This window comes from Anolis sagrei, chromosome X, assembly GCF_037176765.1.
Source record: "Anolis sagrei isolate rAnoSag1 chromosome X, rAnoSag1.mat, whole genome shotgun sequence".
Taxonomy (NCBI): domain Eukaryota; kingdom Metazoa; phylum Chordata; class Lepidosauria; order Squamata; family Dactyloidae; genus Anolis; species Anolis sagrei.
In genome coordinates, this window is record NC_090034.1 from 104,571,389 (window position 1) to 104,632,336 (window position 60,948).

General features: G+C 43.9%; 1 protein-coding gene across 1 annotated transcript; it reads right to left on the minus strand.

Annotated features, from left to right (window-relative positions):
- Window positions 1-28,374: 28,374 nt before the first annotated feature.
- Window positions 28,375-44,599, minus strand: LOC137094977 (mRNA decay activator protein ZFP36-like). Its single transcript, XM_067461072.1, has 2 exons — window positions 44,435-44,599; window positions 28,375-30,478 (listed from the first exon to the last, which is right to left on the minus strand). The coding sequence occupies exons 1-2, from the start codon at window positions 44,468-44,470 to the stop codon at window positions 29,423-29,425; spliced, it is 1,092 nt and encodes a 363-aa protein (XP_067317173.1). The 5' UTR covers window positions 44,471-44,599; the 3' UTR covers window positions 28,375-29,422.
- Window positions 44,600-60,948: the final 16,349 nt, after the last annotated feature.

The window sequence follows — 60,948 nt, forward strand, 5'->3', positions numbered from 1 at the left end:
CCATAGGTCCTGTTTCTGTATTTTGTTCCAATCTGACCTTCCTTCTTAGTTTAATCCCCCCTTTTAAATGTGATTTATGAGCCCATCGTCTGTGCCAAAACTGGGCATGGAACCAGGTCTTCCCAAGAGTCCTTTTGTTGCTGAACACGGATGCATGTCGCAGCTGGAAGATAGGCCAAAAGAGGCACAGATGGCACACAGCGAAGGATCCCACTTCTTTTTGTGGGGCCCACCATTCCTTTGCCGCCACTCCAAGCAAAAATCCAATCAAATTCAACCCAAAAAGTGTCAATATTTTAGTCTTTTCCAACTTCAGTTGAGCATTTAGAAACATAGGCAGGTAACCTCACAACCTTTGAGAGTGCTTTCCACAGATGCAGGCAAAACGTCAGGAGAGAATGCTTCTACAAAATGGCTGTTGTTGTTCATTCGTTCAGTCGTCTCTGGCTCTTCGTGACCTCATGGACCAGCCCACGCCAGAGCTCCCTGTCGGCCGTCACCACCCCCAGCTCCTTCAAGGTCAGTCCAGTCACTTCAAGGATGCCATCCATCCTTCTTGCCCTTGGTCGGCCCCTCCTCCTTTTGCCTTCCACTTTCCCCAGCATAATTGTCTTCTCTAGGCTTTGCTGTCTCCTCATGATGTGGCCAAAGGACTTCAGTTTTGTCTCTCATCTCCTTCCCTCCAGTGAGCAGCCGGGCTTTATTTCCTGGAGGATGGACTGGCTGGATCTTCTCGCAGTCCAAGGCACTCTCAGCACTTTCCTCCAACACCACAGCTCAAAAGCATCTCTCTTCCTTCGCTCAGCCTTCCCGAAGGTCCAGCTCTCACATCCGTAGGTGACTACAGGGAAGACCATGGCTTGGACTAGGCAATGGATCTTTGTTGCCAGTCTGATGTCTCTACTCTTCACTATTTTATCGAGACTGGACATTGCTCTCCTCCCAAAAAGTAAGCGTCTCCTGATTTTCTGGCCACAGTCTGTATCTGCAGTAATCTTTGCACCTAGAAATACAAACCCTGTCACGGCCTCCACGGTTTCTCCCTCTATTTTCCAATTGTCAATCATGGCTATATAGCCTGAAAAGCCTACAACAACCCAGTGATTCCAGCCATGAAAGCCTTCAACACTATGTAACATGATTTTTACATAGCAGACTGAAAGTCAAAACCAAGGTTACAACAACATCTGTTATAGAACTCCAGTATGCCGATGACAATGTCATCTGTGCGCATTCAGAAGAAGATCTACAAGCCACTCTAAACACCTTTGCAGAAGCATACACGAAGCTTGGCCTGTCACTGAACACCGAGAAAACCAAAGTGCTGTTCCAGCAGACACCAGCCATCCCCTCTCCAATGCCAGAGATACAGCTTAATGGTGTAACATTAGAAAATGTTGACCATTTGCGCTACCTTGGCAGCCACCTCTCCACCAAAGTCAACATCGACACTGAAATTCAACACCGCCTGAGCTCTGCGAGTGCAGCATTTTCCCAGATGAAGCAGAGAGTGTTTGAGGACCGGAACATCCGTAGGGAAACCAAGGTGCTTGTCTATAAAGCTATTGTCCTCCCAACCCTGCTATACGCCTGCGAAACATGGACTGTCTACAGACATCACATGCAACTCCTGGAACGATTCCATCAGCGCTGCCTCCGGAAAATCCTGCAAATCTCTTGGGAAGACAAGCAGACAAACGTCAGCGTGCTGGAAGAAGCAAAGACCACCAGCATTGAAGCGATGCTCCTCTGCCATCAACTCCGCTGGACCGGCCACATTGTCCGGATGCCCGACCACCGTCTCCCAAAGCAGTTGCTCTACTCCGAACTCAAGAACGGAAAACGGAATGTTGGAGGAGAGGAAAAGAGATTTAAAGATGGGCTCAAAGCCAACCTTAAAATCTCTGGCATAGACACTGAGAACTGGGAAGCCCTGGCCCTTGAGTGCTCCAGCTGGAGGTCAGCTGTGACCAGCAGTGCTGCAGAATTCGAGGAGGCACGAGTGGAGGGCGAAAGAGAGAAACGTGCCAGGAGGAAGGCGCGTCAAGCCAACCCTGACAAGGACCACCTTTAACCTGGAAACTCCACAGCCACCTACGTACCTGATCTTGGAAGACAATCCTACTCGGACAACTAGGATCCCCTTAGTAAGTATGTAAGTAAGCCCTTAGTAGTAGATGTGCCAATCAATCCTATTATGTCAATTACAAAGATATATAACACTATGTAATATGGGTTGTTGTAGGCTTTTCAGGGTATATGGCCATGTTCTAGAAGCATTCTCTCCTGACGTTTCGCCTAAGTTAGTAAGTAAGTAAGTAAGGCCTTAGTAGTAGATGTGCCAATAAATCCTATTAGTCAATTGCAAAGATATATAACACTATGTAATATGGGTTGTTAGGCTTTTTGGGCTATATCGCTATGTTCTAGAAGCATTCTCTCCTGACCTTTCGCCTAAGTAAGTAAGTACGGTAAGTAAGTAAGCCCTTAGTAGTAGATGTGCCAATCAATCCTATTATGTCAATTACAAAGATATATAACACCATATAATATGGGTTGTTGTAGGCTTTTCGGGGTATATGGCCATGTTCTAGAAGCATTCTCTCCTGACGTTTCGCCTAAGTCAGTAAGTAAGTAAGGCCTTAGTAGTAGATGTGCCAATAAATCCTATTAGCCAATTGTAAAGATATATAACACTATGTAATGTGGGTTGTTTTAGGCTTTTCGGGCTATATGGCCATGTTCTAGAAGCATTCTCTCCTGACGTTTCGCCTAAGATAGTAATTAAGGCCTTAGTGCCAATAAATCCTATTAGCCAATTGCAAAGATATATAACACGATGTAATGTGGGTTGTTTTAGGCTTTTCGGGCTATATGGCCATGTTCTAGAAGCATTCTCTCCTGACGTTTCGCCTAAGTTAGTAAGTAAGTAAGTAAGGCCTTAGTAGTAGATGTGCCAATAAATCCTATTAGTCAATTGCAAAGATATATAACACTATGTAATATGGGTTGTTAGGCTTTTTGGGCTATATCGCTATGTTCTAGAAGCATTCTCTCCTGACCTTTCGCCTAAGTAAGTAAGTACGGTAAGTAAGTAAGCCCTTAGTAGTAGATGTGCTAATCAATCCTATTATGTCAATTACAAAGATATATAACACCATATAATATGGGTTGTTGTAGGCTTTTCGGGGTATATGGCCATGTTCTAGAAGCATTCTCTCTTGACGTTTCGCATAAGTCAGTAAGTAAGGCCTTAGTAGTAGATGTGCCAATAAATCCTATTAGTCAATTGCAAAGATATATAACACTATGTAATGTGGGTTGTTGTAGGCTTTTCGGGCTATATGGCCATGTTCTAGAAGCATTCTCTCCTGACGTTTCGCCTATATGGCCATGTTCTAGAAGCATTCTCTCCTGACGTTTCGCCTAAGTCAGTAAGTAAGTAAGGCCTTAGTAGTAGATGTGCCAATAAATCCTATTAGTCAATTGCAAAGATATATGACTCTTTCAAACCAGGAAAAGGAAAAGTTTTCAAATGTTGGCTCCACTGCGGAACATTCCCGGTTTTCCAGGAAAGTGCAGAAGGAGAAGTGGAAGAATGAGAGGCCAGGCTGTGTATACGAGTTGAGTACAATTTGTGATGGAAAACCCCAGGGAGGAATTTTCTGCCGAGATCAGGCCGACCCAGGCCGTCCCCGGATGCGGCTGCAGCGGCGGCTGTTGCGCCATGCGTGCTCCAGCTGTTCTGCCCGCCCCAATCGTGACCCACATCTTGATCTCACAATCTGCTGGCAGGCCGCAGTGTTGACGCAAGACACACTTGGCTGCCTCTTGTTCCCTCTGCATTCCCCTTCTTCAGGGGCCTGTAACCACATTTGGCACTCCATCTCCTGGCTATTGCCACTCATAGAAGGGAGCCCCAAAGGCCATCTAGTCCAGCCCCCTTCTGCCATGAAGGAAGGCACAATTCAAGCCCTCCCAACAGATGGCCAAAGTCTTTAAATGCACCTCAGAGTTAGAAGGGGGCATCCAGTCCAACCCCCTTCTCCTATGAAGACACAATTCAAGCCCTCCCGACAAATGGGCAAAGACTTCAAATGCACCCTAGAGTTAGAAGGAAGCCCCAAAGGCCATCCAGTCCAGCCCCTTTCTGCCATGAAGGAAGGCACAATTCAAGCCCTCTCGACAAATGGCCAAAGTCTTCAAATGCACCCTAGAGTTAGAAGGGAGCCCCAAAGGCCATCCAGTCCAACCCCCTTCTGTCATGAAGACACAATTCAAGCCCTCCCGACAGATGGCCTAAGCCTTCAAATGCACCTTAGAGTTAGAAGAGAGCCCCAAAGGCCATCCAGTCCAGCCCCTTTCTGCCATGAAGGAAGGCACAATTCAAGCCCTCCCGACAGATGGCCAAAGACTTCAAATGCACCTTAGAGTTAGAAGGGAACACCAAAGGCCATCCAGTCCAGCCCCCTTCTGCCATGAAGGAAGACACAATTTAAGCCCTCCTGACAGATGGCCAAAGTCTTCAAATGCACCTTAGAGTTAGAAGGGTGCCCCAAAGGCCATCTAGTCCAGCCCCCTTCTCCTGTGAAGCAAGGCACAATTTAAGCCCTCCCGACAGATGGCCAGTTGCAACATTCTCAAAATATTTGGCACTCCATCTCCTGCCTATCGCCACTCATAGAAGGGAGCCCTAAAGGCCATCTAGTCCAGCCCCCTTCTCCTACAAAGGAAGGCACAATTTAAGCCCTCCCGATAGATGACCAGTTGCAACATTCTCAAAATATTTGGCACTCCATCTCCTGCCTATCGCCACTCATAGAAGGGAGCCCCAAAGTCCATCTAGTCCAACCCCCTTCTCCTATGAAGGAAGGCACAATTTAAGCCCTCCTGACATGGCCAGTTGCAACATTCTCAAAACATTTGGCACTCCATCTCCTGCCTATCGCCACTCATAGAAGGGAGCCCCAAAGGCTATCTAGTCCAACCCCCTTCTCCTTATGAAGGAAGGCACAATTTAAGCCCTCTTGACAGATGGCCAATTGCAATATTCTCAAAATATGTGACACTCCATCTCCTGCCTATTGCCACTCATAGAAGGGAACCCCAAAGTCAGCCATAACAGAGCACCTGATGAACCAACCTGGACACAGCATATTATTTGCGAACACAGAAATGCTGGATCACTCTCACAACTACCATGTCAATGTCAAACTACACAGAGAAGCCAGTGAAATACACAAGCATGTGGACAATTTCAACAGAAAGGAGGAAACCATGAAAATGAACAAAATCTGGCTACCAGTATTAAAAAATACTCTAAAATTAAAACAGCAAAGCAGCAGAGGGAAAACAATCGGGGACATCTAATCACCTCTCAACAAAAGATTGCTCCAGGCACTGCCAGGCCATCAAATGCTAATCAAGGTGGTCAGTTGAAACATTCACACCTAGCTCCAGCAGACAAGAGTTCTTTGTCATTCCACAGATATATAAACCCACTTTCCTAGTTCCAACAGACTTCACTACCTCTGAGGATACTTATTTATTTATTTATTTATTTATTTAGTACACTTGTATACCGCTAATATCTCAGCCTGTGCGGCGACTCATTGCGGTTTACAACATATTTAAAAATACAATATTCACTTTAAAAATATAAAATAAAATATAAAAATACATACATATACATACATAGTATTGGGCCACCAATACAGACCGGAACATCTCATAGTTAAAGTCGTAATCCAATTCGTTATCCTTGATTGCTAGTCCATGATCAAAACATCATCACATCGGAATTAGTTGAAAACTTGCTCGAACATCCAAGTTTTCAGTTTTTTCCGAAATGCCATTAGCGAGGTGGCTGATCTTATTTCAGTAGGGAGGGCATTCCAAAGCCGGGGGGCCACCACAGAAATAGATGCAGGCGAAACGTCAGGAGAGAATGCCTCTAGAACATGGCCCTATAGCCCGAAAAAACCTACAACAACCCAGTGATTCTGGCCATGAAAGCCTTCGACAATACATCTAACTCTAGCTGTTTTGAGTTGCTTTCCCAGCATGTGTTTTTATCTCAAGAGTCTGTGTCGGCCATTTGTGAGACATAAAAGGGCAAATATTTGAACTAAAGACTCTGTTACAATCCCTAATGAGCCAGACTAAGTTTCGTCAGGACCTTCCTTTAGCAAACCATACAAACTAAGGACAAACGAGTGAAACCTGCAAAGGAAGGCAACACAGTTGACGCTAGAAGAGAAGCCTCCCATCAGCAGAAGTGCTCACGGCAACTTAACAAAAAACAGCTGGTGTTTCATATAGAAAGATACACGCTTAAACTGGCGTAAATGGAGCAGTAAAAATAGGATTCTGACATCTCTTAGCAGCATCCTCCAGAGAGAATTAAAGCCAAAGGATATTCTGCCACCGTTCTGGCTGCCCAGTGACAGCTTTTATCAAAGGGCAGTTATTACCTTCCAAGATTTATTTTATCGTGTCAGGGGCAACCAGACAATTGTATTACATTTCTAACAGAACAAAACAAACAAACAGACAAAACACAAAGTTTGCAAGCTTGGTAGTTGATTAAATGTCCTTTGACCAGTATCTGGCCCCTTGGAGTGCCTCTGGTGTTGCTGCAAGAGGGTCCTCCATTGTGCATGTGGCTATATATACAATATATAGTACAATATATTATATAATACTAATAATATACTGGTGGTGCATTATATATATTGTGGTATACTAATATAGTACAATAATATATAATAATAAACTAATTGTATATTATAGATAACATGTAATATTAGTCATAATATTGCAGTATAGTGATATATAGTACATTATTTATCAAAAACAAGTCATGCCAGACTCATCTGATCTCTTTTTTCGATAGAGTTACAAGCTGGGTAGATGCGGGGAATGCCGTGGATGGAGCGTACCTGGATTTCAGGAAGGCCTTCTTTGACAAGGTCCCCCATGACCTTCTGGCAAGGAAACTAGTCCAATGCAGGCTAGGCAAAACTACGGTGAGGTGGATCTGTAATTGGTTAAATGGACGAAACCAGAGAGTGCTCACCAATGCTTCCTCCTCATCCTGGAAAGAAGTGACCAGTGGAGTGCCATCAGCAGGGTTCCGTCCTGGGCCCGGTCCTGTTCAACATCTTTATTAATGACTTAGATGAAGGGCTAGAAGACAGGATCATCAAGTTTGCAGATGACACCAAATTGGGAGGGATAGCCAAGACTCCAGAGGACAGGAGCAGGATTCAAAACGATCTTGACAGATTAGAGAGATGATGGGCCAAAATTAACAAAATGAAGTTCAACAGTGACAAATGCAAGATACTCCACTTTGGCAGGAAAAACGAAATGCAAAGATACAGAATGGGGGATGCCTGGCTCGAGAGCAGTACGTGTGAAAAAGATCTTGGTGTCCTCGTGGACCTCCTTTCATAAAGGGCCTGAAGACTTGCTGTTCCAGTGTGCCTTTCCAGAATAGGAAATTCCTGGCATCAAGTCCCCAATGCACTTTGTTAGAGATTCAGAATTATCTGCACATTGCACCTACCTCCAAATACCTCTACATATTACCTGTCAAGTTCAGCACTTTTAAATTTTGTCTATTACATTTGGCCCGGCCTTTAGGTTTTAATTGCGTTCACGGTGTCATCGTTTTACTATTTTATTGTTTTGCTTGATGTTTATTATTTGCTTATGAGTTTTATTGTGTATTGTATGTTGTTGTTGTCAGCGGCCTTGGTCTTTCTAAGCTGCATCGAGTCCTTCGGGAGACTTTGCAGGGTATAAATAAAGTTAATAATAATAATAATAATAATAATAATACTCAGTTGAGACATTTAAGCTCTAATGGCATCACTACAAACAACCTATTACCATCTACACAACAATTACGAGCGGTGGGTGCAAACACAAGGAATAAGATATCCCAAACATGGTCCCATAGCTCAGCAAAGGGGACCACATCCCACCCAAAAAATGGTTGTGTAATTGTTATCGTGCCAGAATTTAGGGGGCTCTGCCAGGAGGCAGAGACCAATCAGACTCATCAAAGAGTTCGTTACCCTGGCAAGACAGAGAGAAGCACCCAATATTTTTCCTTGATTTTCCCAATAAGTCTCACCAAGTTGAAGGAAGCGCCACTGAGGTTTATTAGCGATTCAGCTGAAAAGGATGCAGAGCTGCAATCATTCGCCAAGCTAAGCATGTGTGTACAGAAATAAATGCCATTTTTATAGAAAATACAGAGTTGTGTGGTTCAAAACTCCCACTCCCCACCCCTCACCCGGCTTGATGGTGATTGGCTGGCACACAAACAGCTGGGAGGAGGCTTGGCCATCCCCTGCGCACCTGGGCCAATCACAGGGCTTCCGCAGTGTGCCTGAGCCAATCAGGAGGCTCCTGCCGCCTCGGCGCTCTAGCGAATCAGAAGGGAGGGAGGCGAGACGAAGGAATATAATGCATTCTTGAGTGGATTATGGAGTTTAATGTCCAGGGGGCTTAACGAGTCCGGAATCGACCTGCAAGAAAAGCCAATCTTATTGTCTTGGGATTGATCTGAGATAAGCATTGATTACTTAATCCGGGTTTTCCTCTTGCGGTCAGATAGGACACAAAGGGGGAGACTTTGGTGAATGTCTTCAATGGAAAGGCTTGAAAGAAAAATGGGTTGAGAGGAAGAGGGGTTTCCGAAGGTCATCTCTTCCCCCCCCCCCAATTGTTATATGATTAAAAAGTTTGCCAAATGATTATCCTCTTGATGGCCCGACTCCGAAGTCAAGAAAGATATTCCTTTGTTATTTTCCATGCAATAAATGTTCCAAGATAAGAGTTTTCACAATCACTAAATACATTTCCAGAGGCAGGGCAACTTCCTTATACATTTTTCCAACAAAAGGGAATGGAGCAGAAAGGGTCAGGAGAAGGTTACATACACAGGAGAAAATATGAAAATATAGAAATCATAATACAGAGAGTAAACCCAACTACCCTCCCCCAGTGTCCATAGTTCATATTATCCATAGGAAGGTCCATAAAGGGAAATATATCCATGAGGGGGAAAGAGAGTCCCTTGTTTGTGAGATGCAGGACTGTAGCGAAATTGCTACTCTATGTTAAATTTTGGGTGTATAGCTCTATGTTTACACATGGCAGATAGGGAAAAATAGGCACAGACAGGGTAGCAACAGCAGATATAGGATTCATTTGCTTATGGAAGCCGATTGGTCATATGCAGATTAGCATAGGTCCAGGATTTGAAAAGGTTGCTAGGCCAAAATGACAGTTGGGAAGAGCAGAGCTAAACATTCCAAAGGGGCGGAGCCAGAGTTTAAAAATAGGCAGTTAGAGAGTCAAAAGGGTGATTTAGGAATTGCTGTTTGTGAGATGAGTTAGGGATTCCTGTTTGTGAGAGACAGTTAGAAACTTCTGTGAGAGATAAGAGGAACTCCTGTTGGAAATAAGCAGTTATGAAGATGTGTTAAAGACTTCTGATATATAGAAGCAGTTAGTTAAATAGAGCTCAAGTTTTAGGAACATAAACAAAGCCAGTGGTGCTTTAATCAAAATATAATTTCAGTCAAGAGTGTGTAAAGCGAGTAATATGTTTGTGAATGTGAAACATTGAAAGTCTATTTCAGAAAAGTAAACCAAGTATATTATACTGACTGTAAGCCTCAAGATTGCAACAAAACACAAATGTAACCACAAGTGTTGGAGCCAGAAGTTATAAATAAACTGTGTTACTTTGTTATACAGAAGTGTGCCTCAGTGCTTGTACAAGGGTTAAACAGCACACAGAAAGTCCCAGCTAATATAAAAGAAGAAACTGAATCATTATAAGAGTAAAGAGGTTTTTCTTAAATAAAGAAATAGTCTCTCTCCCTCGCTACAGGTACCATCAGGAGCCCAGGTGTGTCTCAGATGGAAAAAGTCAAATACTTTTGTGGCATTATAAATTGGTTACCTTCTGCTATAAACATATGAAAATAGGGCATAAAGCCTTGATCAAATGATACACACCAAATTGACCAAGGCTTAACCCTTATTATCCAGCCTGGTGTCCTTGCCCTTAGCAAAACTATACGTTACTATCTCTAATGGTCATGTTCGACTTCCACCTAATTATTCTATTCAGTGTTGTTTGTCTCGTCAATGTTCTTCTCTCCTCCACTCCTAATCATTTATCATACCAATTGTTAGCAGTCAGTCTTCCCAAACTTTCTTTTTTTACACATTACCACAACCAGAGTCAAAGGAAGGCCTGCTTTCTGTTTGCTCTTGGCCTCAGGCGGCAACATACCTCAGGCCGCCCCAATCTGGCCCTGCTTCTCCTGAGACCTTCTTTATCAGGGCTGTTTGATGGGCAAACACCCAAAAGCAGGTCCCCAAATTTCCCAACAGGGAAGATGTCGAAAGGGGAATTCCCAGAAACAGAAGGCTCTGCTCGGCTGCGTGGGAGGCGCTTTGTATATCTTTTGCAAAGATGCTGTGATTTTACTCGAAGCCGAGAGTCCCTTTGAAGAGGGGGCGAATGCAGGGTTGGGGTGTTTTCAGGCAACACAGGTGAAAAATAATTCAGAGTCCTCGTCGACAACAAGTCGAGCATGAGCCCAGATGTGATACAGCAGCTCAAAAAGCCAATGGGATTTTGGGTTGCATCCACATTTATTTATTTATACTATTTATATTCCACCCTTCTCACCCTGCAGGGGATCACAATGCACATATACATGGCAAACATTCAATGCCATAGACACACGATATACGAGGGTTGAATGAAAAGTAATGCCTCCACCTTCGTAACTCCTCAACGGATGGCAGTACTGGTATGCGGCAGGTACTGGCTTGTTCAGTAGACTCTCCTCTACAGTTCCATTTTGGCGGGAAGCTTTAGCATTGGGCGGTTGTGGTGTTAACATGCAAAGTATGAAACGCTGCGCAGACGGTCAGTCAATGCAACTAAAACAACGTATGCGGAAGGTACTGGCTTGTTCAGTAGACTCTCCTCTACAGTTCCATTTTGGCGGGAAGCCTTAGCATTGGGCGGTTGTGGTGTTAACATGCAAAGTATGAAACCCTGTGCAGACGGTCAGTCAATGCAACTTAAACAACGTATGCGGAAGGTACTGGCTTGTTCAGTAGACTCTCCTCTACAGTTCCATTTTGGCAGGTGTTAAAGTGCAAAGTATGAAACCCTGCGCAGACGGTCGCTCAATGCGACTTAAGCAACGTATGCGGCAGGTACTGGCTTGTTCAGTAGACTCTCCTCTACAGTTCAGTTTTGGTGGGAAGCCTTAGCATGGAACGGTTGTGTTGTTAAAGCACAAAGTATGGAACCCTGTGCAGACGATTGGTCAATTTGACTTAAGCAACATGCAGTCATTGAATTCTTGACAGCTGATGGTATCACCTAAACATCTTCAAACTTAACTCGCCCAACGATGCATTGTACTCACATCAACACAATCACCTTCAACAGCTTGCATTCTCTGATGAATCTCCTTTGGGGTGACACCTTCTGCTGTCAAGAATTCAGTGACTGCATGTTGCAGCCATTCAATGCTAAAGCTTCCCGCCAAAATGGAACTGTAGAGGAGAGTCTACTGAACAAGCCAGTACCTGCCGCATACGTTGCTTAAGTCGCATTGATTGACCGTCTGCGCAGCGTTCCATACTTAGCACTTTAACAACACAACCGTTCAATGCTAAGGCTTCCTGCCAAAATGGAACTGTAGAGGAGAGTCTACTGAACAAGCCAGTACCTGCCGCATACCAGTACTGCCATCTGTTGAGGAGTTACAAAGGTGGAGGTATTACCCTCGTATATAGACAGACACAGAGGCTATTTAACTTTCCAGCTTCATGAGGGTATAGTTTGAATTCCAGCCACTGGGGGAGCTGTCGCTTCACCATCCACTTGTGACTCCGATGGAGTACTTCCTCATTCTTTTGCACGCTGCTGGAGATTTTTTAAATGACGTCGTAAATTAGTTAAATTAGCCTCACCACATAAGCGGTATCTAAATTTCCTACTTGACGGATGCAACTGTCTTTCGGGCTGCAAAGGTCGCCAGCAAGCTAGACAAATGGCTGGGAGCTTACTCCGACCCTGGCTGGCTTCGAACTCATGACCTCTTGGTCAGTAGTGATTTAATGCAGCTGGCTGTGGTGCAGCTAGTTAGTAGCCAGATGCATTAAATCACTACTGACCGAGAGGTCATGAGTTCGAAGCCAGCCCAGGTCGGAGTGAGCTCCTGACCATTAATAGTCTAGCTTGCTGTTGACCTATGCAGCCCGAAAGACAGTTGCATCTGTCAAGTAGGAAATTTAGGTACCGCTTTATGCAGGGAGGCTAATTTAACTAATTTACGACACCATAAAACCTTCCAGCAGCGTGCGGAAGAATGAGGAAGTACTCCTCATAGTAAAATGTCTCAGGGGCACTTAACTCACTCAGTAGTGATTTTGATGCAGCTGACTCCCAACCAGCTGCACCACAAACCGGTCTGCATCCAAAGAAGTCTAGTATCCAGATCTAGAACTTCCTGACTCTAAGGAGAGCTGTCCAACAGTGGAACTCTCTGCCTCAGGAGTCCTGGAAGCTCCTTCTTCGGAGACTTTTAAACAGAGACTGGATGGCCATCTTTTGGGGGTGCTTTGATGGTGCTTTTCCTGCTTAAAAGGGATGGGGGGTGGACTGGATGGCCTTTGGGGGTCTCTTCCAACTTTATGATTCTATGATTGAGGTCTCCATCAGGAACTGCGTGTGAATCCTGCCAAGATGCTTCAGCCAAGCAGGGCTCCTTCCAGTCCTCTTCCCCACACGTATCCCACCCACGTCGCTTTACGTTGTTATGCTTCGCACATCTCCTTTTAAGGGTAGCACTTTGCCAAGAACAGGCTTGGCATTCCTCCGGCAGACCAGAAGAACATGTTAGCAGCACAGATTTATGGCAGAAACTGTGTTCTCCTGCAGGCCCGTAGCCAGGATTTCGTTTTGGGGGGGGCTGAATTTTTTTTCAGGGGGGGTTTCGGGGGGGCTGAGTTTCGGGGGGGGGCTGAGTCTGAGTGAAAGATGGTGTAGCCTAGCAAACCTTTTGTATCATTACCCCAATACCCCCATGCATATGGGATATATTGAGTATGGTGATCAGATCATGATAGGAATAAACATAACAGTTTAAATAATGCACCATTAAGGCCTTTTCGCGAACCACCATGAAAATTTCGGGGGGGGCTGAAGCCCCCCGAGCCCCCCCCCCCCCTGGCTACATGCCTGTATCTCCTGTTTGCGGAGTGAGGAAGGCTCCTTCTCTGGAGGTTTTTAAAGCAGAGCCTGGATGGCCATCTGTTGGGAGGGCTTGAATTGTGTCTTACTTCCTGGCAGAAGGGTGTTGGACTGGATGGCCCTTGGGAATCTCTTCCAACTTTAGGATTCCATGATTCAACAGAGAACTAGATGGGCATCTGTCGGGAGGGCTTTGATTGTGTCTTCCTACATAGCAAAATGGGGCAGGACTGGCAACCCTTCCATTGGGAAGATTGGATGTCAATCAGTTTTTATAATTAGGAGGAGAGGAAAGAAGAACATTGATGAGACAAATGACATTGAATAGAATTATTAGGCGGGTGCGTGTTTTTGCATATATGTGTGTGTGTTTACATATGCATACACACACATATACATATATACACACATATATACATACATACACAAACACAAAAATGTATACACATATATACACATATATACATATATGCACACATATATACATATATAAATACATATATACACATACACATGTATATATACACACAAATATATATACACACACACATATATACATACAAATACATACATGTATACATATATCCACACATATACACACACATATATACACATAAATATATATACACACATATACATATATACATACAAACATAAACATATACAGAAAGACACATATACATATATACAGAAACAAATAAATATATACATATATATACACACACACATATATATTCACACATATACATATATACACAAACACATATATACATACTGTATATACACACATATACCGACACATATACACACACATATATACACATATATACATATATGCACACATATATACACATACACATGTATATATACACACAAATATATATACACACACACACATATATATACATACAAATACATACATGTATACATATATCCACACATATACACACACATATATACACATAAATATATATACACACATATACATATATACATACAAACATAAACATATACAGAAAGACACATATACATATATACAGAAACAAATAAATATATACATATATATACACACACATATATATTCACACATATACATATATACACAAACACATATATACATACTGTATATACACACATATACCGACACATATACACACACACATGCACACAAATATATATACATATATAAATACGTATATACACATACACACACATATATATACACACACAAATATATATACACATAGACATATATATACAAACACACACATATATACATATATACACACATACAAACACATATACACACAAATATATATACACATATATACATACACACATATACATATACAGAAACATATATACACATATACAGAAACACACAAATATATACATATATACACACATATACACATACATACACATATACATATATATACAAACACACAAACATATACATACATATATACACACAAATATAGTACATATATAAATACATATATACACATTCACACACAGATGTACACACACACACACGTATACACATATACATATATACTGTATATATACATATGCACACATATACACATATTTACACACCATATATTCTATGATGATTCATATCTTGCAATGTTTCTACTGACGAAACGAAGGCTGAGGGAGCATCAAGGTTGGACTGCCATGTCCCAATGCAAAGGATGCCTGGGAATTGTACTTTGGTGAGACTCCATCTCTCTTTGGCAGGGAAGGCTCAAGACCTTGTCAAACTACAACTCCCAGTATCTCAGAGCATTGAGCTATGGCAGTTCGAGGGGGTTCAAAAACTGCCAAGGCATCTGCCGTGAACTCTTCTCTCCATTGCCCTTTGTACCAACAGAAATCTGGAAATGCTCTCCGTGTTCCTCTCCGTGTCCCTGCAATCCAACGGGATGTCACTAGGCACACAGGTCACTGTGGCCACACTTCCAGGAATGGGGGCATTTGGTTCATGCGCTTCAAGCGTGTCAAAGCCATCTGGGTTCAAGGCTGGCAACAAAGGCTGGCACAAGCTGAAGGCCTCTTCCCCAGTTTACCCTTTTGGATTGACCAGCAGGACCTTGGCCTTGTCTGGATTTGGTTCCAAACTACAGGCTTGGGCCAACTTGGGCCCTCCATATGTTTTGGACTCCAATTCCCATATGTGTTCTCTCTAGGTCAGGCCTGGGCAAACTTGGACTTCAACTCCCACAAAGTTTTCCTAAATCTGAACTATCCTGTGGAATGAATGCATTTTGACCTGCCATGGCTCAAATTCTACAGAGTCCTGGGAGTTGTAGTTTGCAGAGGAAGCTTAAGAGAATCTGGAACCACTCGCCCAAAAAAAAGAGCGTTTCTCATCCCAAAAGAAGTTGTCTTTTTTCACACGCCTCAATGCTATGGGGTCATTCATGGGGACTGTAGTTTGGGATCATGGGCAGTGCCAAAGAATGCTGATGCCTCACCAAACCACAAATCCCAGCATTGTAGAGCATTGAACCACGGCCATTAAATTAGCAATTAAATTAAATTGCAAAAGCTGGATCACCTCAAGAGGAAACTCTGTCCAACTCTCAGACATTCTGTATTCCACTTGAGTAGGAAGGGAACCCCAAAGGTCATCCAAACCAACCCCCTTCTGAGATGCAGGAACACACCATCCAATCCTTCCTGAGAGATGGCCATCTAGCCTCTGCTTTACAACCTCCAGACGTCCTACAACATCTCTCAGGAGGGCTTGGATTGTATCTTCCTGCATAGCAGAAGAGAATTGGTTTGGATGACTTTTTAGGGTTGTCTTCTGACTCCAGTGGAATACAGAATGCCTAAGAGTTGAGCAGAGTCTCCTCTTGAGATTCTTCAGCAGAAGCTGGATGGCCATCTGTCAGGAAGGATTGGATGGTGCGTTCCTGCATCTCAGAAGGGGGTTGGCTTGGATGACCTTTGGGGTTCCCTTCCAACTCAAGTGAAATACAGAATGCCTGAGAGTTGGGCAGAGTTGCCCTCTCTCAAGATTTTTCAGCAGAAGCTGGATGGCCATCTGTCGGGTGGCCATCTGTCGGGTGGTCTTGGATTGTGTCTTCCTGCATAGCAGATGAGAATTGATTTGGAGGATTTTCAGGGTTGCCTTCTGACTCCAGTGGAATACGGAATGCCTGAGAGTTGAGCAGAATGGCCTTCTCTCGAGATTTTTCAGCAGAAGGTGGATGACCACCTGTCAGGAAGATGGCCATCTGCCAGAAAGGATTGTATGGTGCATTCCTGCATCTCAGAAGGGGGTTGGCTTGGATAACTGTTGGGGTTCCCTTCCAAGTCAAGCAGAATACAGAATGCCTGAGAATTGGGAAGAGTCTCCTTCTCTCGAGATTTTTCTGCAGAAGGTGGATGGCCATCTGTCAGGAAGATGGCCATCTGCCAGGAAGGATTGGATGGTGCATTCCTGCATCTCCAAAGGGTGTTGGCTTGATGATCTTTGGGGTTCCCTTCTTACTCAAGTAGAATACAGAATGCCTGAGAGTTGGGCAAGTCTCCTCTCGAGGTTTTTCAGCAGAAACTCGATGGCCATCTGTCGGGAGGACTTGGATGGTGCTTTCTGCATAGGAGAAGAGGATTGGATTGGATGACCTTTGGGGCTCCTTTCCAAGTCCAGTGGAATATAGGTTGTCTTTGTATCTGGTGGAGTTGCCTTCTCTGGATGGGCTTGGGTGGTTATATTTTCTTTCTTGGCAGAAAGGGGTTGGACTAGATGGCCTTTGGGGTCCCTTCCAACTGTGTGATCCTATGCTTCGAATGCGATGGCATCCTTCTCCTGGAAGGCCTTGCAAGTTCCAAGAGCCCCATGTTCTGGAGATGCCAAGGCATAGATTTTGGTGTTTATAGATCTCCAGGATGAAAGCCAAGAGAGGGGAGGCTTGGACCCACAAGTGGAAGGCTTATCTCGCTGGTGGCGGCGGAACTCATGCAACCACAAGGCACGTTGCATGGCGGGGCGGAAACGTGTGAGCTTGCCGGATGGAAAGGGCGGAGGACGGAGCCGAGTGCGATGCTCACAAGGCGCATGGAGGCCTTCATCACACCTTCTTGAGGTTTCAGAGGCGACGCATGAAGCCAAGCCAAGCCCCAATGTGGTCCAAATGGAAAGGAGATTCCACCTGAATATTAGGAAGAACTTCCTGACTGTAAGCAGAAAAGCCTTTCAGCAGTGGAACTCTCTGCCTCAGGGTCTGGCAGAAGCACCTTCCTTGGAAGCTTTGAAACAGAGTCTGGATGGCCATCTGTCAGGGGTGCTCTATTTGTGCTTTTCCTGCATGGCAAAATGGACTAGATGGGCTAGATGGCCCATGTGGTTTCTTCCAAATCTATTATTCTATGATGCAGGAACACACCATCCAATCCTTCCTGACAGATGGCCATCCAGCTTCTGCTGAAACACCTCAAGAGAAGGAGACTCTGCCCAACTCTCAGGCATTCCGTATTCCACTTGAGTTGGAAGAGAACCTCAAAGGTCCCCTTTCTGAGATGCAGGAACGCACCATCCAATACTTCCTGACAGATGGCCATCCAGCTTCTGCTGAAACACCTCACGAGAAGGAGACTCTGCCCAACTCTCAAGCATTCTGTATTCCACTGGAGTCTGAAGGAACCCCTAAAAATCCTCCAAATCCATTCTCTTCTGCTATGCAGGAAGACACAATCCAAGCCCACCTGACAGATGGCCATCCAGCTTCTGCTGAAACACCTCAAGAGAAGGAGACTCTGCCCAACTCTCAGGCATTGCATATTTCACTTGAATTGGAAGGGAACCCCAAAGGTCATCCAAGCCAACCCCCTTCTGAGATGCAGGAATGCACCATCTAATCCTTCCTGACAGATAGCCATCAGGTTTCTGCTGAAACACCTCAAGAGAAGGAGACTTGGCCCAACTCTCAGGAGTTCTGTTTTCCACTGGAGCCAGAAGGCAACCCTAAAGGTCATCCAATCCAATTCTCTTTTGCTGTGCAGGAAGATACGAACCAAGCCCTCCCAACAGATGGCCATCCAGCTTCTGCTGAGAAATCTCAAGAGAAGGAGATTCCACCCAACTCTCAGGCATTCTGTATTCCACTTGAGTTGGAAAGGAATCCCAGAGCTCATTCAAGCCTATCCCCTTCTGAGATGCAGGAACACATCATCCAATCCTCCCTGACAGATGGCCATCCAGCTTCTACTGAAACACCTCAAGAGAAGGAGACTCTGCCCAACTGTATTCCACTGGAGTGAGAAGGCAAACCTAAAGGTCATCCAATCCAATTCTCTTCTTCTATGCAGGAAGATATGAACCAAGTCCTCCCGACAAATGGCCATCCAGCTTCTGCTGAAAGATCTCAAGAGGAGACTCTGCCCAATTCTCAGGCATTCTGTATTTCACTTGAATTGGAAGGAACCCCAAAGGTCATCCAAGCCAACCCCCTTCTGAGATGCAGGTACGGACCATCCAATCCTTCCTGACAGATGGCCATCCAGCTTCTGCTGAAACACCTCAAGAGAAGGAGATTCCACCCAACTCTCCGGCATTCTATATTCCACTTGAGTTAATAACAATAGTAATAACCACCACCATCTCCCAAAAGGGACTCGGGCCAGCTTACAAATGTAATCAGAATCCCAGTCTTTGGCATGACGGAATCTCCGCTCCCATCTTTTGCTTGCCATGCTTGCGTCGCATACTGATGCTCCTATCAGCAACAATGACAACATTTGCGTCACCAGGCATTTGCTCTACCATGGGTTGAACCTTGGCCCTTTCTTCTTGAAGGCTCCTTTCCATTCCTGGCATTGAGAAGAAGGAGGGAATTTCGAGAGCTGCGTGGGAGAGTTTCGAAAGCCCTTATTTTGCAGCCACAAAAAGGGAACCGAATGAATGAATGCAAGGAGGAAGGCGAGCAGGTTCCCCTTTTGGGCAGAGAAGTGGCTGCTGCGCATGGACAGCGCATGGGTGGGATGGCAAGAAGATCAGGCCATAAAAGGTCACACAGAATAGAGGCGTCCCTAGGTAATTTTCAATGGTAAACAAAGAGTATTTTGCCCCCCCCCCCCAAAACCAATCACTGATATATATTTTTTGTTTGTCGTGGGAGTTCTGTGTGCCATATTTGGTTCAATTCCATCATTGGTGGACTACAACTCGCATATGTCAAGGTCTTTTTTCCCCCAAGAGCGCCTCAAGAGCGCCCCTGGCAAAATAAATTGTACCGTGGAGGCTTACTATGCGTAATGGTTGAGCCGCCCCTGGGTCAGGGCTTTCCAGACTCTCAAGGGCGCTCTCAGACCAAACAAGTGGGATGATGGGATTTGTAGTCCAATGCCGTACGATTTTTACGTACGGCAACACCTGGAGGGACGAAGTTTGCCCAGGCCTGTTCGATAGTGTAGATACGCCCTATAGAATAGGTATGGGCCAACTTGGGCCTTGCAGGTGTTTTGGACTCCAATTCCCACCATTCCTAGCAGCCTCAGGCCCTTTCCTTTGCCCCCTCAGCCGCTTAAGCGGCTGAGGGGGCAAAGGAAAGGGCCTGAGGCTGCTAGGAATGGTGGGAATTGGAGTCCAAAACACCTGCAAGGCCCAAGTTGGCCCATACCTCCTATAGAACGAAAAATGGAGGATAAGCCACTTTGCAGAGAGACCTTTCATGATCAGAGTCACGTTGCATATATAGGGTTGCCCAACCGCTGGGTGGATTCTGGGTGCGGGTTCAAATGCCAACAGCCCTAAAAGAGGAAGTCAACGAAACGCAGTAAACAAGTCTCCGCTGAAGATTTTTCTCAGGCCAAAGGAGGAAGGATAGGGTTAGGCCCCAATGGTCAGTGTAGACCCATATAATGCATATGAGTCTACACTGACCACATAGAGTCCACATCATGGCCATATAAGTGCTTTATGAGTCCACACTGATCATATGAACGGTATTATGAGTCTACACGGACCATATAGTGCCCATATAGGGAACATATACTGCATTGAATTTCATTATGAGTCTATATTGATCATATGGTGACCATTGAATGACCATATACAACATTATGAGTCTATATGACCATATATTTATTTATTTATTTATTATTTACTTTGCTTCTATACCACTGTATCTCAAGCCCGAAGGCGACTCACGGCGGTTCACAAACAGTAAAAACAGTAGAAACAGCAGTGGTTCCATACAGCATATAACAATTGACTTAACACATTATCCATAAATTACCAATAAGCAATTACAATGCACAATTATTACAAAAAACAACCGTACCCAATCTTCTCATCATCCAAGCGTAGTCCAGGTTCGTCGTCCATTGTTCCATTCCTATGTTCCATTACCAGATTGCACTAAATTACTCAAACGCCTGCACAAACATCCAGGTCTTCACCTTTTTGCGGAATACCATTAGAGATGGTGCTAGTCTAATGTCCGTAGGAAGGGCGTTCCACAGCCGAGGAGCCATCACCGAGAAGGCCCTATCTCTCGTCCCCGCCAGCCGAGCTTGAGAAGCAGGTGGGATCGAGAGCAGGGTCTCCCCGGAAGATCTCAAACTCCTGGTGGGTTCATAGGCAGAGATGCGGTCAGATAGGTAGCTTGGGCCGGAACCGTTTAGGGCTTTAAAGGCCAACGCCAGCACTTTGAATTCAGCCCGGTAGCAGATTGGTAGCCAGTGGAGTTGGCGCAACAGGGGGGTTGTATGCTCCCTGCGCTCCGCTCCTGTTAAAATCATGGCTGCCGAGCGTTGGACTAGTTGGAGCTTCCGAGCTGTCTTCAAAGGCAACCCCACGTAGAGAGCGTTGCAGTAGTCTAAACGGGATGTAACCAGAGCGTGGACTACCGTGGCCAAGTCAGACTTCCCAAGGTATGGGCGCAGCTGGCGCACAAGCTTTAGCTGTGCAAATGCTCCCCTGGTCACCGCTGAAACCTGGGGTTCCAGGCTCAGTGATGAGTCCAGGGTCACACCCAAGCTGCGAACCTGCATCTTCAGGGGGAGTGCGGCCCCATCCAACACAGGCTGTAACCCTATGCCCTGTTTGGCCTTGCAACTGACCAGGAGTACCTCTGTCTTGTCTGGATTCAATTTCAATTTGTTCGCCCTCATCCAGACCGTCACAGCGGCCAGGCACCGGTTCAGGACCTGGACAGCCTCCTTAGTAGCAGGTGGAAAGGAGTGACAGAGTTGGACATCATCCGCGTACAGATGACACCGTACCCCGAAACTCCGGATGATCTCCCCCAGCGGCTTCATGTAGATGTTAAACAACATGGGAGACAATATTGAGCCCTGAGGAACCCCACAAGACAATGGTTGTGGGGTTGAACAGGTGTCCCCCAACAACACCTTCTGAGATCGACCCTCCAGGAATGACCGGAGCCACTGCAAAACAGTACCTCCAAGACCCATCCCTGCGAGGCGTCCCAGAAGGATACCGTGGTCGACGGTATCGAAGGCCGCTGAGAGGTCAAGCAGCACCAACAGGGACACACTCCCCCTGTCGAGCTCCCGGCGCAGATCATCCACTAAGGCGACCAAGGCTGTCTCGGTACCATGTCCCGGCCTAAAGCCAGACTGTGCCGGGTCTAGATAATCCGTGTCTACCAAGAATACCTGGAGTTGTGAGGCCACCACACGTTCCAAGACTTTGCCCAAGAAGGGGAGATTGGAAACTGGCCGATAGTTGTCGAATTTAGTGGGGTCCAGTGATGGTTTCTTCAACAGCGGTTTTATTATAGCTTGTTTTAAGCTCGCTGGAATCTTGCCTTCCCGAAGGGAAGCATTAACCACCACCTTAACCCACTCAGCCAATCCCCCTCTGGCCTCCTTTAGAAGCCAGGATGGGCAGGGGTCCAGGATGCATGTGGTTGGCCTCATTCCTCCAAGTATCTTGTCCACATCCTCGAGTTTCACCAATTGAAATGAATCCATCAAAACTGGACAAGCAGGTGCTCGTGTTACATCCTCAGAGACTGCCATTAACATGGTATCCAGACCAGAACGGATCAAAGCGACTTTGTCTGTAAAGAACTGAGCAAAAGCTTCACAGCGAGAAGTCGAATCGTCAGGGTTCCCACCTTGAGTGGTGGGATTTAAAAGGCCTCTGACAATTCGGAACAGCTCAGCCGGACGGTTCTTTGCAGACGCAATAGTGGCCGCAAAGAAGGCCTTCTTTGCGGCTTTTATTGCCGCGGCATATGCCCTTAAAAAGGACACAAACCGTGTTCGATTTGACTCACTCGGATCTGAACGCCACATACTCTCTAGTTCCCTCTTCCTTCGCTTCATCGCTGCCAGCTCCTCGGTGAACCAGGGAGCTGGTTTAGCTCGGCTACTTGAGAGGGGACGTTCTGGAGCGATCGTGTCAATTGCCCTAGTCATCTCCCCATTCCAGAGAGTGACCAGGGCCTCGACAGGATCACCTACCGAGGCGGCGGGAAACTCCCCAAGAGCCATCAGGAATCCATCCGGATCCATAAGCCTCCTGGGGCGGACCAACTTAATGGGTCCTCCACCTCTGCAGAGGTTAGGGGGCGCAGTGAGCCTAAATCTGACCATATAGCGCCCATATAATGAACATATACTGCGTTGAACTGCATTATGAGTCTCCACTGATTATATGGTGCCCGTTGAATGACCATACACAACATTATGAGTTTATATGACCATATAGCACCCATATAGTGAACATATACTGCATTGAACTGCATTATGAGTCTCCACTGATCATATGGTGCCCGTTGAATGACCATATACAACATTATGAGTCTATATGACCACATAGTGCCCATATAGTGAACATATACTGCACTGAACTGCATTATGCATCTACACTGACCATATGGGGCCCATATAATGCCCATATACTACATTATGAGTCTATGATGACCATATGAGGCCCATATAATGACCACATACTACATTATGAGTGTATACTGACCATATGTCCCATATAATGCTCATATACTACATTATGAGTCTATACTGACCATATGAGTCCCATATAAGGCTCATATACTACATTATGAGTCTATACTGACCATATGAGGCCCATATAATGCTCATATACTACATTATGAATCTATACTGACCATATGAGTCCCATACAAGGCTCATATACTACATTATGAGTCTATACTGACCATATGAGTCCCATATAATGCTCATATACTACATTATGAATCTATACTGACCATATGAGTCCCATACAAGGCTCATATACTACATTATGAGTCTATACTGACCATATGAGTCCCATATAATGCTCATATACTACATTATGAGTCTATACTGACTGTATGATGATCATATAATGCACTGAACTGCATTAGGAGTCAACACTGACCATATGGTGCCCATATAATGCCCATATACTGCATTGAATTACATTATGAATCTATGCTGACCATATAGTGCCTATATAATGCCCATATACTACATTATGCATCTATACTGACTGTATAATGACCATATAATGCACTGAATGGCATTAGGAGTCAACACTGACCATATAGTGTCCAATGAATGACCATATACTGCATTATATGGGTGTTATATACTGACCATATGAGCCCCATATAATGCTCATATACTACATTATGAGTCTATGCTGACCATATAGCGCCCATATAAGGACCATGTACTGCATTGAATTGTGTGATATGTGTTTACACTGACCATATAATGCCCAGAAACCACACCACGCTCTGCAATATAGATGTGCCTTTGGAATTTGGACTTTTGTCTCTTGAGTCCAGAGCTGTTTATGAGAGACGCCAAGCGTGGGGCCAGGCCCTCGTCCCAGCGGGTTCTTCCAGTCAGGGATTAGGGTGATAAGATGGGTGTTCCCACCCCAGGGAGACATTCGCAGGCGTGCCTTCAACCGCTGGAATTTGCCCGCACCGCACCCCTGAGCCACGTCAGCCGTGACGCAGGTCCCACAATCCACAGCAGGATGCGCACTTCGCTCTGGGGAGCCTTGTGCAAGGCCTCCCGGCATGCTTCGTGAGCATGCGAGGCAAGTGTGCAAAGCACCAATTGCACGGGTGACCCTTCCATGGAAAACTTGGGCTGTAGAAGAAAGGGAGCGGGACACCCCTTCAGCTGCCCTGGCTCAATGCTATGGGAATGTTTGGGATCTGTAGTTTGGCGAGGCTCAAGCAGCAGGAAAAAGGCCTTTCAGAACTACAACTCCCAGGACTCCACACATATGGGAATGTTTGGGACCTGTATAGGAATGTTTGGGATTTGTAGTTTGGTGAGGCCAAAGCAGTAGGGAAAGGGCCTTTCAAAACTACAGCTCCCAGGACTCCACACATATGGTAATGTTTGGGACCTGTAGTTTGGTGAGGCCAAAGCAGCAGGCTAATGGCCCTACATAACAATAACTGCCAGGGCTTCATTCATTAAGGAATTGTTGGGATCTGTAGTTTGGTGAGGCTCAAGCAGCAGGCTAAAGGCCTTTCAAAACCACAAGTCCCAGGACTCCACATATATGGGAATGTTTAGGACCTGTAGTTTGGTGAGCTCAAAGCAGCAGGCTAAAGACCCTGCAAAACTATAACTCCCAGGACTCCAAACATATGGGAATGTTTGGGACCTGTATAGGAATTTTTGGGATTTGTAGTTTGGCGAGGCCAAAGCAGCAGGGAAAAGGCCTTTCAGAACTACAACTCCCAGGACTCCACACGTATGGGAATGTTTGGGACTTGTAGTTTGGTGAGGCCAAAGCAGCAGGCTAATGACCCTGCATAACTATAACTGCCAGGACTCCATACATATGGGAATGTTTGGGATCTGTATAGGAATGTTTGGGATTTGTAGTTTGACGAGGCTCAAGCAGCAGGGAAAAGGCCTTTCAAAACAACAACTCCCAGGACTCCACACATATGAGAATGTCTGGGATCTGTAGTTTGGTGAGGCCAAAGCAGCATTCTAAAGGCCTTTCCAAACCACAATTCCCAGGCCTCCACATATGTGGGAATGTTTGGGACCTGTAGTTTGGTGAGGACAAAGCAGCAGGCTAAAGACCCTGCAAAACTATAACTCTCAGGACTCCATACATATGGGAATGTTTGGCATCTGTATGGGAATGTGTGGGATTTGTAGTTTGATAAGGCCTTGCAAAATTACAACAGAATTCCATACCTATGGGAATGTTTGGGATCTGTATGGGAATGTGAGGCATTTGTAGCTAAAGGCCTTGCAAAACTACAAATTCTGGTACGTTGGCTTTGGGCAGTTCACACTCTCTCAGCTTCAGAGGCAGTCTGAGCGTTGGCTTTGGGCAGGACAGTCTCTCTCAGCCTTAGAAGTAGTTAGAGTGTTGGCTTTGGGCAGGTCACACTCTCTCAGCCTCAGAGATGGCTGGAGTGTTGGCTTTGGGCAGGACACTCTCTCTCAGCCTTAGAAGTAGTTAGTGTTGGCTTTGGGCAAGTCACACCCTGCTTTGGGCAGGACACTCTCACTCAGTCTCAGAACTGGTCAGAGCATTGGCTTTGGATAGGTCACTCTCACTCAGCCTTAGAGGTAGTTGGAGCGTTGGCTTTGGGCAGGACACACTCTCTCAGCCTAGTTGGGAGTGTTGGCTTTGGGTAGGTCACACTCAGCCTTAGAGGTGGTTGGAGTGTTGGCTTTGGGTGGGTCACACTGTCTCGGCCTCAGAGGCAGTCTGAACGTTGGCTTTGGGCAGGACAGTCTCTCTCAGCCTAGTGTTGGCTTTGGGTAGGTCACTCTCTCTCAGCCTCAGAGACAGTTGGAGTGTTGCCATTGGGTAGGTCACACTTTCTCAGCCTCAGGTGGTCAGAGCATTGGCTTTGGGCAGGACACTCTCACTCAGCCTTAGAGGTAGTTGGAGCGTTGGCTTTGGGCAGGTCACACTCTCTCAGCCTCAGGAGTGGTCAAAGCATTGGCTTTGGGCAGGACACTCTCACTTAGCCTTAGAAGTAGAGCGTTGGCTTTGGGCAGGTCACTCTCTCTCAGCCTCAGAGGTGGTCAAGAGCATTGGCTTTAGGCAAGTCACACTCTCTCAGCCTCAGAGGCAGCCTGAGCATTGGCTTTGGGCAGGTCACACCCTCTCAGCCTTAGATGGTTAGCACAGGGTTAGGACTCTTGCAGCCCAGAGTTCACACCTTGTAGTTAACCCAAAAAGATCACAAACATGTCATATGTTTCCGAAGCTTCATATTTATTGATTTCCAATAATAATCATCAGCTGCGCCATTATTCATCCGCAATTCTCGATCAGGAAAGGAATACCAAGAAGCACTTGTCCTTTTTTTATTTTCCGAACAGAGGATAAAAAGAGAAAGCAAAACGTTTTCTCGACACAATCAATCATTTCTTTAATAAACACTGTTGTCGTCGTTTTCCATACTTCACGCACACAATATATAGAGAGAGACCTCAATGTCTTCATTTATATATATATATTATATTATATTATATATTATCTTGGAATATTAGAAAAAGATAAATACATATAAAATCTGAATAAATAAGGATCTATAAATAGTTCAGGTTTTGGTTTCGCGCTTTGCCTGGCGACAAAGTAAACATGGAGGGTTTATCTCTTTTTGTTTGTTTCCTTCAGAAAAAACAATACATACACATAGGAATCCTGCAAATTACTTTGACTGACATTTATGAAAGGAAATAAAAGATGGACTTTACCCTCCTTTTCTCCCCTTTTTCGTGCGACTTATGGCCGCATCGATCGGTGACGTTCACCAGTGCAAAACTATTCACTGACGCCCAAATTTTGCTTTGTTTACATATTGCAAACTCTTCCCAAATCTTTATTTTCCCCCCTTTATGGAAGTTTGCACTGAATTAAAACAAAAGTCAAGGCAACCACAACATTCTCAAATCCTTTCGATAAAAGAGAAAGGAAGAGGAGGGTATTTATTCACAGTACGATTTTTAAAAACCAGCCATTTAATGGTAATTGGTCGCCAATTCCTCCCTCCCTCCCAAACTTTGCATAAGTTTTTCTGCCTCCGTGGAAAGGGAAAAAAACAAAAACAAAGATTATGCTACATACACTGTAAAAAAAATAAATAAGGCTGTCATGTCGAAGGCTTTCCTGGCCGGAATCACTGGGTTGTTGTAGGTTTTTTCGGGCTGTATGGCCATGGTCTAGAGGCATTCTCTCCTGACGTTTCGCCTGCATCCTAGTGAGGATGCTTGCCATAGATGCAGGCGAAACGTCAGGAGAGAATGCCTCTAGACCATGGCCATATCGCCCGAAAAAACCTACAACAACCCAATAAATAAGGCTGCCTAGTTTTCCCAAAGAGGCGTGGGTTCAATTTTGCAACGCTTAGGCACAAAAAAAGGATTCAAACGGAGAGGCGATGGTTTTCATTCCCGGCCTCTTTCAGCACAGCAAGTAGGGCGTTCCATTTTAAACTGCTATGGCTCAATGTTAGGGGTTGTAGTTTTGCAAGGCCTTGCATCTTCTTTGCAAACTCCAACTCTTTGGATTCCAAAATATTGAGCCCTGGCACTTTATGTGGTGCCAAACTGCATTCAATGCACCCAAAGAGTCCAATTTGTGTGTGTTTTCACCACGAATATGGCATTTGGAGGAAGGAGACCAGCTCTACTCTCTCACCATTTTCCATATCCAGGTTAATTCATTTTATAGGCATTTATAGTTAGGAAAACAGGGTGGATCAATGTATTGTCGAAGGCTTTCATGGCCGGAATCACTGGGTTGTTGTAGGCTTTTTCGGGCGATATGGCCATGTTCTAGAGGCATTCTCTCCTGACGTTTCGCCTTCAAGACCTCTGAGGATGCTTGCCATAGATGCAGGCGAAACGTCAGGAGAGAATGCCTCTAGAACATGGCCATATCACCCGAAAAAACCTGCATCAACCCATGGCAGATCAATCGCTGGCTTAGGCCAGGGCTGGAATGATGGAAGTCTCCAAAAGTTGCCAAACTACGTCTCCCATCAACCGAGGGCAAGGGATGCTAGGTTAGGCTCATGGAGGTGTCAAATTTCCTAGATAAGGTTGGCACAAGAGGCGCAGAAGTAAAATTCTTTGGTTTTCAAATGAGAAGATGGGACTTTTATGGCTGATTGGCAACAGACAGCCAAAATGCTCAACCATCCCGTCTCCGCGTTATCTCCAATTTCTGCTCCTCTGTCTGAACTTTTCCAAGTTTTTCTGTGTATAAGGAGATAGGAAATTGCAAATTAGCAATCTCAGTTTGCTGGTGCCAAAGGATAAAGGAAAGTCGTATGTTTTGGGAACCTAACCATTGCACCACTGTCTCCAAAAGTCTCCAAAAGTTGCCAAACTATATCTCCCATCATCCAAGGGCAAGGGATGCTAGGTTAGGCTCATGGAGATCTCAAATTTCCTAGATTAGGTTGGCATAAGAGGTGCAGTAGTAAAATTATCTGGTTTTCAAATGAGAAGATGGGACTCTTATGGCTGATTGGCAACAAACAGCCAAAATGCTCAGCCATCCCGTCTCCGCGTTATCTCCAATTTCTGCTCCTCTGTCTGAACTTTTCCAAGTTTTTCTGTGTATAAGGAGATAGGAAATTGCAAATTAGCAATCTCAGTTTGCTGGTGCCGAAGGATAAAAATAAAGTCATACATTTTGGGGACCTAACCATTGCACCACTGCGCTGGGAAGAAAAGTTTGGCCAACACGTTGGAGGAAAAGCAAGATATGGATCGTTCTTCTAAAGCCAACTACGTTGCAAACCAGAGCTATAAAACATTTTTCCTCTCTTGGGAAACAAGGTCCTGCTTAAGGCACTGAATCTCGGAGAAACACAACCAATTGGGTTTTTCTGAAAGGCACTCGAGAGACTCGTAAGGCAGGAACGTGCGATTTCGGGTCTGCCACAAAGTGCATTGCTGGGAATCAGTGTGAAAAAGACCTGCTCCGAAGATGCCGCCTGGGCATCGACCGGGAAGGATGGTTCATCCTATAGAGACATTAAATACCAAGCTAACCGGAAGAGGCCGCCTGGGCCTCAACCGGGAAGGATGGTTTATTATAGGATCGCCCGCTATAGACAAACAGGACAGCTAAAACTCAATGGGGACAGAACCCCACTCGGAGACGGCTCACTCGGAGACGGAGATCCGGTTGAAGATGGGCAAGCGGTTGGCGCCGCTTGCCGTGGGCCCGCCGGGGGCTTGTATATCGAACACGGGCGAGTCAGAGCCGCTGAGGCTGCTGGAGCTGCTGTAGGACTCGGGGTCGGAGAGGGAGTTGGAGGACGGGGTCCTTGGCAAGAGGGAGGACGGCGCAGTGGTCAGGGTCCCGGGAGCGGCGGAGAAGTAGTCTCGATGGTTCGCGAACGAGGCGGTGTTCGGGTTGGTCTTCCCGCAGCGGCAGGAGCAGCACCCTCCGGATGTCGTCCCGGAAAGTAAGGACAGAGGGTCAGAGTTCAGGTGGCCGAAGGTCGGGGAGAGGAGGTCGCCGGAGGAGGCCGGCGGAGGCGAAACTGAAGGCGCTCTGGTGAAGTTGGACGGATCGGGAATGCCGGGCAACGGGGGTGACCGGCGGGCGGCCGGCACTCCGGAGTAGCTGACGCTTTGGCGCAGGAGCTGCGGCGAGGAGGATGCAGAATGGATCTGGGCTTCCTCCGGAGAGTGGATGAAGTGGCAGCGGGCACCGTAAGGGCACGCGCCGTGGAGGTAGAACTTGTGGCACAGCTCCGTCTTGTACTTGGGGTGGCGGCTGACGGAGCGCAGCTCGGCGGACCCGTGGGCGAACTGGCACTTGGCACCGTACTTGCACTTGCCCGTCTCGCTGAAGGTGCGGCACAGCTCCGTCTTGTAGCGGGACGAGGAGGAGAGCGGCGTCGGGAAGGTCAAGGAGGGCAGGCGGAGGGGAGGGAAGCCCGGCGGAGGCGGAGGGGCGATGGCCTTGCCCTCAATGAGGCTGACCGAGCGGTCGGGGCGCAGTGGTGGGCGCCGGAGGGGGTCTCCCAGAGGGCGGAGCTGCTCCACGCTAGGGGTCCAGTGGCTGCGCAAGGGCCAAACCAGAGAAGGGTCCCCACTGCTGCTGCTGCTGTCATAAGAGGTGGCCACGTCCGAGGAGCACGCAGAGTGGCGCCGGGAGAGTTGGGGACCCGAGAAGTCCAGCTCTTCCCTCAGCGACAGGTTGAGCAGGTTCTGCAGAGGAGGAAACGGAGAGATATTAGCCACGAAAGACAAAGTCCCTAGGTTTCCAAAACAGAGGACAGCCAACCTTCCACATATCAAGAGAAGGACATTCCGCCCAACTCTCAGGCATTCTGTATTCCACTTGAGTTGGAAGGGAACCCCAGAGCTCATCCAAGCCAACCCCCTTTTGAGATGCAGAAATGCACCATCCAATCCTTCCTGACAGATGGCCATCCAGCTTCTGCTGAAACACCTCAAGAGAAGGAGATTCCACCCAACTCTCCGGCATTCTATATTCCACTTGAGTTAATAACAATAGTAATATGTTTCTTGTACAGCAGTTTGCTACAGACTTCTTGATAGATACACTGAATTCTTGATAGATACACTTGATAGATACACTGAATTCTACACTGAGTTCTTGATACACTGAATTAAGTGCTTCTAGCTATTTTTGTTGTTATAATAATATAATACATATAATATCTATAATATATTACATTATATTATATTATATATATTATATTATATTATAATATACAATAATAATATAATATAATAATATAGTAATATAATAATATAATATACAATAATATAATATAATAATATTATAATAATATAATACAATATATAATATAATATATTATATATATTATTATATTCTATTATTATTGTATATTATAATATATATAATATATTATAATATATACATATAATATAATATAATATAATACAATATACATATTATAATATACAATAATAATATAATATAATAATAATATAGTAATATAATAATATAATATAATATACAATAATAATAGAATATAATAATATTTCTGCTTCCTTGGAGACTAGGACGTGGAACAATGGCTTCAAACTACAAGAGAGGAGATTCCATCTGAACATGAGGAAGAACTTCCTGACTGTGAGAGCCGTTCAGCAGTGGAACTCTCTGCCCTGGAGTGTGGTGGAGGCTCCTTCTTTGGAAGCTTTTAAACAGAGGCTGGATGGCCATCTGTCAGGGGTGATTTGAATCCAATCTTCCTGCTTCTTGGCAGAATGGGGTTGGACTGGATGGCCCAGGAGGTCTCTTCCAACTCTTTGATTCTATGATTCTATATCTGTTCTTTGGAAATCTATCGGTCATCGAAGTCTTTCATGGCCAGAATCACTGGGTTGTTGTATGTTTCTCAGGTTATATGGCCATGTTCTCGAAGCATTCTCTCCTGGCGTTTCACCTGCATCTGTGGCAGGCATCCTCAGAGGTTGTGAGGTCCTCCCATAGATGCAGGCGAAACGTCAGGAGAGAATGCTTCTAGAACATGGCCATGTAGCCTGAAAAACCTACAACAACCCAATCTATAGGTCCTTCATCACAACTCGAGAAGACTTAGAGAAGAACACACATGGGTCCTCCAGCTTGAAAAACCTACAACAACCCGATCTATAGGTCCTTCAGCCCAAGCCGAGAAGACCTAGAGAAGAACACACATGGGTCCTCCAGCTTGAAAAACCTACAACAACCCAATCTATAGGTCCTTCAGCCCAAGCCGAGAAGACCTAGAGAAGAACACACATGGGTCCTCCAGCTTGAAAAACCTACAACAACCTGATCTATAGGTCCTTCAACCCAACCCGAGAAGACCTAGAGAAGAACACACATGGGTCCTCCAGCTTGAAAAACCTACAACAACCCAATCTATAGGTCCTTCAGCCCAAGCCGAGAAGACCTAGAGAAGAACACACATGGGTCCTCCAGCTTGAAAAACCTACAACAACCCAATCTATAGGTCCTTCAGCCCAAGCCGAGAAGACCTAGAGAAGAACACACATGGGTCCTCCAGCTTGAAAAACCTACAACAACCTGATCTATAGGTCCTTCAACCCAACCCGAGAAGACCTAGAGAAGAACACACATAGGTCCTACAATATGAGTCCGTTTCAGCATACAAAGCACTTTTGCATCGTCGCAACCAGGCCTTTTGTCTGGACTACAACTCCCAGCATCTCCTAGCCTTTCTCCAGCATTGTCCAACCAGAAAGCTCAGGAAAGGTCTTATTTCTGACCTACAATTCCCAGCATCCCCTATGCAGTGTGTACAGAACTCTTTTCCTTGGACTACAGCACTCCATTAATAAAATAGGAAGGGAATAGAGAGAAATTGACGAAATTCCCGGTTGGTTTCGGCAAAAGCAAGCTGCCGCAGGAAACCTTGGGTCTCAACCAAGACCTCACAACCTCTGAGGATGCTTGCCATAGATGCAGGCGAAACGTCAGGAGAGAATGCTTTGACAACATGGCCATATAGCCCGAAAAAACCTACAACAACCCAACCAAGACATTAAAGTTGAATAATAATAATAATAATAATAATAATAATGCAGACTCTCAGTTCACCGGCCGATTTGTCATAGCAACTCTCGAATAAGCAGAAACTAATTTTATCCAGAATCTAGCAATTCCTCCATGGATGTTAGTTAAATTGAGAGTCAATAACAACAACAAGAAAAACAAAAACAACAAACAGTATAGTATGGTGGGGCAGTCGGCTAAACCACTGAGCTGCTGAGCTTACTGACTGAAAGGTTGGTGGTTCTAATCCAGGTAGCGGGGTGAGCTCCTGCTGTTAGCCCCAGCTTCTGCCAACCTAGCAGTTCAAAAGCATGCAAATGTGAGTAGATCAATAGGTACTGCGACTGGACTTAATGTCAAGAGGAAACCTTTACCTTTTTATAGTATGGAGTAGAATATGAGTTAGGCCTATTTCTAATAGGAGATCTCAAGCAACCGTGGGTCAACTGAGAGTCTATAATAATAATATTAATATTAATAATAATAATAATAATAATAATGTCAAGGGGAAATCTTTATCTTTTTATAGTATGGAGTATAATATGAGTTAGGCCTATTTCTAATAGGAGCTCTAATAGAGTCTATAATAATAATAATAATAATAATAATAATAATAATAATAATACAAAATAATAAAAATAATAATAATAAATAATACAAAATATTACAAAATATTACAAAATAAAAAATAAAATATGGGTTGTTGATGTTGCAATCCCAGGCTACAGCAGGATAGAAGAGAAACAACTGAAACGATACAAGATTGAACTGCACAAGCCAGTCAAGGGGGTCCCAGTGGTGATTAGCACATTGGGTGCAGTGCCTCAAGACCTTGGCCTGCACTTAAAAACAATGAGCACTGACAAAATTACCTGCCAGCTGCAAAAAGCCACCTTACTGGGATCACTGATACATCACACAATCCTAGACACTTGGGAAGGGTCCGACATGTGATCCAATACAACAGCCAGCAGTGACCTTGTTTACTGTGGATCCATCTTGTTGTGTTTCAAATAATAATAATAATAATAATAATAATAATAATAATAATAATAATACCAATACAAATAACTCTCAGTAATAATAATAATAATACCAATAACTCTCAGTAATTATTATTATTATTATACCAATATGAATAACTGTTATTATTATTATTATTATTATACAAATACGAATAACTCTGTTATTATTATTATTATACCAATACGAATAACTCTCAGTAATAATGATAATAATTATACCAATACAAATAACTCTCAGTCATTATTATTATTATACCAATACAAATAACTCTCAATAATAATAATTATTATTATACCAAAACGAATAACTCTCAGTCATTATTATTATTATTATTATACCAATATGAATAACTGTTATTATTATTATTATTATTATTATTATTATTATACCAATACAAATAACTCTGTTATTATTATTAGTAGTAGTATTATTATACCAATATGAATAACTCTCAGTCATTATTATTATTATTATTATTATTATTATTATACCAATACGAATAACTCTCAATAATAATAATTATTATTATACCAAAACGAATAACTCTCAGTCATTATTATTATTATTATTATTATTATACCAATATGAATAACTGTTGTTATTATTATTATTATTATTATACCAATACAAATAACTCTGTTATTATTATTATTAGTAGTATTATTATACCAATATGAATAACTCTCAGTCATTATTATTATTATTATTATTATTATTATTATTATACCAATACGAATAACTCTCAATAATAATAATTATTATTATACCAAAACGAATAACTCTCAGTCATTATTATTATTATTATTATTATTATTATTATTATACCAATATGAATAACTGTTGTTATTATTTTTATTATTATTATTATACCAATACAAATAACTCTGTTATTATTATTATTAGTAGTATTATTATACCAATATGAATAACTCTCAGTCATTATTATTATTATTATTATTATTATTATACCAATACGAATAACTCTCAATAATAATAATAATAATAATTGAGAGTTATTGTTTTGGTATAATAATAATTATTATTATTGAGAGTTATTCGTATTGGTATAATAATAATAATAATAATAATAATGACTGAGAGTTATTCATATTGGTATAATAATACTACTACTAATAATAATAACAGAGTTATTTGTATTGGAATAATAATAATAATAATAATAACAGTTATTCATATTGGTATAATAATAATAATAATAATGACTGAGAGTTATTCGTTTTGGTATAATAATAATTATTATTATTGAGAGTTATTTGTAATATATAATAATAATAATAATAATAATAATAATAATAATAATTACTCTTATTATTCCAATACGAATAATTCCCAGTTATCATTATTATTATTAATTATTATTAATTATTATTATTATTAATTCTGGCTTATGTACCCTCCCCATTTGCACCCCCTTCGATGTCCTTCTGGTCTCCGAAATGTCGCAGCCGAAAGGGGTTAAACCCAAAAGCCAGGCTTCTCTAAACCAAACAACCGCAGGGAGAGAAAAGGGATGAGGTCAGGTCTTTTAATATCATCGCCTTGCCGGTGTTATTTTTGAAGGCGTTCATCCTGGTGGGGCTGCAAAACCCACACCGCAGAGCCAGGAAGGCAGGGCGGAGGTGGCGCATACAGGCGCCCCATTGCATCACTGGGGTATGTTGTGCATGTGTGTGTGCACATATATATATACACACACAGATGTACATATATATGGGAGACACTTTGGGTCCCAGTCCTGGGAAAAATGTGGGGAATAAATATATAATAATAGTATTATTATTATTATTATTATTATTATTGGGTTGTTGTAGGTTTTTTTCCGTCTAGAGGCATTTTCTCCTCACGTTTCGCCTGCATCTATGGCAAGCATCCTCAGAGGTAGTGAGGTCCTCTAGAAGCATTCTCTCCTGACGTTTCGCCTACATCTATGGCAAGCATCCTCAGAGGTAGTGAGGTCTGTTGGAACTAGAAAAAAGAGTTTATATATCTGTGGAATGAGCAGGGTGAGACAAAGGACTCTTGTCTGTTGGAGCTAGGTGTGAATGTTTCAACTGACCACCTTGATTAGCATATAATGGCCTGGCAGTGCCTGGGACAATCTTTTGTTGAGAGGTGATTAGATGTCCTTGTTTGTTTCCTCTCTGTTGTTTTGCTGTTACAATTTTAGAGTTTTGGTTTTTTTCCATCTACAGGCATTATCTCCTGATGTTTCACCTGCATCTATGCCAAGCATCCTCAGAGGTAGTGAGGTCCTCTAGAAGCATTCTCTCCTGACGTTTCGCCTGCATCTATGGCAAGCATCCTCAGAGGTAGTGAGGTCCTCTAGAAGCATTCTCTCCTGACGTTTTGCCTGCATCTATGGCAAGCATCCTCAGAGGGAGTGAGGTCTGTTGGAACTAGGGAAAAGAGTTTATATATCTGTGGAATGACCAGGGTGGGACAAAGGACTCTTGTCTGCTGGAGCTAAGTGTGAATGTTTCAACTGATCACCTTGATTAGTGTATTGTCGAAGGCTTTCATGGCCAGAATCACTGGGTTGTTGTAGCTTTTTTCGGGCTATATGGCCATGTTCTAGAGGCATTCTCTCCTGACGTTTCGCCTGCATCTATGGCAAGCAACCTCAGAGGTAGTGAGGTCTGTTGGAAGTAGGAAAAAAGGGTTTATATATCTGTGGAATGACCAGGGTGGGACAAAGGACTCTTGTCTCTTGGAACTAGATGTGAATGTTTCAACTGACCATCTTGATGGCCTGGCAGTGCCTGGAGCAATCTTTTGTTGAGAGGTGATTAGATGTCCTTGTTTGTTTCCTCTCTGTTGTTGTGCTGTTCTAATTTTAGAGTTTTTTTAAATACTGGTAGCCAGATTTTGTTCATTTTCATGGTTTCCTCCTTTCTGTTGAAATTGTCCACATGCTTCTTGTGGATTTCAATGGTTTCGCTGTGTAGTCTGAGATTGGTCCAGCATTTCTGTGTTCTCAGATAATACGCTGTGTCCAGGTTAGTTCATCAGGTGGCTGACTTCTCTGGTTGAAGTAGTCTGCAGTGCCTTTCATGGTCATCTAATCACCTCTCAACAAAAGATTGCCCCAGGCACTGCCAGGCCATTATATGCTAATCAAGGTGGTCAGCTGAAACATTCACACCTAGCTCCAGCAGACAAGAGTCCTTTGTCCCACCCTGGTCATTCCACAGATATATAAACCCTTTTTCCTAGTTCCAACAGACCTCACTACCTCTGAGGATGCTTGCCATAGATGCAGGCGAAACGTCAGGAGAAAATGCTTCTAGAACATGGCCATATAGCCCGAAAAAACCTACAACAACCCTTTCGAATCGAAGGACGTCCAGCCCAAGGATGCCATAGACATTTAAGAGGGCGAGTTGGGAGAAGCAACCGGTTTGTGACGCGGCGACAGGAAAAACCTGTCTGTCACAATATTCCATATGAACCAGGCTGTCGTAAGAGATGACAGGCAGCGTTCTGCTTGTCCAACTTCCTAGGGTTCCCAAGGATGATGGGATTTAGTGTCTTCTCCATTCTCCACTCAAAACAAATTCAATTTCCTAGGGTTTTAAAAGGAATAATGGGATTTAGAGTCTTTCTGTTGTCTGCTGAAAATAAATTCACCTTCCTATGTGTTTTAGAGAGATGATGGGATTTAGAGTCTTATCTGTTCACCACCCAAAACAAGATCCACTTCCTAGGGTTTGTAAGGGGATGATGGGATTTAGAGTCTTATCTGTTCTCCACTCAAAACAAGATCCACTTCCTGGGATTTGTAAGGGGATGATGGGATTTAGAGTCTTTCTGTTCTCCACTCAACAGATCAACATCATAGGGTTTTCTTTTAAGGGGATGATGGGATTTAGAGTCTTATCTGTCCTCCACTGAACACACGTTCAACTTCCTAGGGCTTTTTAATGGGGATGATGGGATTTATAATCTTGTTTAAGATCAACTTCCTAGGGTTTTTAAGGGGATGATGGGATTTAGAGTCTTTCTGTTGTCCACTCAAAACAAGACCAACTTTCTAGGGTTTTAAAGGAGATGATGGGATTTAGTCTTACCTGCCCGCCACTGAAAACAAGTTCATAGGGTTTTAAGGGGACGATGGGGTTTAGAGTCCTCCTCTGAACACATGTCCAACTTCCTAGGGCTTTTTAATTGGGATGATGGGATTTATAGTCTTTCTGGCCTCCACTCGACAGATCAACTTCACAGGGTTTTCTTTTAAGGGGATGATGGGATTTGGAGTTTTAATGGGGATGACAGGATTTAGTCTTGTCTGTTCTCCACTGAAAACATGCTCCTTTTGAATGGATGATGGGATTTGGAGTGTTTTAATGGGAATGACGGAATTTAGTCTTGTCTGTCCTCCACTGAAAGCATGCTCCTTTTAAATGGATGATGGGATTTGGAGTATTTTAATGGGGATGATGGGATCTAGTCTTGTCTGTTCTCCATTGAAAACATGCTCCCTTTAAACGGATGATGGGATTTGGAGTATTTTAATGGGGATCACGGGATTTAGTCTTGTCTGTCCTCCACTGAAAACATGCTCCTTTTGAATGGATGATGGGATTTGGAATATTTTAATGGGCACGACGGAATTTAGTCTTGTCTGTCCTCCACTGAAAACACGCTCCCTTTAAATGGATGATGGGATTTGGAGTGTTTTAATGGGGATGATGGGATTTAGTCTTGTCCTCCACTGAAAACACGCTCCCTTTAAATAGTGGATGGGATTTGGAGTATTTTAATGGGGATGACAGGATTTAGTCTTGTCCGTTCTCTACTGAAAACACGTTCCCTTTAAAGCGATGATGGGATTTAGAGTCTTAACCAGTCTTGTCCGGTCTCCACTGAAAAAACCTTCCCTTTGAAGGGACGATGGGATTTGGAGTCTTAACCATTCTCCAATGACCTTCCTAAAGGTTTCTTTAGAGACCATGGGATTTGGAGTGTTACCTATTTCCCTTTGAAGGGATGATGGGATTTGGAGTCTTAACCATTCTCCAATGAGCTTCCTAAGGTTTCTTTAGAGACGATGGGATTTGGAGTGTTACCTATTTCCCTTTGAAGGGATGATGGGATTTGGAGTCTTAACCATTCTCCAATGAGCTTCCTAAGGTTTCTTTAGAGACGATGGGATTTGGAGTGTTTCCTATTCTCTGCCCAAAACATATGAAACTTTTAAAGGGAAAATGTTCCCTTTGAAGGGACGATGGGTTTTGGAGTCTTAACCATTCTCCAATGACCTTCTTAAGGTTTCTTTAGAGACGATGAGATTTGGAGTGTTACCTGTTCTCTGCCTAAAAGGGACGATGGCATTTAGTGTTGTTTGTTACGGGATCACATTACCCATTATCCACTGAAAACATGTTCAACCTTTTTGTAAAGACGGTATTGAGGATGATGGGATTTGGAGTGTTACCTGTTCTCTGCCCAAAACATATTAAACTTTTAAAGGGATGATGGCATTTAGAGCGTTGTTTGTTACGGGATCACATTACCCATTATCCACCCAAAACATGTTCAAACTTATAGGTTTTTTTTGTAAAGACGGTATTGGGGATGATGGGATTTGGAGTGTTACCTGTTCTCTGCCCAAAACATATGAAACTTTTTAAGGGATGATGGCATTTAGAGCATTGTTTGTTACGGGATCACATTACCCATTATCCACTGAAAACATGTTCCACCTTATATAGGATTTTTTGTACAGACGGTATTGGGGATGATGGGATTTAGAGTGCTAACCCATTACCTGTTGAAAATGTGGGGATTTTTAAGACGGATGATGGGATTTGGAGTGTTACCTGTTCTCTACCCAAAACATTTGGCATTTAGAGTGTTGTTTGTTACGGGATCACATTACCCATTATCCATTGAAAACATGTTTCACTTTATATAGGGTTTTTTGTAAAGACGGTATTGGGGATGATGGGATTTAGAGTGCTAACCCATTCCCTGCTGAAAATGTGGGGATTTTTCAGAAGGAAGATGGGATTTGGAGTGTTGCTTTGCTGGAAAACATGCCCATTATTATGAGGCTGAACATGTTTTCAGTGGATAATGGGTTATGTGATGCCTTTTCAGGTGTTTGCTCTTGATTAAATAGGATTTGCAAGTTTTTTGGATGGAGAAATTATTTTTATGATGCAACCAAGGGAGGAAAGAGGGGAAAAGACCCCAGAGAGACCCATTGCGAAACCTTGCAAGGCGGCCTTGAATGCGAGCGAGCCAACGAACGAACGAACGAACAAGGGCCGGCTTGTTTCTCGAGCAGAAAACATTCTCGAGGAGGAAAAAATACGAAATGCGGTTTGCTCCAGGAAGTCGGCCGAGGCCCCGGGTTGGAGTAAACAGGAAGAGACCGGCTTTTTGGGGGGACCGAGCCCGGAAAACCACCGCCTTTGCAAATATGTTCCTCTATATCGCTCTATCTTTCTCTGTATGTACAAAGAACACGCAGATTTGCATTTCTGAACCAACCGCCGGATTTCCAGAAACCGGTCCGGTTTCATTTTCCTGGAAATTGCCTTCCCAATGGCTTGCTATATATATATATATATATATATTGTACACACAACAGATTGGCATCTACACTGCGGAATTAATGCGGTTCTGTACCACTCTGAATTGTGGCGTCTCTATAGGACGAAATCCTGGGAGTTGTAGTTTTAGCTATATATATATTCAGGGTTTTTTTGCACACACAAAAGATTGGCATCTACACTGCGGAATTAATTCAGTTCTGTACCACTTTGAATTGCAATGGCTCAATAGGATGGAATGCTGGGAGTTGTAGTTTGACTGTCCTGCCTACAGCTTTGAGTCTCCTTATGGAGGAAAAAAGTGGGGAATATAATACGTAATACAGGGTTAGTCAAAATGAATAGGCCAATAAGAATATTAATTGTACCCGAATTGGCCTATTCATTTTGACTAACCCTGTATAATAAATAAGCAAAATAATACTAAAAATATAATAAATAATATAATAAATTAGCATAATAATAATAGATTATAAATATAGTGAACTTAAATATAATAAATAGTAAATAATAATAGAATAATGACAAATATAACAAATAATGATAATATTATAAATATAATACCAAATACAATACATTAAATATAATAATAAATATAATAAATTGGCATAATAATAAGTTATGAATATAACAAATATAATAAACTTAAATATAATAATATTAAATAATAATAATAATAATAAATAGAATAATGACAAATATAACATATAATCTTAATATAACAATAAATATAATACCAAATATAATACATTAAATATAATAAATATAATAAATTGGCATAATAATAATAAATTATGAATATAACAAATATAGCAAACTTAAATATAATAATAATATAATAACAAATAAAATAATCATAATATAATAAAAATATAATACATTAGCAAAATAATAAGTTATGAATATAACAAATATAATAAAATTAAATATAAAAATAATAAATAGTAAATAATAATAGAATAATGACAAATATAATAAATAAGCATAATATAATAATATAATAAAAATATAATAAATAAGCATAATACTTTATGAATATAACAAATATAATATACTTAAATATAATAATAATAAATAAGTAAATAATAAATAGAATGATAAATAAAATAATCATAATATAATAATAAATATAATACAAATATAATACATTAGCAAAATAATAAGTTATGAATATAACAAATATAATAAACTTAAATATAATAATTAGTAAATAATAATAAATAGAATGACAAATAAAATAATCATAATATAATAATAAATATAATAATATAATATATTAGGATAATAATAAATTATGAAAACAAATATAATAAACTTAAATATAATAATACTTAGTAAATAATAATAAATAGAATAATGGCAAATATAATAAATAATCATAATATAATAATTATTATAAATACTAATATAATACATTAGCATAATAATAATTATAAAAAATATAATAAACTTAAATATAACAAAAATAGTAAATAATAAATAGAACAATGACAAATATAATAAATAAGCATAAAAATATAATAAAATAATAAAATAATGACAAATATAATAAATAAGCATAATATAATAAATATAATAACAAATATTACAAAATAGCATAATAATACATTATGATGTATTATTTAGGTGAGCCCTTAGTGAAACTACAACTCCCAAGATTCCATATCCATTGAGCTAGGGCAGTTTAAAGTGGCGCCAAACGGCATTCATTCCATAAATGTAGACGGACCCCAGGCCCCAAAAGCTGCTAAAATGAACCAGGGCAATCAACCAGGTTCCTTTGGAAAACTACAGTTCCCATAATCGCCGAGTCTAAAGGAATCGTATTTGACTTTACAGATCACAGCCAAAGTTGCTTTCTTGGACAGCAGTTCCCAGAATCCCCGGCAGTGTTGATATACAGAAAGCTAAGCTCCTTCCTTGAACAACCAAGACTGAAGAAACCCAACCTCAACTGGCAACTGGGAGTTCTAGTTTTCAAAGTACTGCAACTGAATAGAAACAAATGGAAAGATGGGCCTGGAAGTGAAAGAAAGTTGGGAGGAAAAAAACAAACATTTCTTGGGATGACAAACCCCAGAATCCACCTCTGTCTTGGGAATCTGGGATCTGTAGTTTTCTAAAGGAGTATTTCTCTCCCTCCCAGTCTAAAAAACTCTGCTGGGAGATGTAGTTTCAACTATCTTCATAAACAATTAGAAATACAGCAAAGATTCACACATACACGCCATCAAAAACTTTGGAGGCTCTTTTCCTTGGACTACAAACCCCAGAATCCTGGGCTACATAGGATTCTGGGAACTGTAATTAAAAGGGAAGTAATCTATGATAATTAAAAGGAAAAGCTCAGATCTGGAAGCAAGAAAAATGATTTTTTTCAGGAGGGGAAAGGAAACCCTGTCTTGGACTTCAAGACCCATTATCCAGGCAGGAAATGGGGATGGTGGGATTTGTAGTCCAAGAAAGAGCCAGGATTCTGAGAATGGAAAGCTTTTGGGAAGGAAATAATCCTTTCCTTGGACTACGGAAACCCTTCCTTGGATTCCCAAGTCCCATAAGCCATGGCATGAAATTGAGATGCTGGGATTTGTAGTCCAAGAAAGAGATGGGATTCTGATTATGGAAAGCTTTTGGGAGGGAAATAATCCATTCCTTGGACTACGGAAACCCTTCCTTGGACTCCCAAGTCCCATAAGCCATGGCAGGAAATGAGAGTGATGGGATTTGTAGTCTGAGAAACAGACGGGATTCTTAGGCTGGAAAGCATTTTGGGGGGTGGGTGGGAATCCCTTTCTTGGACTCCTTTTGGGGGGGGGATAATCCTTGAAACCCTTCATTGGACTCCAAGTCCCATAATACATGGCAGGAAATTGTTATGGGATTTGTAGTCCAAGAAAGAGTTAGGATTCTGTGGATGGGGGGTGGGTAGGAATCCCTTTCTTGGACTTTTTTGGGGTGAAATAATCCTTTCCTTGGACTATGGAAACCCTTCATTGGATTCAAAGTCCCATAATACATGGCAGGAAATGAGTATGATGGGATTTGTAGTCCAAGAAAAAGTTGGTATTCTGAGGATGGAAAGCTTTTTTGGGAGGGGGGAGGAAATAATCCCTTTCTTGGAGTACAGAAACCCTTTCTTGGACTCCAAGTCCCATAATCCATGGCAAGAAATTGGAATGATGGGATCTGTAGTCGAATGGGGAGATTATTCTGAGAATGGCAAACTTGATAGGGGAAAATATATGAAATTCTGTGGATGGAAAGATTTGGGGGGGGGGGAGGAAATAATCCCTTTCTTGGAGTACAGAAACCCTTCCTTGGACTCCAAGTCCCATAACCCATGGCAAGAAACTGGAATGATGGGATGTGTAGTCGAATAGAGAGGTTATTCTGAGAATGGCAAACTTGGTAAGGGAAAAATATATGGAAAAAAACATGATTCGGACTTTAAGACCATGAATCCGGGGGGATGATGGGATTTGTAGTCCAAAAAAAAGAGGATGGAAAGCTATTTTTGGAGGAAAACAAACCTTTCCTTCAGACTCCAAGGAGGAATAAAGGGGAGTATGGGCCTTGGGCGGACTTTAAGACCCAGAATCCGGGGAGAATGGGAGATGATGGGATTTGTAGTTTGTTTGGAGGAAAACAAACCTTTCTTTGAGACTCCAAGGAGGAATAAAGGGGAGGATGGGCCTTGGGCGGACTTTAAGACCCAGAATCCGGGAGGAATGGGAGATGATGGGATTTGTAGTCCAAAAAAGGGGATGGAAAGCTATTTTTGGAGGAAAACAAACCTTTCCTTGAGACTCCAAGGAGGAATAAAGGGGAGGATGGGCCTTGGGCGGACTTTAAGACCCAGAATCCGGGAGGAATGGGAGATGATGGGATTTGTAGTCCAAAAAAGGGGATGGAAAGCTATTTTTGGAGGAAAACAAACCTTTCCTTAAGACTCCAAGGAGGAATAAAGGGGAGGATGGGCCTTGGGGTGCAAGAAGGGAAAGCACTGACCTCGTAGAGGGTATTGACGTCCAGAATGGAACTCATCCCGCTTTCGTCGCGCAACAGCTGTCCTGGGCAAGGGGGGGCGAGTGGTGGGTTCCAAGGCAGCCCCCTTTGCTTTTTCCCTGGGCTGGTTTCAATTGGGGCAACCGAGCAGGAGTCGGGTTATTTATCAAACCCGGATGGACTCCTCCCCCGAAAGGGAGGGAGGGAGGACAATGAGCTCATGGGGGAGCCTGCGCGTGTGGACACGCCCCCAATCCGGATTAAAGCCAGTTTGGTCATGGGAGGGGCCGGCAGGGAAAGGGAAGGAAGGAAGGAAGAGGCCCAGAGAGAGAGGGAGAGAGAGGCTGGGCTTCAGTGGCTTGGGAAACAAGGCTATGTTTCACCCCAGTCCACTTTGATTCCAATTGAATTCCTTTCTCTTGGGATTTATAGTTCACCTACAATCAAAGAACAATCTGAACTCCACCAATGATGGAATTGGACCAAACTTGGCACACAGTTCTCCCATGACCAACAGAAAATACTGGAAGGGTTTGGTAGGCATTGACCTTGACGTTTGGGAGTTGTAGTTGCTGGGATTTGTAGTTCACCTACAATCAAAGAGCATTCTGAACCCCACCAAAGATGGAATTGGACCAAACTTGGCACACAGAACTCTCATAACCAACAGGAAATACTGGAAGGATTTGGTGGGCATTGACCTTGACGTTTGGGAGTTGTAGTTGCTGGGATTTATAGCTCACCTACAAACAAAGAGTATTCTGAACCTCACCAGTGATTGAATTGGACCAAGCTTGGCACACAGGACTCCCATGACCAACAGGAAGTACTGGAAGGGTCTGAAGGGCATTGAACTTGAGTTTGAGAGTTGTAGTTGCTGGGATTTATAGTTCACCTACAATCAAAGAGCATTCTGAACCCCACCAATGATGGAATTGGATCAAACATGGCACACAGAACTCCCATGACCAACAGAAAACATTGGAAGGGTTTGGTGGGAATTGAGCTTGAGTTTGGGAGTTGTAGTTCACCTACTTCCAGGGAGCACTGTGGACTCAAACAATTATGGATCTGGACCAAACTTGGCACAAATAGTCAATATGACCAAATGTGAGCACTGGTGGAGTTTGGGGGAAATAGACCTTGACGTTTGGAAGTTGTAGTTGCTGGGATTTATAGTTCACCTACAATCAAAGAGCATTCTGAACCCCACCAACGATGGAATTGGACCAAACTTGGCACACAGGACTCCCATGACCAACAGAAGATACTGGAAGGGGTTGGTAGGCATTGACCTTGACGTTTGGGAGTTGTAGTTCACCTACATCCAGAGAGCACTGTGGACTCAAACAATTATGGATCCGGACCAAACTTGGTACAAATACTCAATATGCCCAAATGTGAACACTGGTGGAGATTGGGGAAAATACACCTTGACGTTTCGGAGTTGTAGTTTCTGGGATTTATAGTTCACCTACAATCAAAGAGCATTCTGAACCCCACCAGCGATGGAATTGGACCAAACTTGGCATACAGAACTCCCATGACCAACAGAAAGGTTTGATACCCATTGACCTTGAGTTTGGGAGTTGTAGTTCACCTACATCCAGAGAGCACTGTGGACTCAAACAGTGATGGATCCAGACTAAACTTGGTACAAATAATCAATATGCCCAAATGTGAGCACTGGTGGTGTTTGGGGAAAATAGACATTGACGTTTGGGAGTTGTAGTTGCTGGGAGTTGTAGTTCACCCACAATCAAAGAGCATTCTGAACTCCACCAATGATGGAATTGGACCAAACTTGGCATACAGAACTCCCATGACCAACAGAAAGGTTTGATACCCATTGACCTTGAGTTTGGGAGTTGTAGTTCACCTACATCCAGAGAGCACTGTGGACTCAAACAGTGATGGATCCAGACTAAACTTGGTACAAATAATCAATATGCCCAAATGTGAGCACTGGTGGTGTTTGGGGAAAATAGACCTTGACGTTTGGGAGTTGTAGTTGCTGGGAGTTGTAGTTCACCCACAATCAAAGAGCATTCTGAACTCCACCAATGATGGAATTGGACCAAACTTGGCATACAGAACTCCCATGACCAACAGAAAATACTGAGAGGGTTTGGTGGGCATTGGCCTTGAGTTTGGGAGTTGTAGTTCACCTACATCCAGAGTGTGCATTCAAACAAGAAGAGAGGCAGGGAAATGTCAGCGTGCTGGAAGAAGCAAAGACCACCAGCATTGAAGCGATGGTCCTCTGCCATCAGCTCCTCTGGGCTGGCCACGTTGTCCGGATGCCCGACCACTATCTCCCAAAGCAGTTGCTCTACTCCGAAATCAAGAACGGAAAACTGAATGTTGGTGGACAGGAAAAGAGATTGAAAGATGGGCTCAAAGCCAACCTTAAAAACTCTGGCATAGACACTGAGAACTGGGAAGCCCTGGCCCTTGAGCGCTCCAGCTGGAGGTCAGCTGTGACCAGCAGTGCTACAGAATTCGAGGACGCACGAGTGGAGGGCGAAAGAGAGAAACGTGCCAGGAGGAAGGTGCGTCAAGCCAACCCCAACGGGGACCGCCTTCCACCTGGAAACCAATGCCCTCACTGCGGGAGAAGATGCAGGTCAAGAATAGGGCTCCACAGCCACATACGAATCCACAAGGAAACCCATCATGGAAGACCATCTTACTCGTCCAACGAGGGATCGCCTACGTAAGTAAGTAAGTAAGTAAGTATATTTATTATAAATAAATGCATTTATTATAAATAAATAATAAATGCATTTATAATCATTAATACTTATTAATAAATTATTATTATTAATTTGATAAATTACAATAAAGTATTATTAATATATTAATAAATCAACTTATTATAAATTAATAAATTAACAATAAATCAATAAAATTATAATAATACAAGCCAAAGCCTTGGGAAAAAGGCGATGCAGGTTTGCAAAGGCCTAGGAATGGCTGGGCTCCATTTCCCAGGCGGACTACACTTCCCATCATCCTGTTTTTCCCCCCCAAAGCCTTGGGGGGGGGGAGGCGATGCAGGTTTGCAAAGGCCTAAGAATAGCTGGGCTCCATTTCCCAGGCAGACTACACCTCCCATCATCCTGTTTGGGATTGAGGAAAAGCCAAAGCCTTGGAAGAAAGCTAATGCAGGTTTGCAAAGTCCTAGGAATGGCTGGGGTCCATTTCCCAGGTGGACTACACCTCCCATCATCCTGTTTGGGAGGGAGGAAAAGCCAAAGCCTTGGAGGAAAGGTGATACAGGTTTGCAAAGGCCTAGGAATGCCTGGGCTTCATTTCACAGGTGGACTACACCTCTCATCCTGTTTGGTAGGTTTGCAAAGGCCTCCCATCATCCTGTTTGGAAGGGAGGAAAGCCAAAGCCTTGGAAAAAAGGCGACACAGGTTTGCAAAGGCTTAGAAATGGCTGGGCTCCATTTCCCAGGCAGACTACACCTCCCATCACCCTGTTTGGGAGGTTTGCAAAGGCCTCCCATCATCCTGTTTGGGAGGGAGGAAAAACCGAAGCCTTGGAAAAAAAAGCAATGCAGGTTTGCAAAGGCCTTGGAATGGCTGGGCTCCATTTCCCAGGTGGACTACACCTCCCATCACCCTGTTTGGGAAGTTTGCAAACGCCTCCCATCCTTTTTGGGAGGGAGGAAAAGCTGAAGCCTTGGAAAAAAGGCAATGCAGATTTGCAAAGGCCTATGATGGCTGGGCTCCATTTCCCAGGTGAACTACACCTCCCATCATCCTCTTTGGGAGGTTTGCAAAGACCTCCCATCATGCTGTTTGGGAGGGAGGAAAAGCCGAAGCCTTGGGAAAAAAAGGCGATGCAGATTTGCAAAGACCTAGGAATGGCTGGGATCCATTTCCCAGGTGGACTACACCTCCCATCATCCTGCATGGGAGGTTTGCAATGGCCTCCCATCATCCTGTTTGGGAGGGAGGAAAAGCCGAAGCCTTGGAAAAAAGACGATAAAGGTTTGCAAAGGCCTAGGAATGGCTGAGTGGACTACACCTCCCATCATCCTTCTTGGGAGGTTTGCAAAGGCCTCCCATCCTTTTTGGGAGGGAGGAAAAGCCAAAGCCTTGGAAAAAAGGCGATGCAGGTTTGCAAAGTCCTAGGAATGGCTGGGTGGACTACACCTCCCATCATCCTGCTTGGGAGGTTTGCAAAGGCCTCCCATCATCCTGTTTTGGAGGGAGGAGAGCCGAAGCCTTGGGAAAAAAGGCGATGCAGATTTGCAAATACTTAGGAATGACTGGGCTCCATTTCCCAGGCGGACTACACCTCCCATCACCCTGTTTGGGAGATTTGCAAAGACCTCCCATCATCCTGGTTGGGAGGGAGGAAAAGCCGAAGCCTTGGAAAAAAGGCGATACAGGTTTGCAAAGTCCTAGGAATGGCTGGGTGGACTACACCTCCCATCATCCTGTTTGGGAAGTTTGCAAAGGCCTCCCATCATCCTGTTTGGGAGGGAGGAAAAGCCGAAGCCTTGGAAAAAAGGTGCTGCAGGTTTGCAAATGCTTAGGAATGGCTCCATTTCCCAGGTGGACTACACCTCCCATCATCCTGGAAGCACAGCTTGGGTCTGTTTTGATTTCTTTGATTTCTCAGGTGACTCATTGCTGCCTCTCGAACCCGTCCCTTTTCCCTGAAGTTGGCAGAACCAGCCCGAACTTGAGGAAGGAAAGAAGGAAGGAGAAACGTCAGCGGGAAATCAATTGCACATTTCCCAGAGAAGCTTAACTTTTTTTTCAAAAAAGCAAAACAAAAAGCCTCGTATCATATGTTTACGGTGGAAAGAGTGACTCGGTTGAGTTTCTATTGCTGCTTGGCTAACCGTGACTACAGAGTTTCTGTGATTCTGTTTTCTTTTTGAGCTCCTCTTACAATAATATTCGCTCAGGACGGAATAAAAAAGAAACATGACTCAACAACAACACGTGAATGACACAGATCCACTTCGAAACCAAGAAAGACGGCAGACATACATGGAGAGTGCGTCCACACTGTAGACTGAATGCAGTTTGGTACCACTTTGTGGATTCATACAATCCAGTTCAAAGCAGATAATCTGGATTCAAAAACCGAATTAATGTAGTATATGGTCTTCAATTACCAAATAATGAATTACATGGATCTACACTATATAATCCAGTATATAGGTCTATGCTGACCATATAATGAATTACATGGGTCTACGCCATCCATATAATGCATTATATGGGTCAATGCTGGCCACCTAATTTATTTATTTATTTATTTATTACTTTACTTGTATACCGCCGTTTCTCAGCCTAACTGGCGACTCAACGCGGTTTACAATAGGATAATCAAACAACAATATACAATTTAAAACCGTAAAAGCACAATACAAAATTAACACAACAATAACAACACTATGCATCTCATCACTGGAGTCGTAATCCAAATTCGTCGTCCATTTTCCATTCCTATAACGTCACATTCATTGCACTGATTAACCAAATGCTTGTTCAAACATCCAAGTTTTTAATCTTTTCCGGAACACCATTAGCGAGGGGGCTGATCTTACCTCCATGGGAAGGGCGTTCCATAGCCGAGGGGCCACCACAGAAAAGGCCCTGTCTCTCGTCCCCGCCAGCCGCACCTGTGAAGCAGGCGGGATAGAGAGCAAGGCCTCCCCAGAAGATCTTAGGGACCTGGCGGGCTGATAGGCAGAGATACGTTCGGATAGGTAGCTTGGGCCAGAACCGTTTAGGGCTTTAAAGGCCAATGCCAGCACTTTGAATTGGGCCCGGTAGCAAATCGGCAGCCAGTGGAGCTGGTGCAGCAGAGGAGTGGTACGCTCCCTGCGCTCCGCTCCTGTTAGTATCATGGCTGCCGAACGTTGGACTAATTGGAGCTTCCGAGCCGTCTTCAAGGGCAACCCCACGTAGAGAGCGTTGCAGTAGTCTAAACGGGATGTAACCAGAGCATGGACTACCGTGACTAATGCATTACATGGATCTACACCATCCATACAATGCAGTATATGGGTCTATGCTGACCATATAATGCAATATATGGGTCTATGCTGACCATATAATTCAGTATATGGGTCTACGCTGGCCATATAATGCATGGGGCTACACTGGCCATATAGTGCATTATGTAGATCTATGCTGGCCATATAATGCAGTATATGCTGAACATATAATGCCTTACATGGGTCTATACTGGCCATATAGTGCATTATATAGATCTATGCTGGCCATATATTGCAGTATATGGGTCAACTCTGACTGTAAAATGCATTACATGGGACTACACTGGCCATATGGGTATATGCATCATATAGATCTATGCTGGCCATATAATGTATTACATGGGTCTACACTGGCCATATAATGCATTACATGAGACTACACTGGCCATATGGGTATATGCATCATATAGATCTATGCTGGCCATATAATGCAGTATATGGGTCTATGCTCACCATATAATGCATTACATGGGACTACACTGGCCATATGGGTATATGCATCATATAGATCTATGCTGGCCATATAATGCATTATATGGGACTACATAGGCCATATAATGTAGTATATGGATATATGCATCATATAGATCTATGCTGGCCAAATAATATAGTATATGGGTATATGCTGACCATATAATGTATTATATGGGTCTAAGCTGACCATATAATGTATTATATGGGTTTAAACTCTCCATATAATGCATTATATGGGTGTAATCTGGCCATATGATGCATTACATGGGTGTGCGCTAACCACATAATGCATGATATGGATCTACACTGGTCATATAATGCATTATATGGATTTATGCTGGCCATATGATGCATCATATAGGCAGACACTGGCCATATGATGGGTTTGCACTGAATATATAATGCATTATTTGGGTCTACACTGGCCATATGATGCATTATATGGGTCTGAACCGAGGATATAATGCATTGCATGGGTCTACACTGGCCATAAAATGTATTATATGGGTCTGCACTGGCCATATGATGTGTTACATGGGGCTATGCTGGATATAGGGATCTACGCTGACCATATAATGCATTGTATGCGTCTGCGCTGGGCATATGATACATTACATGGGTGTACGTTGACCATATGATGCATTGCATGGGTGTACACTGACCATATGATGGATGATATAGGTGTACGCTGGTCATATAATTCATGATATGGGTGTATGCTGGTCATATAATGCATTATATGGGTGTACACTGACCATATGATTCATGATATGGGTGTACGCTGCATTATATAGGTGTACACTGACCATATGATGCATTACATGGATGTACACTGACCATATGATGCATGATATGGGTGTATGCTGGTCATATAATGCATTATATGGGTTTACACTGGCCATATGATGCATTATATAGGTCTACACTGGCCATATGATAGGTCTGCACTAAACATATAATGCATTATTTGGGTCTACACTGGCCATACATGCATTATATGGGTCTGTGTTGAACATATAATGCATTATATGGATGTGCACTGGCCATATAATGCATTGTATGGGTCTTTGCTGGCCATATGACGCATTGTCTGGGTCTACGCTGACCAAATAATGTGTTATATGGGTTTGCAATGACCAGAAAAGTGGAGAAATTGTATATATTTGGTGCTCTTGGATTATTTGGGTTGCTTCTTCCCCCTGAAAGGCTTGGGAGATGTCAGCGTGTGCTTTGGCTGGGGCCTGCTGGCCTCCCCTTGCATCATCCCAAATTCCTGACTCAGCGCGGCCATAAAAGGGTGTGTTTAGGATCTCCCCCCAAGGAAAAGAATGTCAAGAACCTTGCCTTGGACACATCTGGACAGGATGAAGCAAGCAAGGCATTCGAGGGATGAACCGGACCCAGGAACCAAAAAATTCGTCGAATTGGTTGAGACTCAATGAGAAATGGCATTTATAACCCAGGAACAGAAATCGTGTTACATGGCCTCTTCCATAGAGCTGCATAAAATCCTCATTGAACTGGATTATATGACAGTGTGGACTCAAATAATCCAGTTCAAAGCAGATATAATCCAGTTCAAAGCAAATATTGTGGATTATATGCCTTAATATTCTGGGTTGCATGGCTGTGTGGAAAGACCCTGTGTTTGCAAAATCAGAATATTTGGAAGGTATGAGAAATATTGATTGAAGCCCAGATACAGGGTTCTGGGAGTTGTAGTCCAAAGCCCAGCCAATTTCCCAAGCTCTGTATATATGTCCATAGAGCAGCGGTTCTCAACCTGGTGGTCGCGACTACCAAGGGGGTCGTTTGGCCATTTCGGAGGGGTCGCGAGGCCGCCTCCTTAGGTCCCACCCCCAATGCCACGACCCAGCCAAGGGCTCTCCTCACACTAAGTCTCCCTTGGCTGAGCTGCAGAGTTAGTCATGGGAGTTCTGTGTGCCAAGGTTTGTTCCAATCCATCCTTGGTGGAGTTCAGAATGCTCTTTGATTTTAGGTGAATTATAAATCCCAGCAACTACAACTCTCAAGTATCGAGGTCTATTTTCCCCAAACTCCACCACATTTGGGTATATTATTTATTTATTATTTATTTATTTCTCGCACTTCTACCCCGCCCGTCTCAACCCCCGAGGAGGGACTCAGGGCGGCTTACAAAAAGGCACAATTCGATGCCGGCACAACAACAAGGTAAACAATAAAACATATAAACAGCAATTAAAACAATTAAAACAATCCATTATACATCACAATCCCTAAAAACAATCTAGTGCTCAACGTTTACCAGCTCAGAGTCCGTAAATTCAAATTCCACATTGTCCAATCCATCAATTCCTAGTCGTCGCTTGTCCCTTATCTATCCACCAGATTACCCGAAGGCCTGGTCCCAAATCCATGTTTTTAATTTCCTTCTAAAGGAGAGGAGGGATGTCGATGACTTAATTTCCCCGGGGAGTGAATTCCACAGGTGGGGGGCCACCACCGAGAAGGCTCTGCTCCTCATCCCCACCAACCTCACTTGTGATAGAGGTGGGGCCGAGAGCAGTGCCTCCCCAGAAGATCTTAAACTCCGAGGCGGGACGTAGAAGGAGATGCGTTCGGACAGATACACTGGGCCGTTACCATATAGGGTTTTGTAGGTCAAAACCAGCACTTTGAATTGTGCTCGGAATTGGATCGGCAGCCAGTGGAGCTGACATAACAGAGGGGTGGTATGCTCCCTGTATGATGCTCTGGTGAGTAATCTAGCTGCCGCCCACTGGACTAATTGAAGTTTCCGAACAGTCTTCAAAGGCAACCCCATGTAGAGTGTGTTGCAGTAATCTATGTAACGAGAGCGTGGACCACTGTGGCCAGATCAGACTTCCCAAGGTATGGGCGCAACTGGCGCACAAGTTTTAATTGTGCAAAAGCTCTCCCGGACACCGCCGAGACCTGGGGATCCAGGCTCAGCGATGAGTCCAGGATCACTCCCAAGCTGCGAACCTGCATCTTCAGGGTGAATTCTGGTCCAGATCTATCATTGTTCGAGTCCACAGTGCTCTCTGGATGTTGGTGAACTACAACTCCAAAACTCAAGGTCAATGCTCACCAAACCCTTCCAGTATTTTCTGTTGGTCATGGGAATTCTGTGTACCAAGTTTGGTTCAATTCCATCGTTGGTGGGGTTCAGAATGCTCTTTGATTGTAGGTGAACTATAAATCTCAGCAACTACAACTCTCAAATGACAAAATAAATCCTCCCCAACCCCACCAGTCTTTAAATGCAGGCATATTAGGTATTTGTACTAAATTTGGTCCAGTGAATGAAAATACACCCTGCATATCAGATATTTACATTATGATTCATAACAGTAGCAGAATGACAATTATGAAGTAGCAACGAAAATAATTTTATGGTTGGGGGTCACCACAACATGAGGACCTGTATTAAGGGGTCACGGCATTAGGAAGGTTGAGAACCACTGCCATAGAATGTTATATACACACAAGAGTGGCCTTTTCATCCTTTGGACCCATTAAGCGGCCTAGAAATGATTATATTGCATATTTGGGATGATAATGGGGGGTGGGAGGGAGCCTTTTCCCTTATCCCAGCTGTCATGCCGGAAAGCCGGATCCACATTGAGCTGTTTCCGTCCATTTCTGAGTCAAAGCCCGGGGTTTGAAGGGTGACTCAGCCGGGCAGATTGGCGGAACGAGGGAGAGCCCACTGTCCTGCTTTTCCTTGGAAAGAGGGAAAAGTCCCGGCTGAATCACGGCAACGCTTTGGTGACGCTTCGGCAGGCCCTTGGCAAAAACTCCAGAGGTGCTTTGACCCCAAAAGACCCACCAGGAATTGGCGTCACTCGAACTCATGATGTCCGGATGAGTCGGTGACAGGGATACGAAGTCCCCAAACCTCTCTGATCCCCAAAACCCCTTGCAAAGGAGAACCTGCAACACATTGGTTTGAATCCAAGTCTGGTTTTGAGGTTGAACCCAGAACTCCCTGCTTTCAAGCTGATCTGACCTGCAGCAGGGAGTTCCTCAGTTCTCCATTGCCCTGCTTGGGCCAACCTACATGGATGTGGCCACAGCAGCAGCTGCAACCCAGAAGCTTTCTTATTACTTCGCTTTCTTCCCCATCCTAACATTGTAACTAATCCCCCCAATAAAGTATCAATTCATTCTAACTTTTTCCTCTCAATAGTGTTACTTTGTGTCTTTTACTGCCTCCAAACTCATCTCCCAGGCTGAAGATGGCTGCTGACCTGCCCAGGATGCTATTTTCGCGTCCCGGGGAGGCCGAAACTGCGCTCCTCTGAACCTCGGATACGGAAAACCATTGGGCCCCCGTATCCGCGAGTCAACGGATCGCTTCAAAATTGGTGCCATTCTTCTCCGGGGAGAATTCTAAGACTAATGGCTATCTCTGTTTCACTCTCCTAACCCCTCCGCCCCAGGAATAACCATTTTTGCCTCCAAAACCTCAGCCTGGAGCCCAGCTGTTTCTCTGAAGACACTGCCTCATTGCCACCATTTTGTGGATGTCCAGGGAGCCTGTCGATCTGGTTACATCCCGGATTGATTACTGCAACACGCTCTACGTGGGGTTGCCCTTGAAGACTGCCCGGAAGCTTCAGATGGTCCAGCGCTCGGCAGCCAGGTTGCTAACGGGAGCGGCACTCAGGGAGCATACCACTCCTCTGCTGAGCCAGCTCCACTGGCTGCCAATCCGCTACCGGGCACAATTCAAGGTGCTGGCTTTAGCCTATAAAGCCCTAAACGGTTCTGGCCCCGCTTACTTCTCCGAACGCATCTCCACCTATGAACCGACTAGAACATTAAGATCGTCTGGGGAGGCCCTGCTCTCGATCCCGCCTGCGTCACAGGTGCGCTTGGCGGGGACGAGAGACAGGGCCTTCTCAGTGGTGGCCCCTCGGCTATGGAATGCCTTGCTGGCAGACATCAGACAGGCACCTTTGTTGCTGACGTTTCGGAGAATGGTCAAGACCTGGCTTTACGAACAAGCGTTTGGCTAAGCAATGCAACTAAACAAGGAAGACGGTAAATGGAACATAGGAACGGCACAACAACTATGAGAACGGATCTGATTTCAACTCAGGCGTTATATATGTTGTTGGTTGATTTGTCCTGTCTGATTGTTAATTGTTGTGGATCGACGTCGTTAATCCTGTTGTTGCATTGTTGTGTTTTAATTGCACTGTAAACCGCATTGAGTCGCCTGTTAAGGGCTGAAAAATGCAGTATAAAAATGAAGCAAATAAATAAATAAATAAACTGTTGCAGTCACCCCATAGGATCCCCAAGAAGTCAGCAGACCGCCTTGGTCCTTGGTGAGGAGGGATCTGTAGTTCTCTCCGTGGATCTTGGTCTCCAGCACTGGCAGTCGCTTCATAAGAATTCTATGGACTCTGGGACGCCTTTTCCAACTTGCCTCCCTTGGATTTTACAACTTTTATCAACTTTGCCAACTTTTAAAAACTTTTGGAAACTTTCTGGAACTCTTTCCCCAAGCCCCATGGACTCCCTTTCATGACTTAGGGACTATATGATTTCACAATATTGGACTCTCTATGGACTTTGGTGTGTGGGGTGGGTTTATATGAATGTCCTTTTTCCCCTTTTCCCTTGTGCATGCTTTATGGATCCCATATATGTGCTTATGTATAAAAATATGGAAAGCCACCCTTTCGTGACCCCAGCATGACAAACCCTTGGAAAATTCTTTCCTATTTCCTGAGGTGAATTCCCCATTGACTTAAGGACTCCAACAAAGACTTATTGCATGATAATAACAATGGCGCTCTTGGGTCTCGAAGCATGACCGCCCAAGGAGGCACCCCATGGTGAATCTGGTCACTTGTCAACAATGGGACATCCTGCCTTCAGGGAAGATCAGGATGTCCCATCCGCCTTCAGCTGAAACCCACAAACAAGATAACATCATCTGATCCCATATCTTGAATTGAAGATTATCAAGGTTGGGCAGCCATGCCAGCCATTTTTGTATATTTCACCACTACTGGACAATACCAGACCAGCTTGAGGAATCTCCGGATTATTGCCAGCCATCGAACAAACCATTCAGTTCCATTTAATCCACTCATTTTCCTTTTGGTTCATTGTTTTCCCACTTGTATCGCCTCTTCGACTCCCATTGGGTCAGGAGCCAAAGCGGCGCTGGCTTCCCCATTGGCTGAGGCGCAACTAAGCTGGTTGTGCCTCCCTCCAGCTGATTACTCCAACCATGTCTTGCTGGAGTCTTCCTTGCAGGATCTTGAGCATTACCTTACTGGCACGAGAAATAAGGGCCACTGTACGGAAGTTTGAGCAGTCTTTCGCATTTCCCTTTTTTGATATGGGGATAGAAGCGGATTTTTTCCAGTCTGATGGCCATTCTTGTGTTTTCCATATTTGCTGGCATATGCATCACCTTGACAGCATCATCTTTCAAGATTTTAAACAGTTTCGCTGGGATCCCGTCGTCTCCTGCTGCCTTGTTGTTAGCAATGCTTCTTAAGGCCCATTTGACCTCTCTCCTCAAGATGTAACAGCCACAAAAACAAAGTTTCTGGAGTAGGACAACAACAATCCAAGAAACGACCGCACAATTAAACAGGAAATAATACTTTCAAGTCAGGAACAGAAAATGTTTCAAATTTTGTTACATAGTGTAATAGTAAGAATACTAGGTTCTTGTGGGTTCGCCTGCATCTATGGCAAGCATCCTCAGAGGTAGTGAGGTCTGTTGGAATTAGGAAAATGGGTTTATATATCTGTGGAAAGACCAGGGTGGGACAAGGAACTCTTGTCTGCTGGAGCTAGGTGTGAATGTTTTAACTGACCACCTTCATTAGCAGTGAAAGGCTTGGCTGAGCCTGGGGGAATCTTTTGTTGAGAGGTGTTAAGATGTGCCTGGTTGTTTCCTCTCTGCTGTTTTGCTGTTGTAATTTTAGAGTTTTTTAATACTGGGTGCCAGATTTTGTTCATTTTCATGGTTTCCTCCTTTCTGTTGAAATTGTCCACATGCTTCTTGTGGATTTCAATGGCTTCTCTTTGTAGTCTGACATGGTGGTTGTTGGAGTGGTCCAGCATTTCTGTCTTCTCAAATAATATGCTGTGTCCAGCCTGGTTCACCTCTCAACAAAAGATTCCCCCAGGCTCAGCCAAGCCTTTCAATGCTACTGAAGGTGGTCAGTTGAAACATTCACACCTAGCTCCAGCAGAAAAGAGCTCTTTGCCCCACCCCAGTCATTCCACAGATATATAAACCCATTTTCCTAGTTCCAACAGACCTCACTACCTCTGAGGATGCTCTCCATAGATGCAGGCAAAACGTCAGGAGAAAATGCCTCTAGAACATGGTGATATAGCCCGAAAAAACCCACAAGAACCTAGTGATTCCGGCCATGAAAGCCTTCGACAATAGTAAGAATACTATTTGTTTCTTGCCTTTCCTCTTCTTGGAGCAGTACTGTTTGGGATTTGGGGATGTTACATAGTTAGACATAGCAAGCTATTTCCCAAGCCTAAGCCCGTCATACATTTACATTCCATATGCACCTTGTACAACTTATGCACCTTGAAGGTAACTTTAGAGACGATAATTCAAATAAAGCATGGGAAAACACAGGTGTCCTTATCTCAACCACCCAGTTCAAACTTCCAGGTAGGGATGCGCAAGTTTTATTAATCCTGTCGAATCACAGAAAGCTACCTATGTGTTGACTCATTGTCCCAGATCTGATTTTATAGGAAGGCAATGGGGTCAAAAATGTCTTGTGGAAAAATCTAGACAAGTTCACTTGAGGTCACCATAAGGCACACAGTAACCACAATGTTTGGATGTGAAGCTCGAGGATGATGGTCTTCCAGATACAGTGTCCTGGCGGTGGGTCCAGAGGTGTCTCGAAAACTCACACCAACCCATCTATACAATGTTTGTGTTTCGTTATATACTCTCCTCTTGCCCTTCCTTCCAATTTAGTGACTTCCCATCCCTTGGATTGGAGACATTCCCATACAATTCTATTCTTCTTTCCTATTACATTGTGTTTCTGTTCTTCTTTCTGGACTAAATAAATTCCCCTTGCTTACTTAGTTAGGTGATCCTTTGTAGCTCGAGGATGATTGTCTTCTAGATGTGGTGTCTTGGCGGTGGGTCCATAGGTGGCTGTGGAGCCCTATTCTTGACCCACATGTTCTCCCACAGTGAGGACATCAGTTTCCAGATGGAAGGCGGACCTGGTCAGGGTTGGCTTCACATGCCTTCCTCTTGGCACATTTCTCCCTTTCGCCCTCCATTCGTGCCTCTTTGAATTCTGCAGCACTGCTGGTCTCAGCTGACCTCCAGTTAGAGTGCTCAAGGGCCAGGGCTTCCCAGTTCACCATGTCTATGCCGCAGTTTTTAAGGTTGGCTTTGAGCCCATCTTTAAATCTCTTTTCCTGTCCCTTCCTCTTGGCACATTTCTCCCTTTCACCTTCCATTCATGTCCCTTTGAATTCTGCAGCACTGCTGGTCACAGATGACCTCCAGTTAGAGTGCTCAAGGGCCTGGGCTTCCCAGTTCTTGGTGTCTATGCCACAGTTTTTGAGTTTGGCTTTGAGCCCATCTTTCAATCTTTTTTCCTGTCCACCAACATTACGTTTCCAATTTTTGAGTTCGGAGTAGAGTAACTGCTTTGGGAGTTGGTGATCGGGCATCTGGGCAATATGGCCAGTCCAGCGAGTTGATGGTGGAGGAGCATCGCTTCAATGCTGGTGGTCTTTGCTTCTTCCAGCACGCTGACATTTGTCCGCTTGTAACTCCAAGAGATTTTCAGGATTTTCCGGAGGCAGCGCTGATGGAATCGTTCCAGGAGTTGCATGTGACGTCTGTAGACAGTCCACGTTTCGCAGGGTTGGGAGGACAATGACTTTATAAAAAAGCACCTTGGTCTCCCTATGGATGTCCCGGTCCTCAAACACTCTCTACTTCATTCGGAAGAATGCTGCACTCGCAGAGCTCAGGCGGTGTTGTATTTCAGTGTCAATGCACCCCGATTCCTCCCTCTTTGGAACGATTATCTCAGCCCGTTCCTTGGCACTTAATGAGAAGATTATCCTATAAATTAATAGATGACAGCATGTCTTGCCACTCGGTCAAACCAGCTTCTTATCTGCAACCAAAGATCAAAACGAAGCACGATGTTCTGGACCTCAAACACTCTCTGCTTCATTCGGAAAAACGCTGCACTCGCAGAGCTCAGGCTTTGTTGTATTTCGGTCTCAGTGTTGACTTTGGTGGAGAGGTGGCTGCCAAGGGAGCAGAAATGGCCAACGTTTTCTAACGTTACACCATTAAGCTGTGTTTCTGGCATTGCAGACTGGCTGGTGACTGCTGGAAGAGCACTTTGGTTTTCTCGATGTTCAATGAGAGGCCGAGCTTTCTTGTATGCTTCTGAAAAGGTGTTTAGAGTGGCTTGTAGGTCTTCTTCTGAATGTGCACAGACGACATTGTCATCAGATGTGAAAAGCCTAGTTTGCATCCAAGCCCTGGTTTGGACATTAAAGCTTAGGAGGGCCAGTTCTCAATATCCACGGGTTCTGTATCCAGAGGCGGCCCTAGGTAATTTCCAATGGTAAGCAGAGGTGGGAGATACCTCCAGCTGGAGGGGCTCTCTCTCTCTCTCTCTCTCTCTTGGTCCCAATGGCTGAGGAGAAAGTCAGGAGAAGAGGCAACTTTTGGTGTGTACGCTGGGGTCTTCAGACACACCTCTGGACCTGAAGCGGGCCAGGCAAGGGAGCAAGTGCGGCACGGCGGCTCTGCCCCTTGGCCCACCCGTGGATTGGGGAGAGGAGAGGAGGCGGGTGGAGCGCGGGGGGATCAGGAACGGGAGCCAGTCATGGGGAAGGGATCGAACGCGGAGAACGATTGAGCGCCGGCTCTGCTCAAGGGCCTGCCCCTTTGGGAAGAGGATCGCCCAGCAGTGAGGCAAAAAAGCCGAGGCTCCCCCCGGACTG

What these genes read in the sequence shown, in the direction of transcription:
- LOC137094977 (XM_067461072.1), bottom strand. Translation starts at nt 44,470, where the DNA reads ATGAGTTCCATTCTGGACGTCAATACCCTCTACGAG. An exon ending in ACGTCAATACCCTCTACGAG is followed by an intron (nt 30,479 to 44,434) that starts GTCAGTGCTTTC and finishes CCTCCTCTGCAG; the next exon opens with AACCTGCTCAACCTGTCGCT.